The sequence below is a fragment of the Ananas comosus genome, linkage group 16, assembly GCF_001540865.1.
Source record: "Ananas comosus cultivar F153 linkage group 16, ASM154086v1, whole genome shotgun sequence".
Classification (NCBI taxonomy): domain Eukaryota; kingdom Viridiplantae; phylum Streptophyta; class Magnoliopsida; order Poales; family Bromeliaceae; genus Ananas; species Ananas comosus.
Genome location: NC_033636.1, coordinates 6,677,895 through 6,749,983, shown reverse-complemented (window position 1 = coordinate 6,749,983; position 72,089 = coordinate 6,677,895). Strand labels below are relative to the sequence as shown.

The following is a 72,089-nucleotide window of genomic DNA, read 5'->3' as shown; positions in this document are numbered from 1 at the left end:
GTGTCACTCCCTGAATTAACATATTTTCCCAGGCACGCCACAGACTCGCCGTATATATAGAAATTTTTTGTGTATACGAAGCGATAGCTGTACCTGTAATCACTACAAAACTACAACCAGTAGTATAGAGCTGCTAACAAAAAATAAACATATATATAAAACCTCGAGGGGTTCCTGTACATACAAAATGTCTACAACACAACTCGCTCCAGCGAGTACCCCGACAATATAACCACAAAAGCCCCAAAACTACCTGTGCAAGGTACTCCTCTAGGACGGCAACAGGACTGGTAGGGATCTAGCTCGCGACTCCCTTCCCACGGTCAAAATCAGCAACAACAGTAGCCGCAGACGAAAGCTCTGCAAAAAGGGGTCAACAACTGGGTGTGAGAACTATTATAAAACAAGTAGTCCTCAGTGGGTACCGCCACCGACCTCAACGGCTCACCCACTAAGTCTATAGAAATGTGAACAAGAGATAGTAAGAAAGCTGGAATGAACTCTACAGCTTCATGCCACTACACTATTGCTAATCACTACGAGCTATCTGTAGATATAAAAATGCATCCTCTGACCTAATCTCACTAGAGACTGTGATATATCCATCCTGCCTGTCGAAGCTACACCATACACCACCTCGAGGGCTGCCGGTGGAGAGCAAAGTCCAAACCGGACAACTACGACATCAACGCAAAGCAAAATAGCCAGACTCCGGAGCGGTACTCGTGGACGCGACCCAACCGAGTATGCAAGCGTGTCTCTATCGAGCTCAATCAGGCTCTCACAGGCTGTAGTCAATGTCAATGGGTCTAACTGGTTTAACAACCAAAACCCACATGCCTTTGGCACAATCTGATGCAAGATACAGAAATCTGGGTCACCGTCAACCGCGACGGCAACCGACAGTACAAAACGGTCTACACCCTACTGTAAAACAAACTCGGCATCTCAGCACGAGCGTAAACTCATCCTACACTAATCCAGGTATCCACCATATCCTAACAGCGGCGATACAAAAGAACCACAGCTCCTAAAGCTAAATCTGATAACTTTTCAAAAATGACACTGTAGGGTTCAATAGTTATTTCCTAAGTCAATTCCAAGTCTAACATGTAAAACGAATCTAAAATTTAAAGCTCCAACTCAGATTTCAGAAAAACTATGCAAATCGGTGAATTGAGCTACTAACATGATACTACACATGAAATACACATGCTGACAAAATCTCGATTTAGGAGGAAATCCGACAATTTCGGTAAACTTCAACCCACCTCGAGTAGCTCGTCCAATAACGGCGAGAAGTCGAAAGAAGGAAATCCACGCGCTCGCCCGGTATCCAACGGCGCAATCTCGACGCACACACGCTCAAACGGCCCTCCGGATCGACATCTAAAACCACCCGAGCTCAAGCCGCGACCTCCACCCCGTGCGACGTCCAAAACTAGAGAGAGAGATGGAGTATAACAAAAGTCCTCCTCTCAGAGCTCTCTACACCTATATAAGGGCTGAGGATAAGGTTGATGTTATCGACACATCAAAAGACCAAACTACCCCGTACCTACTCAAAAATCCAGCTGGAGTATCGGTACTCCACTTGAATACCGGTAGTCGGGCCTTCAACCCGCAGGCTGGCACACTAGGTACCGGTACCAGCCCGATGTAGTACCGGTACTCGGACTCGATACCAGTACTCGATAAGTCGATACCGGTACTCAGCATCACCTCACGCAAACCCAAGAGCATCATGTTCTGTAATTCCACTCAGGTACCGGTACTCCTCTCTGGTACCGATACTCAACACTGAAATCCAGCACTTTGCAGATTTCAATGTCAGAACTCCACTCTCGCCGCGCGTTGAGTCCATTTTGCGTCTATTTCGCACCAAAACGACTTCGACTTGTCCCGACACTCTCCAGATATGTCGACAAGCCTCAGATGTTGAAATCTCCCAGGCAACCAAACACCAGGGACACTACAACAAGGACTGCCATGTGGCCATTCGGCCTGCCATGCCTCTCCCAGTATGATTGCCTTAAGTAGTTTAGAAATCAGCCAATCACAACAGTTGATCTACAAATTTGGGAATATATTTTGTAAGTTTGTTTTTAGCAAAATTTCTCTAAAAACTTAGCATTAGGAAACTAAAATATGGTGCAAAGGCTATTAAAAGACTAAGTATATCAGGGGATTAAATAGAAAAGGCAAGAAAAAAATATAAGGAAATAAGTATAATAGAGTAAACAACGGAGCGCGCGGGAGAGAAATAGAGGGGGGAGAGAAAAAGAGAGAGGAGAAGGGTAGACGGCGAACGGCGGAGAGGCGGGATCCTCGATGAGTGTGAGGTCGGCAAGATGTGATGGTAGCGGTGCAGGATCTACAACGGATTTTGTAGGATTTGAATGACAGGCAGTAGCGCGGATCGTGACATATCAACGAAGAGGCCCACGGGATCCCCAAAATTTAGGAATCCTGTCGCCCGGGCGAAAAATAGAGAGAGGGGAGCGGAAGGGTTTGCTGAACACGCAGAAAAGAGAGAGAAAGAGACCTGTATAGAAGGGGGGTGCAGGGAAGGGGGGAAAGTTCAGACCATTTCACCGAAAATCGCGGAGGGCAAGTGGCGGCCGCGCGGCGGAGAGTATGAACCCTAAGCAAATAGTATTCCAGGAAGGGGAGAGAGAGAGAGAGAGATGGAGATGAATGTACGGAGAGGGGTGCGGGGGGGGGGTGCGGCGACATTCCACCAAAATCGTCGAGGCCTCAAAACAGTTTGGGATTCGCCATTTAATGTATTGGTATTGGTATTGTATTGGTATTGATATTGATGTTCTTCTACTGTCCTTTTTTTTTTTTTTTTTGGTCATCTTTGATGTACTTCTAATTTACTAATAAAATTACCTACGGGGTTTTCCCTCTCAAAAAAAAAAAAAAAGAACGAAAAATCCAAAAGTGTACATTTCACAAAAAAATAAAGCCCGATCCTCTATCTCAGGTAAAATAGAAGTGCAGGTTATTGGGATCGAAGACCGATGGGCAACTTCCAGAAAAAAAAATAATAATAAAAATAAAAAGAGGAAAAAGAAAAGAAACCTTCAACTCGAGACTAAGTTACAAAAGCATTTCTCCAATTAACAATATAGAAATGTATAACAATGTAATTCAAAAAAAATTAAGCCAAGCAAATGAAGTTCAATAAACTCTCAAGATTACCATATACAGAAATCATTTTTACCAAAGTCCCGAAAAAATTACAAGAGAAGACACAAATTACATCTTAGGGCTCTGCTAGACGGTATAGAGGATAACAATGTGATGCTCAGCACAGGCGAAACGTGGGGTAACTTTTACACGGTCAACCAAAGTAGTGTTTAATGAATCAAGTAGTTGCTGCCCTCGCTGGAATAGCCGTCGAAGATGATGTGTGAACTAAACTTTAATGTAGCAACTTTTAGTAGCTACAGGAGCAGTTTAGAAGATATCTCCGTAAGCCATTTATGATCCCCGATGAAAAATATAGTTACACCAATTCGAAGGCTTCACACAAAGCAGGTGGAAAGAAGGGTCTCAACTCCCCTGAATGGATGTCCATCTGCAAATCACAAAACAATGTTGTAACATGCAGTTAGTCAGTCAGCAATTACAGTAAAGGAAATAAAAGCTTTGATCACGAAATAAAAGCTTTGATTACAAAATTAAGCCCTGGAAGTCCTGACTGGTGTTCCAATATCATTTCTCAGTCAGTTGTAACAATTTAGTCCTGAGATTTGATCTGAATTCCGATTTCATCTGCAGATTATCAAATTCAACGCTGAACTTTGACTTCAATTGCAATTTTGTACCTTAAGTTTGATCATGTTCTCCAGTTTTAACAATACAAAGGCTATGGATGGTACATGTGGCAATTCTAATGTATTATAAAGGAAGGATTCAATTGTTAGGCAGAAAAATTTCACAAACTAAATTAAAATCTTGAGGACTAAATCGAAATCTGGGCAAAGATAGGTGAACATATTTGTAGCTAACCAAAAAAAAAATGTGGACTTCTTTTGAGAAAACAAAAAAAAACTGAATGGCCATCTTGAAGCAGAAGTAAAATTTTGTACCATTTATTTGGGTATTGTGAAACAACCGTTGTACTTGTCCCCCTCTTGTACCCAAACAAGAGTTGGGGTGGGTGGGAACTATTGTTCCCACCTTACCGGGTTATACCGGTATAACCTGATATGGGTTGGGAACAAGATTGTTCCCACCCCTTGTTCCCCTGGTAAAGAGAGAGAGAGAAAGAGAGAGAAATATGTTTTAAATTAGAATTTAAATTTTTAAAATTTAAAATTTGTAATTTTAAAATTAAAATTTATAATTTAAAATTCCAAATTTTAAAGTTTAAATTTTAATTTTGATATTTTAATTTTTTTTAATTTAAAATTTTAAATTGATATTTTATATCTTTCAAATTTAAATTTGGTCTTAAATTAAAATTTAAATTTTTAAAATTAAAAATTTTAAATTTTAAATTTTAAATTTTAATTTCAAATTTTAAAATTTAAAAGTTAAAATTTAAATTTAAAATTATAAATGAAAATTTTAAAAATTTAAAATTCAAATATAATGAGAGGGGTAATATCATTATTTTCAATTTATAACTACCCATTATTCTTCTTATTCTATCTTATCTATCCAAATGCTATTTTTCTCATTCCCGGGAACAACCTAATTTTCATCTAAACACAAAATCCCTCTAGTTCTCGCTTATACCTAAACTTGCACTTATCCCTGGAATAAGACAGTTCTTACTTATACCCGAACCAAACGAAGCCTAGAGAACGGTGTTTATATATTTTTATATTTAACAAGCATGAAGCAATAATCAAACCTCCTGTTCATTATTAGTTTCAAAAAAGAAAGCCCCTAAGTTCAAATAATTTCAGATAAGTCCTCAACATTTTCATATGTTATACAATTCCCTATCGTGCATCTTTCACTAAATCAAAATGTACAGCATAACAAATTTTGACTTTTATCCATTAGCATATTTTTGCCCATTAAAATTTGATTGGCATACAACGTCTTAAAAGGTACGTATTAGACAAGAATAAAATTGCAATAAAAGGATGTGTATATGATATTTACAATGAAAAAACTATGAAAATGTGGTAAAAAGTTAAAATTGTTAATGCTATATTGTTTGATGTCTTTAAAAGGTGCTGAGCAAGGAACTAAAATGAAAGAAAATTGAAAACTCAGGAACTTGCATAAAAAGATGAAGAGTTATGGGCTTGTGGAATTAGCTGAAACGTTAAAAGGACACATTTGAGAACTACCCATTCACTTTATATCGACCCGACGCATAAGAAAGGACATTGAAATAAGCAATTTCAGTCTCTGCATATTCTAAACCTCATGTCGAAATTAGCACAAGCCACCCCATGAAGCCAACAGATATCCTGTCCGAATACTAAAAATAAACAGTTGGTTCCAAGCTCTCGATGACTGGTCAAGGGGATCATCAAATTATAATCCTCCATATTTGATTTTAAGATGAGGGCATTACAATTTTTGTTACCTGTGAATGTTATCAGAGGCATTTGGTTCTCAAATTTCAACCTGTGAACTTCCCATTTGCTATTGTACCTTTCATATTTGCTACCCTGTCCTAATGACTACTAATATTTCACTTTATTACAAGCATCTCTGTTTGTCAGTTCTTTTTTCAGTCTGTTCCTTCTTATAAGTTCTTCTCCATTTCTACTTCTTCCACTTGACCAATGTTCGATGCGATCGTTCCTAATACTCTAGTTTCTCAGAGTGCTTAGAATACTTGGCCGATACTGATTAAATATCCATAACATAGTAGTCATAAAATCAGTGTTTCACATCATGTGTTTAATTGTCATATAACAAGGTTCTTAAAATGTTCACGAACATGATTTTCACCTAGGATATATGAACTATATAATTACTTCACTACGAATTGCATAATGTAGATTCATAGATAATTGAGATTAAGAGTCATGACCTGTGATATTCATATCAAAGATTTATTTGAACACAATGCGCATTAGTGTATTCCTTTCTTTATTTTTTTCCATGGAAGAAAAAACAAGGACCAATAAACTAGATGTGGGCTATAGCCATTCATAGAGGTTGTTTCTAGTGCATTTGCTATTCTATGTTAAAACAAATGTTTTGACTGGAAAAAATAAAAAAAGTGATTTTATGCAATTACATTTAAACAAGAAAGGCAATCACATCTTATACCTCTAATACCTCATACAAGATTTGACATCACATTATCGCATCCTGTACTTCTCAGGACCTGCAATCGGATCATTAAATATTTGAGAACAAAGCATTTCCTTTAGCTAAATGAAAAAAATAATTCGTCCAGAATCTCACCAAATATGTTTGATTTCAAGGGAAATCTGCTTACTACGCCTTTGGATTTTAGTTCCTTTAGTTGCCACTGTTTAGTCTTCTTTTCACTTTTCACCGAGCTGTTACTTGTCTCTCCCATTAAACCGGCTCCTTTCTGGACCTTTTCGTGATAAATTGCTGGAGGTGAAAGTCTCACTTGGGGTAAAATGTCTACTTGAAAAGGCTTTTGGGCTTTATGGAGACTCTTCAATATTTCAAACTAAAAAGAACAGCATCCCTCCTTGGTCAGAGCAATACGAGCCGGAAAAACGTTAAAAAGAAAGAAATAAGCTTCTTTGATAGAAAGTTCTATGTACCCGGGGTATTTGATGGAGCCCACGAGGCCTCTCTGCAACGTCTGGTTCATGCAGGTATTGAAGATTGATTCCTTGAGATTGTCGGAGGCTTGATGACTGATGCTTGACCAATCCATTCTCCACGTTAATTGATTTGTTTCGTGCATTTGTGTTCTTCTTTGGAAGGCAAATTGGGCATCCAACTGAGGAATCTGAATGTGATGACTTAGTTTGCTCAGATTCACAGATAAGATGGGTTGAATGACCACAATTAAATACTCTAACTCCTGAAGTAGCAGGGCCTTTCGTGAGGGGCAAATTACAAATGCAGCAAATGAAATCTTGTGAAGCAAAAGCATGAGAGACTCCCTTCTTTAGCAAGCTCAAAGTGTAGAATGTGTCGTCCTCGATTACCAATTTAGCTGTATCCTAGATCAAGGAAAGAAAAGATCAAAATTTGAAAAAAAAAAAATTCGTTCTTATAATATAGGCAATACTTGAAGAATATTGATCACAAATATCTGACGAAGTATTGATGTGCTTGAAGGTAAAAACTAGGCTATATTTTATAAGATCATTGAAGGGACCTGCAATAAAAATAAAATTACAACAATCTACTAATCTTGCAAATTAAACACACCGACACCAAGCATGCATTTGAAGGAAAGGAACATGTAACATAGGAGGACAAAATACAATTGTCAGGTGCACGGACAACAATAAAGTGTACAGCCGGAGGACAAAATACAATTGTCAGGTGCACGGACAACAATAAAGTGTACAGCCGGAGCGACATACCATTTAACATATCTTCCATATTCTCACAAGAGAATCTATAACTATATATTATTCCTCAATAACTGCACACGTGTCGCGAGGAGGCCGGCGCTCGAGCGCTGGCGCGGGGCGGGCGGGCGCTGGTGCGGGCGCGGCGCGGCGCACAAGGCGGAGGGGCGGCGCAGGGAGCGAGTGCAGGAGCGGGCGCGGGGCGGCGATGGCGCGGGCGCGGGGTGGCCCGCGCGTGCGCCTCGGGGCGAGGGCGGCGCCGGAGAGGGGGCGGCGCGGGGGCGGGGTGCGGCACGGGCCGGCGCGGGGTCTGCGCGGAGCCTAAAAAAATCGCGGCTCTTGGTGTGGGTTGCACGGGGTCCACGAGGCAAAAGTGGCCTCGTGGACACATTAGAGGGAGGTCCACGGTGGACTCCCCTCACTCTCACTTCTCTCTCTCTCATCTCGCTCTCTCTTATATATATATATATATATATATATATATATATAAAATTTTATTTATATAATATATATATAATTTATTTATAAATATATATTTATTTATTATATATAGTATTTTATTGTTATATAGATATATTATTATATAATAATTTATTCTATAATTTACTATTTATATTTATAAAATGTAAAATATATAAATAAATGTTAAATAATTTAGACTATTGGTATTAGATATACTTATTGCACTAGATACCTACTAAAAATTATTTCACTAACTACTGGGGAACTACGATGCCTACTAAAAATTATTTCTTATTACATTAGGAAAGATAACTGCATTTATTTTATAACTAATTTTCAAAATTAAATTTTAAAATAACTACCAGCAGCATGATTTCTCTTCTCATTCACTAACTACTAGGGGACTACGATACTTACTAAAATTATTTCACTAACTAATGGGGGACTACTATGCCTACTAAAATTTTTTGATGTACTTATTACACTATTTAAATTCTGAAATTGATTTTTATAACTAATTTTCAAAATTAAATTTTAAAATAACTACCCGCAGCATCGCGCGGGTCCCTTAACTAGTACAAGTTTAAGTTGATTGTCCAGTTAAGAGTTTTAATGATGATAAGACAATACATGGTTCATACATGGACAAGTTAGGAAAATGGTTATTCGTTTTTATAGTAAAAATATTTTAAATCCAACATTTGTGAGTTGACCGGTTTATTCTACAAGACAACATTTTGCAATTGGTATTTGAACCTCTTCAGTGAAAAGGTTACAACATAGTGTATAACATCTGGGATGATCATAATCTGAGTCCAATAGGCCACTCCAGCTTCAAATATCCTAATCTCGATAGTAAAAGCCCACGCAAAAGGAAAACAGCTCAAAATGTAACTTTCTAATTTCTATATCCTTACCAGTATTCTTTTCTCATAGCCATATGTTCCCAGCATTCTCAGTATGATGAGTTTAAAATCACCAAACTCTTGATCCCCATTGTCAGAAAGGACCTTGGTCATGATTACTGGGAGGGGTATATATCCAGCCATTCCCTCAATTATTTCTCCAACAAATTGTGAAAAAACTCTCCTCAGAACAGCCGCACATCTTCCATTCTCGGATAGCCTCCTAAATTTGAACTCATTTACTCGGTCACCACAAATTGCAGGTACCTTTCCAACCTGACTTCTTTCAGGTATGTCTTTGCCACCACAAAACCTCTTCAGTGGTTCAGAAAAGCTGAATTAACAAATTAAAAGCTCCAAACATTAAACACAATTATGTAAATTAAAGATAAATGTTTTATTTCAAATTTGCAAAATTGATGAGAGAAGAATGAACAAGATGAAAAGATACAAGCTCATGGTGGTTATTTATATATGGGTAAAAGAGGTGGAGAAAAATGATGGGAGAAAGAGGTTGAGGAGAGGAGGATGAGGGTTGAGTGAAGACAACGACAGTTTGCAGCACTGGCAGCCACACAGCGGCAGCACCAGTAGCAGCGGCACTGGCAGTGGTGATAAAGAAGGTGGTGAATGAGGTGCCATGGAGGCGGAAGAGGACTAGGTAAAATAGAGTGGTATTTTGGTCATTTTGGTCATTTTTTTAACACTGCAACCCGCTGAAAAGTGTTTGCTGTATTGAGGGGGGTTATGTGCATTTTTTTTTTCATTTAAGGGAATGAAATACTTCATGCAATGTATTTAGGGGGGTTATTTGTATTTTAGCCTAAATAGAATGTGATTTTAGTCGTCAAATTAGAAAACACACAAATGGTTGAATTTTCAAGTGATGTCATGATGAACTAACAATATCAAACTAAACACTAAGACTAGCAGACAATTATACAACTTACGAGTCAAGCAGCCGAAACCAGAGGGACTCGGACTCTTGAGGATCTAGACGTTGAGTATTTCTTTGGCACAAACCAATGCAGGCATGCAATAAATCAAGCACAGAAATAGCCTGTGATTTCAGCAGAAAATATATAATAGCAGTTAGCTAAACTCAAGAGGTTAGTTAAAGCATATCACTAAAAACAATTAAGGCTCAAATAACCAACCTCATTCATTTTTAAAATGTCACTAGGTTGATTAACTCTATTGGTGTTACCAGATATGGTTCCAATATTTTTTTCCACAGCATCAATAAGCAAGTTAAGTTTATCCTCGAGTCCCGCCATTACAAGCACTAAAGCATTCCCAACATCACCAACTCTTTCCAAAAGAAATGCAGCTGCATCAGTAACTCCATACTCTTGACAAAGAAGCAAACAGTGCTCTAGTCTATAATTATCAAAAGTTTGAAGGAACTTCAGAACTGAATTGCTTTCAAATTGACACAAAAGCTGCACAAAAGGAGATGATTGTTCAAGCATATAAAAAAATTTCTGTTTAAGATAACATCATATAAAAAGCCAGCTGAAAGAAAATTTACAAATAGAACAAAGAGCATCTAATTCAATTTCTTTATAAAAAAATTTAGATCGCAATCTACATCATTTGTAATGAATTAGCCCTTAACGCAGTTTGAAGAACAGATAGATTCTAACTGACAGACGTAAATCATAAGATAGTACTATCATTTTTTATATAGAGAGATTCACAATGATAGAGATTTAATAGGGACCATATGAAGGACTAGATTGGATGAATGGCTGTTGTTGATCGGAGAGTTTCTCTTATTTGTAGAAAGAGAATTAGCAGAGATGTGAATCATAAAAAATTGTTCACACGCCATTTAGCCATGTGGCAACATCATAATTTAGAAACTACACCAATGGTTTAATTTCTTTGAAATCATCTCTTTGCATCTGCTTTAGTTATATTAGTTGCATCAACTCAGCGCACTGCACAGCACAGGGAAGCACATGATAGGAAGGTAACAAAAGAACTAATATATATCTTAAGAATGCAGATAACAAAATTGATGGACGTTACTATAGGTAAATTCCCCTAAGGGCCTCTTTGTTTCACCGTTGGGTTGAAGTCGGTTTTTGGTTGAACTAGAGTTCAGGTGAAAATTACTACTCCGTTGTTCGTTTCTAATTACTACTCCGTTAACTGTGGAAGTGAAGTTTCGCTAATTCTGCTATTTGTTTGGCAAAAAGTTAATGGTGTAAAAAAACTCAAGTTCCCCATTTCCAGTGTTTGTTTCACCTAAAACTGTTGAATCCCCAAACCCCTGATAAACTTATCTCCTATATAGCTCTCTATTCATGTGATATTGTTGCCTCTTATATCACTTGATAAATAATAAATTATAAGATAACGAACAGAAATAATGTAATTGTATCCCTATATAACTAAAAAATATAGTTAAAACAAACTAAATTGTCTTTTTCGTACATAAACTAGAATAGTACAACAATAATAGTCTAAAGAAAAAGAGGTACTAACAGTCAACTAATCAATTTTCATCACATTTCAAATGTGCTGACTAAGCTTAAAAAAACAAAACAAAACAAAACAAAAACTAAAACTTATCAATTTTCATTACATTTCAAACATGCAAACTATAAAAAAAAAAAAAGAAAAATTAGTACAACTATCAAATATATTTAGATGAGAGAGGAGGTAACCCAATCCCGAATATAAGTTCCCCTTTGAAATATTTTTTTTTTTCCCTCACTTCTCTTCCTGGTCAATTTTGCTATTTTGCGGAACCTGGGTTTCGACCGTAGCTCTATTACGGTGAACCACACAGCGGAGGTGGTCGTTTTCGGCCGAAAACCACTTCACCCCTCTCCACTTTCTACGAAACAAACTGGTCCTAAAAGAGGTGTTTCCTTAGGTTATGGTTATCAAAATGAGAATTCTAGGAGTCATGATGTTACAATAGCGGCTTTCCGCATTTTTAGTTTAAAAATAAAGATGCTCAATACAAACTTGGACTGATATACTACAATGCTTAACCTGACAGTACACAGAATTTGATGATTCGGTTCTGCTAGCTTCCTTTAAGATTTGGACAGTATTCAAAAAGAAAATCTTACCTCCAGATACTGTTCAACCAGCTCATCAGTTATGTGAATTGCATTACGATTCGGATGCTTCGGAAATTTTGAAAGTCTTTCAATGTATGCTTCAAGTTCATTAGGTGGATCCAGTATACCGTTTGAAACATTTGTCATATGATCAGCTTCATGCTCAAAAATGTCAAGAGTGCCTAACAAGTGGACATCAATAGCAGTTTTGAGAAAAAGGAAAAGGCTTTGTGGATGAGAATGAAGCTCTGATAGTATATGCTGACTCTCGCTGATGAAATGGTCAATAACCAAAAACAATGTGCACTCTCTGAAATATGCAAACAATAAATATTAGAGAACTTAGATAATAAAACTAATTTAAGACAAAAAATCAAGCAGAAACAATGAAAAACTGATGCAGTTCAAGGATGAGCCTTCTATTTATTTTAGTTCTTTAAGTTTTAATTTTCATAAAAGAACTTTTGTTTTAATTTTGTGTTAGTCATTTTTAGATGCTTTGTGGTGTGCCGTCCCAATGATATTTGACAGATTTGAGAAGATTTCTATTTTCTCAGGAGTCATTTTGATTCATTTTCTGGTTTTTTATGGGTTTTGGAAGCGGTTTGAGTCCGGTTTGAGTCTAACGCTTAATTGCACAATCAGTTTATTTCTAATTGGGATTAATTGTAACCTATTTGAACATTCCGTTCAGATCTAATTAAATGGGGCTTTATATTTAGGTTTAGGTTCAATTAATACATATAATCAACTAAACCCTAGTAAGCTTGACCCTTTTCCTATTTGTCAAACCTATTTCCTATCTAACTTACAGCCAGATTATTCCTTTTAAGGGTTCTATTAATATAACATCTCGCTGGTTTTGGGGTTTTGACTTATGATATTAGAAATTTTCCCGCCGAGTATTCACCTCTCTTCCTGTCATCCTTGCCTCAATTAATTTTCTTCTCATTTCTGGCCATAGATTAGGCACTTCGCTTCTCCTCTTTGTTGTCCATGGATTGGGCACCTTATCTTCTCCTCTTCTACTGCCCTAGATTGGATTTTCTCATCCTCTACACCTTCCTCTCATTGCCGTTACTCTGCTGCTGTTCCTGCCGCAGTTTTCCCTCAATTAGAGGCTGATTGATGGTGGTTTTGGGTTGGAATTATTCTGGGCTGAAGCACATCTCTTACAACTTCAATATAATGACTTCTAGACAGCTTTGTGAAAATTAAGGAAGTCCTGAAGGCTTCCAGCACACCAATACTTTCTTTGTTTCTTCAAATTATTGATTTTTTTCAAATTTTCATTAGATTTGCATCGGAATGTTTACTATTCGAAATTTTATTTGAGTTCTCATATTTCTGGTTGCACCAAATTTGGTATCAGAGCTTCAAAGCAACCTTATTAAATTTCAGAACAGCGTCAAAAATGAAGCTGGCATTATAAAACCCGAAACATGATCATTGTATTTATAGGTTCACCTGCACAGCTTGATCAGATCAGGGATACGAGAAACCAAAGCTGAGTGGAAAGATGAAGCCTCGGTCGCTGATAACTGTGATAACATTTTGTGGATGAAGACAAAAACATGGATTGGTTCATCCAAGTCCTTCATATAACTATCCAAAGCAGCAATAATCCGGCCATTGAGTGTATTAATAAAGCCACAAGTCTGTATTGAACAATGGCAAGGAACACTGGGAATAAATAACCAAGTTGATATAATGACACTAGCACCAGAAGATACCAAGAACTACAGTTCAAGCTGAGATGAGCTTACATGAAAAAAAAAGAAAAAAGATCATACCTGGTGAAATTGAGCCTTCTCACAGAGACGTAACACATCATCAGAATTCCAATGAGTCTGAGGAACCACCCTCAAGAGTTTCAGCACTTGTTTCTGCTTTTGAGAAGTTAGTACCTTTTGATTAGGACCATAAAGTGCCAGATCAGATGAAGTCAAATAATCAAGGAGATGCTTTAAAACTCTAGGAGATATAGTTGCTTGTTTACAAGAAACAAGAAAAGAAATAAACTCAAGTAAGTGAGTCAAATCCTTTGCTGAAGGCCAGATTGCCGTCTCGGCATCCATGACAATTGATCTAATCATCTCATTTTCTAAGCCAAGAACATCTATAAGCACATTTGTAATGTTTTGAACCATGGAATTCCGATTTTCAAGGCTCTCAGATTTGATTTCTTGTTCATGCTCTAAAGGAGCTTCAACAACATTGATGGAATCATCACTTGTTTCAGATCCCTCTTCTGTAAAAGCACATCGAAGAACTTCTAAAGTTGCTTCTGTGTCTATCCATAGCAGATAACAAAGGTTTGGGCACACTTTGCAGGACGACTTGAAGCTTTTGACTATTTGAGAGGTTACAGACTTCGAATCCTCCAGTAAAAATTGCAACAATTCTTTTCTAACTGAATGCACACGTGAAGGAGAAAGAGCTCCATGCCCTGTAACAAGTAAGCATCTTAAGCATCTATCACAAATGAAAGTAAGGTATCGTATATACCGATCGTAAGAACTCGGAAATAAGAAAACATGCTTCAGAAAGGGCAAGTTCTGAACTCCGTTGTCGAATGATAAATCTAAATTTGTAAAACATCTGATTAACAGAACATCATTGCAAGAAAATATACCAGATAAGGAACTAGATTTTATAATTATTTTAGCAATTTATTTGGCAATGAGACTAGCAAGGTATCAAGCCAGCTCCCACAAAGCTTTTCAGCTACATCTAGAATTTACCAAATGATAATGAACAGATTATCAAGAATATATCTCAAGCATATTGAGATTTTTTTTTTTTTGAGAGATAGGCAGCATGATACCCGCTTTGTTTATTTCATTTAGAAATAAACTTAGCTAGAAATGTGAATCAACTAGGATTCGAACTTGGGATCTCGGGTACCAACCACCAAGCCTTTTGCCACTTGCGCTGGAGACGGTCGGTTATTGAGATCTTAATATATGAATTATTAGGGCAGAAGAGAAGCAATGAACCAGAGCCTGAAAAGATATGAAATTTATAAGTACATACCAGGAGGAAACGCTTGGCCTTGAAAGCAATACTTCAGATAAATAAGCATCCTGTAGCTGTTTATCACAAAAGATGTGTGGATATTAAATAGATAACAAAGAGAAATATAAGTATTTAAATAAGAAGTCATCTTTTAACCAGTAACGTTCACAAAAAACTATATAAGAATAATCTATATGTAGCTTAGATAGAATACAGATTAAACACATCACCAATTGTATATACATGGGAGGAAAATATATAATAGTAGATTAAACGACACCCAAAAATGAAATGGTTGCTTACATGAAATCCTAATGGTGCAGCAGAATCAAGGGAAGATAAATGATTGTTATTTGCAAGTGAGAGAAAACATAACCGAAAAGAGAAAAATAAAATAGATAATAGACAATTGAAAAAGAAACTTCAAGTAAATTCATTAGCTCTGTATTATTTCTGTTAAGACCTCCAAAATGAGGAGCTAGTCACACATAGATAAGATAAAGATCATCCTTATTTTTATAAAGGCAATATACTTATCTGTATGTGCAATAAATGAACCCTTAACATAATTTGTGTCTTAACCCCTTCATCTACATTTTTACCATCTACTAAAATGCAATATAATTATTATGACTAGTAAAGTAGATCTTCAACTTATATAAATTTGCCTTGCATCATGATAAAGCCAACCATTAGTTGCCTGTGTAGGTCAGAAAGTTATCAGCATTTGTAAAGGGCTCAAATTGGGCAGACAACTAATAGCGTCAACTCATTCCTGGGGCCTATTCAACTTAAGAACTCTAATGTCAATTCTCACCGTGCATTTAATAATAATTGGATGCTTCATACACATTCCCTGTTACTGTGTTTCTAAACTGTTGAATTTCAGTACTAGTTTCGACAAAAGATTCTTCTAACAATGAGTCTGAAACTTAAGAGATATCATAACTAAAGATTTTCCAAAGAGAGAGATATTTGAAAAAAAAAAAAAAAAAAGCAACTGATCCAGAATTTCCCAGGTTATAACATAATGATCTTCCAAAGAGAGACATTTTTTAAATAAAATTAAGAAAATGATGCAGAATTTCCCAGGTAACATTAAACTCTGAACCATGTAAGCAAAGAAAATAAGCATTACATTAAACTGAACAATGTATGCGAAGAAAATAAGCATTACATTAAACTCTGAACCATGAATGCAAAGAAATTAAGCATTTTCTAACAAAACCTTTAATCATCATATCAAGTCAATGCATTAGACAAATTATTATAAAAAATTGGTTTGACATTCATGTAGATGATTAAACACTTCCATAATTATCATTATTATGTGGAGTAGCAGAGTTACAAAAACTTGATTTGAATTTTTACATATGTACCCTTGTCTCTTCTTTTTCCTCGTGCCTAATCAGGCAATTACATGTTCTTTTTCCTTCTACTATTACAAGTTCCACTAATCAACACGACAGTCAACTTTTCCAATAACCCTCCTTTCTATGTACAAACGCGTATCTAACACCTTCAACCCAAAATCAGTTTCTTTTTTTTTTTTTCACCAAGCAATTTTTCTTTCTACAACCTCAGGAGCATAGCAAAACCCTTAAGCTGTTTTGTCCATATTTCCCTATTCGCAAACTTCCCAATTATCATTTGGAACCAAATCTTTCCCCAAAACCCCTAATTTTCAATTAAATCAACTGAAACATAGAATCCCCCAATTTGTCCTGCATCAGTTTATATATTGATGGCAGCAAAGAACAATAAGGACGATGGTATATGCAGAAAGTTCACGTTAAAGAAATAATGAAATCACCAAATGGCAGCAGCATCCCTTCCAGGGCTATTCTGTACAACTGCCAAAAGTTCCTCCAATGGTGCTCGGAAATCATCTAAACCTCGATTAAACAGATATATAAGTGCACCATACAGTCCATGCTCACGGCATAACCTAACCACCTGCAAATCAAATACAAGTAATAAACTGTGGTTGATAGAAGAAAACTTATGAAACCAACAGCTGGAAGCTTTTTTTTTTCCCTACTACCACAGAATTCTTCAATAACTGCTTCAAAAGAATACCTGATTAAAATCCAAGGACGAGATGTCCATGTGAAGAACACATTGCTCAACTCGTTGTAACCATCCTTTGCCACTATAGTGCTCTACCAAGGCTTGCATTATCTATAATATATCAAAAGATCATGATGCCAAATTACTTTTCATTCAAACCTACTATTATGAACAATGATAGCAATCATATAGTTCACATAGCTGAATCTGTAGCAGCTATGCATGATCTGTAGTACCTCCGGAGGCAGACAACCAAGCATATCCTTCAATATATAGGGTTCTAATATCTCCAAAAATGTGCCTGCTACCAGTGTAGTAGTGGTGAGAATAAATCTATGCAACCGGTATAAGAACCAGACAAGGCTTTTCTCTTTCAAATGAAGTCAGAGTTAAAACTTACAGACACACCTTCAACTACAAATCATTTGGCAACAGGTTCCAAACTTAAGTCCATTCATTTGAATCCCTGAACTAACATATTTTTCGACTGGTGAAAGTTCCATATGAACTAAATTCTCTATAAATCTTTCACCAGAATATTCTATTAACTTAACAAAATATTCTGTTAATGACATATTATTCTGTAATTTTCCATTATATTGAGAAGGAACGTTTTATAACCAAATAACATGTTAGTTTAGGTGTTTAAACAGTTAGAAAAGAGTTCAAGGACCAATTTCCAAATAAAAATAGCTGGAGGGATGCCTGCAATTTTTTATCTCTTATTTTTCCAATGCAACATTTTTGTTTCAAGAAGATAAGGGGGGAAAAAGTAAATAAAGCCAAGAAACATGACCTAATCTCCACTAGCAGTATATATCAATATTAATGTCAGCATCCAAATAAAAAATGTGCAGCTTCCATAGAGAAATATAATAAACAAATGAATTCCAATTACAAGACAGATAATCAAAAAATACATAAATATAGAAAATATAGCTCAGTTCGACAATTGAGTCAATTTAGACTGGCCATACACTGGAATGCATTCAAATAAACTTTAATTGATAGGAACAACTGACTCTGGTCCAACAGACTGAATGATACAAAATGCACTCATTAACAGAATCTAGTAATAAATTAAGACTGTTTTATGACCCAACATATTGGACCTTCGATGTAGTTTTTTTTTCTTTTCCTTTTTTTTTTTTTTGATATTTGGTTTGAGATGGAGCACAAAACGGTAGCCCTTAGTTGCAGAATATTTGATGGTTACAAATTGTTAAAGGTTTATACTTGATACCATGAAAATGAAAAAAAATAATGTAATTGTTACATTTTTTTCATACATGATTCCGTGAAAATAATAATGGATTCGGGTATACTGCAGTTGCGCTTCTTTTTTTTTTTCTCAGCGGCATACCGACTAATGAAGAAGTTAGTTCGACAAAGCAAACAACAATTCCACCTAAAATATTCAAACGTTGCAGTTATAAAACCTTAAAGGCCGTACTCTCAATGAAATTACCGCTATGCTAATCATCTCTATTATTACAATGGCTCCAAACTAGAGGAGCACAATAAGAACTTTCATTTGGATTTTGCTATTCCTACAGGGGAGTTCAACCAAAAACATTTACCAGGATAGCATGGAAATCGACATGGTCAAAAAGATAACATAGAAGGGAAAGAAGTATGAGGAATTTTAGCTACATTTTAGTTCTAATGTTCCACAATGCCACATAGAAATAATCCTGAAGCCCTCCAGATGGTACAGTACAGCACACATTGTTAATTCGTTAAAAATCAGCTGAAATGAAGTATGCATGCTGTGTACAGGATAGGATTCCATGTATTTCAGAACAGATAAATTATCATTGACAAATAGGGGGGAAATGAAAGCAAGTACCTCCATGTTGAACAGCAACAAACTTGGAAAAGATACTATCAAACAAGATATCCGTCCTGTTAATATGAACGCAAAACTCGACTGCAACGCCACCTACACGAGCATATTGCTCCTCTATCTCTGTGCACACAGAAGTATTTGCATACTTTGAACCATCTTCAGCTCCAGGCTTTCCAAGCTGATTGCAAAAAGCAATTGAAATATAGGAAAACACTTCATCTACATACGACAAAAGCAGCTCTACTAGAAATGGCATTATGGCCTCTCTTATAGCATCAACTGTTCTTGGGAGATCAATAACACCTTGTGAACGGCCATCGTAAAGCCTCATTGCCATGTCTAGTGCACCCATCCAATCTCCTGCCCTCTGCAATACTTGAATTCTTTCTTTCCAAGGAAGAAGACGAGAAACTAAGAGATGCATGGGCCCTAGTATGTATATTGTAGCTCCTCTTACTGCTACTGAATTTTGATAAGCTTTTTCTGGATTTCCAAAAACATTAGAGAAGTGGATATGATATGTGATGATGTCATCAATTCCCAAGCCATCAAGACCATAGCTGGTGCGGTGAAGCTCATTTCCATCTTTGGAAAACAAGCAGAGTTGACCTCTCGATGTAAGAACCACTAGCATCTGGAAAACCAAAAGAAGAATACGGTTATAAGATAACAACAAGATAATGCTAATAATGAGAAAAGGATGTGTCAAATTCTACATGTGACATTTCTACTACCTGATCATCTAACCAGGCCACACCAATTGCTGCACTATCAAGGCTCCATTCATTGTATTTTTTCATTTGTGATTTAACCAACTTTGACACTTGGATTCGGCGGTCCCAAGCAATTACGAGCCATGAAGCTCTCTCAGATGCACCTGCAGATTTTTCATGTTTTGAAAAAACAACACTGTATATATTAGAGATAGACCACTCAAAACTTCGAGGAGAATAAACTTGATCTCACCAAGAGACGAATCATTTGAGTATGCAGTGCATTTCCATGCTGTGTATGGCATTGACCCTTCTCGAACCCCATCTGGTCTGGAGAACTTCTCATAAATTTCCAAATTCGGGATCAGTCTAACCTAAAAGAAGATAAAACAATATAGTCATCTTGAAAATTGGATTCTCTAATATATGTTAAGCATTGCTGGACAAGATAAAGCCTATAATTTTTGTCACAATCATATGAAGACACCATACCACCAGAGCATTTTGATTGGTGACAAATATGACCACACCTTCTTCCAGAAATGAAGAGCCTTCATTGAAAAGCTTCCATCCAGCCTCTCTTCCGACAACGCCACCAACAACACCTCCCACCATGCTACCAAGGCTACTAGTGGAAATCGTTGAGTTCCCTTGTGCAGAAGTTGTGCCGAAACCATTAGGATCATCCACTAAAAGAGGAGAAGCAGACAAAACCGTGCTATTTTTTTGACCATCGAGAATGCACTGTTGATACATTTAGAATATAATCATGTGAGATATAGAAGTTACCATAGATTAAATGAAGCTCAAATCTAACTACTACTTCAGAGTTCAGACCTGTGTCTTGACGGAAAAATGATTGAGCAAAGGAACAACTGAGAAAGTGTGTAATATAACTAGACCCTTGGAATCTCCCGTAATAGCTTTGAATTGACCCAGAAAAAACACATGCACTATTGGTGCATTATGCTCCCCAGTAATTACTTTTGCTACTGCCACTTTTTGTACATCCCAAAGAGTTAGATGACCATCACCATATCCCACTAAGAGTAAGTCACCTTGCTGGTTGAAGCACATAGATGTCACAGGAGGTTGAGTTTTCTCACTCTGGCTCCCAAGGATCATCATCTGAAAGTACGGAAATCAAGTGTTTAACCCTCAAAATGCATCTTACTGTAGTAAAAGCCCAAAGGGATGAAGATGTCAAATTAGAGCTGGACAAAAATGTAGTGCAAGTAAAAAAAAATAAGTAAAAATGCAAGGAGACACCCTCAACAATAAGCCATTTTGAAATAAACCCCCAATAAATTTTCTTTTGATTGACAACCCCTTAACTTTCGATTGTTTTAATTTAAATTATTTTCAAGGAATAAACTTGGGAATCATTAAAATTAACGTCTCCATTGGATATCAGCCATTAACTGTTAACAAACCTGCAGTTCCATAAACTGAAAAAGTGTTCATAACATTTAAATTTAATAGACTCAGCATTAAATTTTACAAAATGCGCAATTTAATTAATAAATAACTAATCAAAGATGAGAGGGTGCGAATCAAGAGAAAAATGGTTAAGGGATCGAATTAAAAATGGCCTATATTTAAGAAGGTCTCTTCATATTTTTTTACTAAAACTATCAAGGTCATCTATTTTCATTGTTAACTTGTGGCCTTGAAATCAAGGATGGTTGCATAAATATGTCAATAACTTTTTAAATGCCTACTTTAACGCTGTTGCTATCTGCCTTACACTCATTAGTTATTGTACATGTGTGATGACCAAGCCCACAAGTGCAAGCAACTTGTTGGGCCAATTCACCATTCACTAGCCCAAAATGCCTAAGCCCGGTTATCTACGCTTGAGTGCTTAGTCCTTATATACCTACCCATAACCTTTGTCCCATCCAATATGGTTTGTTGGGAGTTATAAACTCTCCCGGTTAAGGCATTGACGTCTTTGTCATGCCGAGTCACACACAAATTCCACATTACTTAATTATCTTCTCATTGCCATAGCCAATAGAGACCTTGGATAACAAGTATACTAGACGTCATTGTGTAAAATCTGAAATTTTTCACCCCAAGAGAATGGCCATGTAATAACTGCTTTCTTAGTGCTTTCATTTCACATATGGATCTGAACAATAGCATAAGACACCAAAAGCATTTCCAAGACATTACAAGTTAACATACAGTCTTAAATGTAATAGTTTGTTCTCTTTCCACTGGTCAAATTGTTGAAGGATAATTGAAGCAGCATGACAAGAGCAATGACCTCCGAATATCTCATTGCCACATGGCACAAGTCTCCTCTCATTTTGATGCTAATGTTAAGATGCATAAAATATTACTTGTCTTACACCTGCCTATTCGGCAACCTCCATGCTGTAAGGTTACTTACCAAAATTCTGCTTAATACTTAAGACAATTACGCGTCTGCAACTAAAATAATGCAATTGACAAGACAAATATACTTCTTTCTTTCCAAGAATATTTATTATGATCTCAAACTAACGCAGGCTGGTAGAACTCACTCATTCGATAAAAAACTATTAGGCCAGAGAAGTAGCAAAAATCATGCTTTCACAAAATTATCAGCCAGTCCCAGAAAATCAAGAATTTAAAGTTTTGTAGTGAAAGCCAGCTTAATATAAGATGCTTAAAATGACATAAAAGCCCAGAAGAAATAGCCACCTTCGAGTCCATATTGTCGGCACTGTGAGCAGAATATTTGCTGGGGATAATGAGAACAGCCCCTTTAGACATGCCCAGCGCAATATAATTATTATGAACTGCCAGCACTTGAGGAGAACCTTGATCCCGCCTGAAAGCCTGTGATGAAATCGCTCGAGTGATTGCATTGTCGAGATCTATCTGCAAATACCCAACAGCCGGCGGCCCTCTTCGGATGCCCTCAAGCCTCATGGGCTGAGCAGCTGCTCCCTCTTCCCAATGCAGGCCAGACGAAGCTTGCCGCTTCTCAAGTTCTTCAGCCCATTCCAGCGGCTTCATCGAAGCCCTGAGTTTCTTCTCCGCCTTCTTCTCGGATTTCTTATCAATTTCCAGCTGACTTGCTTCCTCCTCTACCAATTTATCTATCTCTACTCCAACTTGAGTTTCTTCTTCATGAAAAACGCTTGTTTCAAGAGCATCACTTTCCGAATAATTGGCTACTTCTAACTCCACTTCAACTGTGCCCTGCTCCACTTCCTCAGTGACGCTCCGAGCTCCATGCGCATCCTCGTCTTCCACCTCGTGGACATTTTCATCGCTGGTGGGAGAAGCGGAGATCAAATCTCCCTTCGCCTCTAATTCACCAGCGGAATCTGTCTCTTTCACAGAACTCGATCCAGCATAGCCTCCGCATTCTTCTTCTTCTTCTTCTTCTTCTTCTTCTTCTTCTTCTTCAAGGCGGACTTCTTCCGCTGAAACCCTTACATCAGCCTCCGAATTCCCCCTCAATAGAGTTTGCAGCAATACCTCGGGAGAGGCGGCATTCTCCTCCAGGTCGTTATCGGCCATCGGCTCCTCCTCGCGAACTTCCGGAGAAGAGCCCGAACTGGCCCTGGCCCTGGCCCTACTCGACTTGATCGCCGCAGCATGGGGCGAGGGGAACGAGCGGGACGCGGCGGCGGCGGCGGCGAGGGCGGCGCCGGGCTTGGGATTCGGCCTGACGCCGCTGAAGAGCGGGGGCCGGGGGAGGGAAGAAGAGGAAGCAGCGGCAGCGTCGGAGAAGCTCCGGAAGACGAGGGAAGAGAGGGTGGCCGACGAGGACGACGAAGAGCTCTCTCGCGATCTCCTTTCGGAGGTCGGAGATGATCGCTCGCGGACGGGTCGGTGGCCTTCGTAGGGTCTCGACGGGCCATCCTTCGCGACGAGGCGAGGGTTCTTCTCCTTCTCGTCGTCGTCGCTGTCGCCGGAGGAGGATGAATCGCCCAGGATCTCGTCGACGGTGCGGCGGTGGAGGCCGGCGGAGACGTCCTCGTCGTCGTCGGTGTCAGAGGAGGAGAGGCCAGCGCCGTGGGATCTGAGGAAAGCGTCGAGGTCGAGGTCGAGCCCCGCCATGGATGTCATCCGAGTTGGGTCGGAGTTGGATCGGAGTTTAGGAGAGTTTTAATTTAATTTAATAATTTATGGGGGAAAGAGTATAGGGGTGCTTGCCAAGATATCGAAAAGTAATTTTGGGTTCAAAAAATATTTAAAATTTTAAATTTTAAAATTAAAGTTTAAAAAGTAAATATTAAATATTTAAATTAAAATTTAAAATTTTTAATTTGAAAATTTTAATATTTAAATTTAAAATTTGATTTTTAACTCTAAAGCTTAAATTTTGAAATTTAAAAAAATTAAAATTTAAAATTTGAAGCTTAAAACCATCATGTATTATGGCTGCTTAAAAATAAAGAAGAAAGAAAAAAAAAAAAAATTGCACCATTTGAGACCAAAGTTATACTGCTTGAAAATAAATTAGGGGTTTTTTTTGCAATTGGCCCCCTGAAAAATATTATTTTTAAAATAACCCCAGAAAAATTATATTTGCAAAAATGGCTCTGGCCCTGCCACGCAAGCGTCACGTCAGCGCCATGCGAGCGGGACTGGGGCCTGGTAGTTAAGTTGAACACGGTGAACCATTCACCGTGTCCAAACTGTGTATACTACCCGGCTTGGACTTGCAGTACAAGTCCAAGTCAGAGGCCGGGGGGTAATACACGAGACACGGGGAATGATTCACCGTGTCTAAATACGGTGAATAGTTCACCATGTTTAAACACGGTGAATAGTTTACCGTGTTTAGACACGGTGAACCATTCAATAATACTAGCACTTAGAAATTTTTTTAGCGTAATAAACTACAGAATACAACATCACAATGCAACAACAAATTCAATACAACAATACGAGAAATTCAACATCAACAATACAACAACAAATCCAACAAAATATCAATAAAGCATCAATACTAGATCATCATAACAGAATATCAAAAATTAAAGCAAGTTTTTCAATAATATAAAAAGCTCAGTGTAATTTAAAATTTACAAGAATATAATAATATAATGTCATTTTCTCTTCCTAGTCCCTCGACCACGTCTACCTACACGTCCCCTACCACGCCCGCGACCACGATCAACACCATACTCATTAAAGGGCTTAAGACCTCCAATCGGTCGAGATGCTCGATAGCAGCACCCTCAATAACCGACTGAGTGTCCTGCGTCTCGATCGCCCGTCTGATCTCGTGTTCAATCATAGCAGGTGTCGGTAGTATGTCTGGCTGTGGAGGAGCTAAAGAGGAGGGCTGATCTGTATGGAAAAACTGCAACTGCCGTCAGCGCCTACGATAAACAATATCAACTGGCCGAGGTGAATCCTCTTGTACTGGCGTTGGTACCGTATCTGGATGATAAGGTAGCTCCTCTATCGGTAAAGATGGCCTCGGTGGACTATACACTGGTACATGGCCCGACGTCGATGGTCCACCATATTCTACTAGTTGTGGAGATACAGTATCTGGAAGTTTAGGTAAAGTCTCCAAAACTGCTTCCATCTGATCGGCAACGTGTGATAGGGCATCTAATACTCCACCTCCTGGAATATATGGCAGGACACGTTTAATTGTATAATGTGATCTCTGCACGATATCGACCTGAAATAAAAGCACCATCATAAAGATTATACGAAACTTTCTTGTATATATAAAAATAAATATAAAGAGATATTATATATTAAAATCATACCAATACTCTCTCGACGTGACCACGTGGCTAATACGCGAAGAGTAGCCTCTGTACTAGCCTAGATATTCACCTCCTAGTGATCCTCCAATACCACTGCATGTAAACAGTGGTAGCTCGTACAGTATCTGGATCTACCTCAGGATCCACCTCTACTATATCCACCAATCTATCATCCCAACGCTGAATATATGAAGTATGGTATGCCGGCCAATTCTCATCTGTTGTACCTCGTGAAGTGATGCGAGATATAGCAACCATTGCTTCAGGTATATGCTGTAACAGACCAAACTGTCGAAGCACACGATCTAGAAGATGCAGCTCAATAATGTGGAAGCAGACTAAGGCTGTCTCGATCGCCAAACCTGGGACCCCACTAGACAAAACGGTGGGAGCGTCTCTAATACTGTGTCTGTATAAGGCCTACATATAATCTATTGTGAAAAATACATATGATTACTTATCCAACTATTTTAAATCTAATGTGCAGTTATAATAAGATTGAGTTACTTTCATTTACCTGAGACTCTAGCTGTTGATCAAGCTGATCACGATAAAACTCAATGTCAGTAGTCATGACATTATCCCGAAAAGCTAGCCTGGTATTCCACCTGATTCATTTATATCATATTAGTTATGAATAAATAGTATATAGAAAACTTAAAATGAAAAAATACTTACCTACACCCTAGTAGCATGTTGACAAGCTCAGACTGCGGTCCTACTATCTCAGGACGGCTAATGTGTGGGTGGTCCCATACTCATATCTATACAAAAAGATTGTTAGAAATAAAAACAAAAACCATAATTTATATAGTGCTAATAAGGCAATGTACCAGAAGTAATGTCCCGAAATAACAACACTCGACCCTCCCCCTCATGCAAGCATTTCCTAATGCTTGATAGAGATGAGCTAGCGCGGCTGCACCCCATGCTAACTCACCGCAGACGTCAAAATCCTCTAAAAATGGCAACTATTTCAAATGAACTTTATTCCCGTTTGGATTTGAAAACAAACTACATCCTATCTCAAATAGTATATACTAGTTAAGGACCCGCGCTTCGCGGAGAACGAATAAAAAATATTAAACAAAAAAAATTATTTGTATAAATTTTTTTAATATTAAAGATTCGGTCTATGAATATTAAACAACAAAAAAAGGTTAAGGGTTCGCCCTTTAATGTTATTATATAGATATAGATATATAGATATAGATATATAGATATAGATAGATAGTGGATAAAACAGGAATTCATGCGCGGCTCGGATCCATGAATCCCTTAAAAGCAAAAGGTTTATATCAAATACTTGGACTGAATTTCTACAACATTAGCCACAGGCTGTAGTGATTGCCTCGAGGCCATTCACATACCATGCCATTGTGGACCAAAATTAGCAAAAGAAAGAAAAAACAAAGAAGGTATTTTTTCCAGAAACATATCCGACTCATCATTCCGCAGGCTGCAGTGATTGCCCTGAGACTCTTCACATGCCATGCCATCGAGGACCAAATTTGGCAAAAGAACAGGAAAAAAAAAAAAGGCGCTTTTTCAAAAAATTGTCCACTTCATCATTGCCGCGACCCAAAAAGAGTAGAAAAAGCAACAGTAAAAAAGAGAAGAAACAAAAAAAATATATAAAAAGAGTATAAGTAAGTTTGTCAATCCACCAACATGAGGTAGTGAGAGAGAGAGAGAAAAAAAATATAGTTGATGGGGAGCCCACATCCGAAATCAAAGAGAAGGGTGCAAAACTGTTACAGATAAGAGAACCATAAGAAAACATGGCAGATTATCATATAAAAATCCAAATCAACCAATCATGGCAGGAAAAAAACCCAACAGAGAGAGAGAAAAGCAAATCGAATCAACCAATCATGGTAAAAAAAATCCCTTCCTTCAAACACCAGAGAGGTAGAGAAAGTCGACAATCTAAACAAAACATGAAAAAAAAATATTTTTTCGAAACCAATCAAACATGTGAAAAAATGTATTTTTGAACACCAAGAAAATTAGAGCCTGAGAAAGCATACATGAAATTAAGAAAACAATTTCAAGAGAAAATGTGTAATCTTTAAAAGGAAAATCTTTCCAAGCGTGAGATGTGATTTTTTTTTTTTTCTCCCACTGGGAGTGCAAAATAGATAGACCAAATCAGGAAAACAGAACTCTAATATAATAATGAAACAAAGAGTTGCATGTTTATCTATTGATTAAGTATGAATAACTGAGATTAATCATGATGAAAAAAGAACTCTAGATTAAAACCTCAGGTTAATAACAAATTATAAGCTATTTTCCTCATAGCAAGCATAAAAAATTACAACAGAAAAAGATTAAAATGAATGATATAGTAATCACGGGAACAATTGATCAAGAACAAAAAAAAAACTATTAAATCAAAGAAAAAAAAAAGGAAAATGGATATTAGATCTCAGCTACAGAAATCAAAAGCATGCATCTTTTGAACTAAATCAGAGAGAGATTAAGCAAACTCAATTCCCGAAACGAATCAAAGAACCTAAAAGAGAAATAAATTGTTAAATTGAAACCTACAAACTTACAAAGCAAATTAGCATCAAAGATGAGACTGTCCAACAGCAAATAGGAAAAAATCCGAAAAAAATATAAGAGTATAAGGAGGAAAACCGAGAGATCGCAAAATGGAATTCCATAAACAAAGCAACCATTAGACATCCAACAACCCAAGCAACATGGAATTCCAAACGCCAGACAACATGAGAAGAGAACAGGAAGAAGCTGAAGAATTTATCAGAAGACCAGACCTCCACTGTGCGGGCAATCACAACACGAAAAATATCAGAGATAGAAACCTATTTTGCAAGTTGGGAAGAAAGTGGGCAAGGAACTTATTAACCAAGGGAGGTTATATATAAACCAGTGTGAGAAAAAAGCAAAAGGAGAGAGAAGAGAGGGGAGGTAGAGCGCCGCGGTCGAGCGGCGCAGTATACTGTTACGATGAGACCCATGCCGCGCGATGAGGGAAGGGCGTACGGCGCCGCGACTCACCAATCTCCGGGAAGCAACGGCCCACGGCGAGCATTAAATGCCCAAATCTGGGCTAGAGAAGGGGGGAGATCTGCCAGATATGCGGTAGAAAGGAGTTAGGAAATCCTTAGCCGAATGGCATTTAACGCTCAGATCCGGGGTAGGTAGAGGCGTACGGGACAGGTCGGAACCATCTCCGAAAACCGACGATTCCAGATCTGCGCTAGAGAAGGGGGAAAGCCGATCTCCGGTCGAACGACATTTAATGCCAAGATCCGGGGTAGATAGGGGCATACGGAGCAAGCCGGACCCACATCCGGGAAACCGGAGGTTCGACGACGCATTAAATGCCAAGATCCAGCGAAGCGGCGCTTGAGCGGCGTAAGGTACGACCCCTACAGGGAGGTCGGTAGAGAGAGAGAGATGGGAAAGAGAAGAGGGGGGCCGACGGGTCAGGTTAGTGAGAGCAGGGGCATCGGAATAGCACAGTATAGGGGAAGTGGAGGAGCTAGGAAGAGGGACCCACGGGTCAGATTGGTGAGAGAGAGGAAAAAAAATTTATTGGGACCCACATCCGAAATCAAGAAGAATGAGCAAAACAGTTAAGGGTTCGCCCTTTAATGTTATTGTATAGATACTCTCGCTATAGCTCGAATAATAGCGGGAGGTGTATCTAAGACGATATCATGAAAATAATGGTATAACCAGTCTATCTTTATCTCACCGCCTCTAATATCCTTAGGAACCACCCGGAGAAGTAGCCCGCAGAGCTCTGGCCACTGATATGATGCCCTTCCGATCATAGCCCCACCATGGACGCAAAGTCCGGTAATAGCAGCGACATCCATTAAAGTAATAGTCATCTCTCCGTGTCGCAAATGGAAACTCTGCTTCTCCTTTCGCCACCTCTCGACTAATGATCCCAATAACGACTGATCTAGCTATAGGCGTCACAATCGTGAAACATAATAAAATCCTGCTGGTCGCAATAGGTCCAAAACTGCAGGATGCTCAATTTGTCATTTGTTCATTTTACGGCCATGCTCCGTGAATTGAACAAGAGAATAACCCTGCATGATTGTGAATGTCAGATCAATATTAGTATATAGTTTATAAGTAAATTTAAAATATTTTTTTAAAAAATCACCTCCTCTCTGATCAAAGTAGATCATACTGTGGCTGCTCAGTCAGCATGGATGTATCGATCGGTCCCGGCTCCTCATGATCGTCCATCTAAAATAGTCAAATAAATTCAGTGAGAAACAAAAGGATGTAACATAACATAAGTGTGTAAGTATAAAATATGAAAAAAGTTAAGTGTAATTTTCATATAAAAAAAATCTAGCGATGAAGTCTCTCGGTCATTCTTTGCTGATTTTCAGGACATATACTTTTATAATGACCAGGCTGTTTACACATACTACACTTGCCCCTCCTATTCTCAGCACCTTCGTCCATAACATTACGGATACGCGTAGATTTGGGTGGTCCTTTTTTTCTTTTCCTGCGTGGTGGCAGTATAGATGAATCATATGGCTCAATCCAATAACGACGATCGGGGACGGGATGGAATTGCAGTTCATAAGCCTTACAATAGGATGCGATAGTATATCAAGAAGAATATAAGCCATAATAATCTATGTTCATGTGTGAATAACTATAACATGACAAAATATGCACTATTTTTGGACTAAATTGCATTGTTTGAGACAAAGAAGAGAAAAGTAGAAAACAAAAGTGCATTGTTTGAGACGAAAGTTATGCTGTTAAATTATAGAGAGAAAGAGGAATAACGATATTTTGGTCGATTTTTAAAAATCCGAACCAAACCTGCAAAATTCAAAAAACCTGTCTATTTTTGCAAAATCTCAAAATTGATGAATTTTTATACAAATTGGCCAAAACAAAATATATATAAATAATTTTTAAAAGATCATAAAATAACTTGTGTTTGAAATATCACAAAATATAATAAACAATATAAAGTCTTAAGACACATAAATTATCCGAATTGAGCTAGAATACTTTTAGAAGCACCAACCTCTTGGTGCTTCTAAGTTTCTAGCTCTTGGATTTACTTCTTGATTACTAATAGCCTTTAGATCAAACACTATTCCATTTTCCACCACCTACCACAATCATCTCAGCCCTACATCTTTCCATCCAAGTGTTAAAAACTCAAAAGCACCAACCCTTTTGTGCTTTTGAGAGTATTCTAGCTCAACTCTAAATTATCCATACTATATATAAAAGCATGTTATTCAAATTTCAATCCGTCGATGGACCTATTTTAAAAAATATAAATATAAAAATAAAAATATAAGAATAAGAATAGGAACGAGTAAACACGTAATGAAACAAACTTTAATTTATCTTTTTCTTTAATAGATAATCTTTTCTTTTTTTATTAAATATTTTATAATTCAATATTTTTTTGAATATTTAAAGATTATCTTAATTCAATATACTAATATTTAGCTGCTATATAAACATTTTATTGATTGCAACCAATAATCAAATTTAAATTTAATTTAAAATATATATTTAAATTTTAAATTTATTTGATTTTAAAATTTTACTTCATCTGAAATTTAGAGTTGAAATTTAATTATATAACATAAATTTAAATTTGTGTTATTTCTAAAATAAAACTAAAATTTAGCTTAAATCATGAATTAAATTTAATTTTTGATATTAAATTAGAAGTAATAATCAAAAGTTTTAATTAAAGTGGATTAAAATTAAATTTTAAAATTTGAATTAAATGCGAATTAAAATTTTAATATATTTAGTGTAAACACATAAATTTGGTTGGTTAGAATTCAAAAAATATAAATAAATATTCAATTTATATTGAAAAAATAGAACTATATAATCTCGTCGGCAGAAATTATTTAAATTTGAGTTAAAATATAATAGATATTTTCGAATAAAATATAGTAGATTAACTTTTTTAAAGAAGTTAAATTTTTTTTATAAATTATTGTATAAATATGATATACAAATTTATTTTGATTAAGATAACTATTAAAATAATTATAACATGAATTTGCCCGTACATTTTAACTAGTATAATATAAAAGTACTTTATAATTTCAAATTTTCGTGATATAAAATTAAGGGTTAATTGCATACAGGTCTCCGCAAACATAATGAATTGCAGATATATTCCTGCAAAGTTCAACTTTCATAAGTTATTCCTGCAAAAATCCTAATGTATTCAGATATGTCTCTCTGGTTAGCATCCGTTAGAGAATTGTTTATTTTTTAACAGTAGATTCTTAAAATGACATTTTTGCTCTCACAAATATGTCCTTCCAAAAGCTCCAGCTGGTATACGTTTGCAAAAATGCCCTCACAAATGTCCCTTTTCCCTTTTCTCTTCCTTTTCGGGTTGCGGGAGCGCACGACAGCGGCGGCAATGGCGGTGACGCCGCGGAGCTTGTCGAAGTTGCGGCCAACGAGGATGAAGCTGAGGCCTGCAGCGACGAGGCGGAGGGCGAAGGTGCCACCGATTCGAAGAAAGAGGAGGAAAAGGAAAAGAAAGAAGAAAGAGGAGAAAATGAGGAGGAAAATGAGGATACGAAGAAGAAGCAGAAAAGGAAGAGGAAGAGGAAAAGAGAGAAGAAGAAGATGAAGAGGAAGAATAAGAAGGAGGGTAAAATTATCAATTCACCTTATTAATTAATTATGGTTAAGTATTTTAACTGCGGTTAACTAAATTTCTCTAATGAATCTTAACGGTAGGGACATATCTGAATATATTAGGACTTTTATAGGAATAGTTTATGAAAGTTGAACTTTTCAGGAATATACCTGCAATTCATTATGTTTGTAGGGACCTGTATACAATTAATCCTAAAATTAATGTAGTTTTTATTTATGAAGAATATGAATGAGCACTACCTGCTCCGATGTAGGTCAGGCCGCCAAAACATGGTAGAGCGGCGCGGAGGAGAGGTGGCGACTGCGCAAAAAAAAGACATGGAGGAAAATTAGAATTAAACTTTTTGAATTAGATAAATAAAAAAAAAATATATTTTTAAAAATATATGCGGGTAATTGCGGATTGACTCAAAATATCCATAATTTAAAAAATATTCACCTATTTTGTTTATTTATTTTTTAGGATAAGTAAAATTAGGCCCTGTTTGGATGCATAGTTAAAAAATTCCATGAAATTTTTATTCTATGGTTTTGGTCTAAATGAAATACGGAATTCTGTAACTACAAAAAAATTTCACAGCTTCATTTTTAAGCTGTTTGGATACATATCATACAATTCCACAGTATTTATAACAATTAAATTTCTAAAATTTTAAAATTCAAAATTCAAAACTCAAAATTCAAAATTCAAAATTTAAAAATAAAATTTTAAAAATTAAATTCAAATCAAAATATAAAATTAAATTTAAAATTAAAATTAAAAAAGTAAATTAGATTTTATGTTTTAAATTTGAAATTTGAATTGGAATTTGAAATTCAAATTGAAATTTGAAACTTTAAATTTAAAAATAAAGTATACCATTTAAACTTTAAATTTGAAATTTAAAAAATCTATAATTAAATTTAAATTTCAAATTTAATAATTATAAATTTACATATTTATAAATTTAAAATTTAAATTTAAGTTAAATTTAAATTTTGAAGATTGAAAATTAAAAATTAAAATAAAATTAAAATTTGAATTTGAACTTTTTGAATTTGAACTTTTTGAAATTGAAATTTGAAATTGAACTTTTGTGAGAATTTGAAATTTTGAAATTTGAAATTTGAAATTTGAAATTTAAATTTGAAATTTGAAATTGAAATTTGAAATTTGAAATTGAATTTATGAAATTTAAAATTTGATTTGAATTTGAACTTTGATTTGAAATTGAAATTTGAAATTTGAAATTTTGAAAGTTGAAAGTTGAAAGTTGAAATTTGAAAATTTGAAATTTGAAAATTGAAATTTGAACTTTTGAAATTGAAATTTAAAATTTGAAATTTTAAATTGAGAATTGAAAATTGAAATTTGAAATTTGAAATTTGAAGTTTTTGAAATTTGAAATTTAAAATTTAAAATTTGAAGTTTTTGAAATTTGAAATTTGAAATTTAAAATTTGAAATTTAAAATCAAAATTAAATTTGAATTTTAAAATTTTAAAATTTGAAATCTAAAATTTTATGTTGAAATTTAAAATTTAAAAATTGATACATCTTTGGGAGCCCAAAATGGTGGAATTTTTTTTACTTTGGTTAAAGTGGATTGTAAGTTTACTTCATTTTTTGGAGTATAGTATAACTATACTCCAAAAATTACGTCATTTTTTTTTCTTCCAAATACTTCATAAGATTATTTTTCTACCAGCGTAGCATAGTTTAACTATGCTACGTTTTTAGAGGTATTCAAACGGGCCCTTAGTGTCGTAAATTTGGGAGTAATATACGGATATCTACGGTGCAGATAAATTGCCGAGTTCAAGTACAAAAGGAAAGTTCGTTTTCAAATCGGATGTTTCACAAACTCCGAAGTTCCCCTCCGCTTTATTTTTTGCTAACCCATTCGTCTCCCTCTTTATCATTATTAAAATTAAAAATTATTATTATTATTATTATTATTAAACCCTCTTCAAATCCCCTCATCGCACCCCCTCCTCCTCATCCGCCGCCGACGCCGTCGCCGTCGCCGTCGCCGCCGCTCCGATCGGCTCCGATCTCGCCACTTTAGGGCGCCAGCATTGGTCGCCACCATGGAGCCGCCGCCGCAGATCTCGAACTACGGTGGCAACGCCTCCAAATTAGGGTTTGTATGAGAAACCGCTTGTTCGCGCTCCGATCGCTCTTCCATGATGATTATGATGATTCTGAGTGATTCTTTGGTGTCTTATTTTATTTTTGTTGTTGTGCATTGTGAAGGTTTAAACAGTTCACGGCGAACTCTTCTTTCCCGGATTCGAGCCTGCAGAAGCGGAAGTGGAGCCAGGCGAGTTGGTTGATCGCATTCTTCTTGAATTTTTCTTTGTTTTTCCCGATTTAGATGCGTGTAGGGTTCGTATGGTGTATTGATCTGATTTGGAAGTATTGAGTAATTAAATATCTGATCGACATGATCCGAGTATCTGCTGCTATTGATCCTGAACGATATCTGTCATAATTCAGTTCTAGTAGGCTTTTTTTTTTTTTGATTGAACAAGCATGGACTCAATGTAGTGATCGAATGAGAAAAACAATAAACTGGGAATAGGGGATGACATTTTCCAGAGTAAAATTTCCTTTTTTTCGGATCAATAGATAATTTTTGATAAATTAAGGCAGAAATTTTGCAAGTCGTGTGAATCTTTTTAACCTCTGCAGTCCTAGTCGTTCGTTTAAGATACGCATTGAGTGCTGCTTAAGATACACTTCAGTGCTGCCATTAGGTCTACGTAGCGTGAAGAAGATGCCTGTATATTAAGCTGAATCCTTGAAGTTGTGATGATGAGAGGATCGAAGAACTGCTTATCATTGTCATGGAACTTCCAGATTAAAATCAAGAAGCCTCAATCGCAGCATTATGAGGAAGTTGCTAGGGAGAATACGGGGATTAATCAAGAGAAATAGATTATCATATTTCCTTGGGTTTTTACAGAAATTTTTTCTGATGGGTGACTTCAGAGATTCGTGCGGTATAGTGGTAGTCCGTGACCATGTTCTTGGGAGTTAAGTGCATAGCCAGTACAAACAGAATTACTGTTTGTAGAAAAACTTAGGGATGGCCGGATGGGTATTCATTATTAGCTCCAATAGCTTCATCCAGCCATCAGAATTTTCGACATAGAGCTTGCGGATGAGAATTAGGAAGCTTGGTCTAATTTGGCCTGTTAGAGTCGGTTACGTTTAATGTAATTTGGATTTCTGGTGAACAGGGTCAAGTCTAAGCTATAATATACAAATAAATATATGCCGACACCATAGGAAGCTGCTAAATGGATTATAATGCGAGTTAGGCAATGTTTGGGTTCTAATCTGAGTTTTTAATTTTTATTTATTGGGTTTTAATTGTATATTATCTGTATCGTCAACTTTATCATTTGGTTTTTTGATACTTTTGATTAATAGCTTTTATCTGCTGAATGCAGCAAAGTTCTACTGCAGCTCATTCACCAAAAATGAGTTGGGTGTAGTACATCTGATTTTTGGTGGCACATAATTATCCTGTATACTTAATTAGGTGTTTATTTCAGTGGGACTTAGGTTTTTTCTTCTTTTTTCTTTTTCGTGCTCTGCTTTTACTTTCCTTCTGTGGTGTCTTTTTGATCTCTCGAATCTAAATGTTTATGTACTGATATAGTGCATTTAAAGGGCTATAAAAAGATTATATTGCATACTCATTGTCATCATCTTGAAGATCGCTGCAGTCAACCTCTAAGTGATACATTCTTTTTATACTTGCATTCTGATATTTCTTTAAGTTGGCAATTAATCTTCTCCCTGTAGGAATGCATTTTCTCATTTTTCTCTACGCATGAAAGATGACCATCTAAATTCACTTTTACAAATTCTCTATCACTGTTGGCTTGTTAGGTTGTTACTCATGAAGTTATTGCGGTTGATGAGGGTGAGGAGTCTGATGAAGTTGTTGTCAGTGGTGAAAGCGTATCCGATCACAAAGATAAGCTACCAGTCAAATATTCTAAAGATTTGCATAAACTGGCAAGTCAAAGACTCTCTTTCATATTTTATTGAATATTCATCGTCTTATTCGTGGCATGCCAATTTGGTTTCATCACTGTTCTTATGCACCATTCTAAACTCTTTTTCTGGGACAATTTTAGGATATTTTGGTTGATGAAACCGCCGGCCCGAGTACAAATATTCCCTATGAGACTCAGCCTAGCTTAATGGACCTTAACTCTTCTGACGACTATGAGTTTGAAGAATATGATTATGATGAAGCTGACTATGACGACGACGAGTATGATGATGCGCCAGTTGATCATGATTTCAACTCCGCTTTGGCTGCTAAGTTTGATGACTTGGATCTTCCTCCTGGTGTTGAGGCAACTGTACCATGGTTGCAGAAGCAACCTGTGGGTGACCTGCTTGGTAAGAACAAGGTGGTTGAAGTGACAGGACAAATCGACGTGAAATATAGAGCATTCAAGCAGTTTGATACAGTTCGTGAGTATTCAGATCATTATTTTAGCAATCTGGACTCTATCAAGAATCCCATGGTCTGTCAAAAGGTAATGACATGCGCATCTCTAGCTTCTTTTTGACTTTTACAATATCTCATTGAATTAAATTAATGAGTTCTTATCAATAGCCATCAAAGGATTGGGCAAAGAGAATTCAGCATGAATGGAAGATCCTTGAGAAAGACTTACCAGGTTAGTGCATATTTTATGCATTGCACAAAGTCGAGTTTAGAATAATATTCAGCAGCATGATAAGCATGCCTATGCAATTTTTGCAAATTAGTTCTTGACAAAACTAGTTCTGTAGATAAGATTAGAACTTTAATACAGCTAGAAGACCATAATGATATTCAGTTTTTGAAGACTCATAGGTACTGTTGTAAAAAGTGTTAGATATACCCTTATATGCGGCCGCATATGCTTTTATCGTTGCTTGATTGGTCCACATAACTGCATTCATTTCTGGTGTAGAGATTGCCTAATCAGACGGAAGTGCGCCACCTACACATGCATGTTAAGCAAGCATAAGTTTGTTTAGCATGACTTGTTTATGATGTCTACTCAAGCACTTGATTAGCAAATTTGATATATACAATCTTGTTGACTATTTTGATTATTTATTTTTTTTGGACATATTTTCATTAAATAAGGTACTCTTTATATTTGAAATAATTTGATATATACTTTCATTAAATAAGTTACTTGAAACTTTAATATGTGTGATAGTTTATCTTTGGGTATAAATTTTAAAATATATTTTATTGATGATTTTGTCTGGTTGTCAATTATTTGTGACTATTGAATTTTGGTTATGTTTAATTGTTTGGTCTCTGTGGATTTATCTTTTTATTCTTCATTTAAGAGTCATCTTCATATATATATATAATATAGAGAGAGAAGATGAGAGAGAGATGAGAGAGAGAGGAGAGACGAGAGTAGGTCTTGTGTACTATTAGGAGCACGGAGGCCTCCGTGCTTCTAACCGTTTTCGATGATAGATTATATTATTGTAGATAAGATTCGATATTAATACAGCTAGAAGACCATAATGATATTCAGTTTTTGAGACTCATAGGTACTGTTGTAAAAAGTGTTAGATATACCCTTATATGCGGCCGCATATGCTTTTATCGTTGCTTGATTGGTCCACATAACTGCATTCATTTCTGGTGTAGAGATTGCTAATCGGACGAAGTGCGCACCTACAACATGCATGTTTAAGCAAGCATAAGTTTGTTTAGGCATGACTTGTTTATGATGTCTACTCAAGCACTTGATTAGAAATTTGATATATACATCTTGTTGACTATTTTTGATTATTTTATTTTTTGGACATATTTCATTAAATAGGTACTCTTTATATTGAAATAATTTGAATATATACTTCATTAAATAATTACTTGAAACTTTAATATGTGTGATAGTTTATTCTTGGTATAAATTTTAAAATATATTTTATTGATGATTTTGTTCTGGTTGTCAATTATTGTGACTATTGAATTTTGGTATTATGTTTAATTGTTTGGTCTCTGTGGATTTATCTTTTTATTCTTCATTTAAGAGTCATCTTCATATATATATATATATATAAATATCATCTTCATATATATATTAGTAATATAAGAGAGAGAGGAGAGAGAGAAGGAGAGTAGGTCTGTGTACTATTAGAGCACGGAGGCCTCCGTGCTTCTAAGCCGTTTCGATGATAATTATATTATTGTAGATAAGATTCGAACTTTAAACAGCTAGAAGACCATAATGATATTCAGTTTTTGAAGACTCATAGGTACTGTTGTAAAAAGTGTTAGATATCCTCATTATATGCGCCGCATATCTTTTATCGTTGCTTGATTGGTCCACATAACTGCATTCATTTTCTGGTGTAGAGATTGCTAATCGGACGGAAGTGCGCCACCTACACATGCATGTTAAGCAAGCATAAGTTTGTTTGCATGACTTTGTTTATGATGTCTACTCAAGCACTTGATTAGCAAATTTGATATATACAATCTTGTTGACTATTTTTGATTATTTATTTTTTTGGAACATATTTTCATTAAATAAGGTACTCTTTATATTGAAATAATTGATATATACTTTCATTAAATAAGTTACTTGAAACTTTAATATGTGTGATAGTTTATCTTTGGTATAAATTTTAAAATTATTTTATTGATGATTTTGTCTGGTTGTCAATTATTTGTGACTATTGAATTTTGGTTATTTTAATTGTTTGGTCTCTGTGGATTTATCTTTTTTCTTCATTTAAGAGTCATCTATCATATAATATATTATAATATATATATATATATATATAAGCAGAGAGAGAGAGAGAGAGAGAGAGAGAGAGAAGAGAGAGAGAGAGAGTAGTCTTGTGTCTATTAGGAGCAGCGACGGCTCCTGTTCTTCTAAGCCGTTTTCGATGATAGATTATATTATTGTAGATAAGATTAAACTTTAATACAGCTAGAAACCATAATGATATTCAGTTTTTTGAAGACTCATAGTACTGTTGTAAAAGTGTTAGATATACCCTATATGCGGCCGCATATGCTTTTATCGTTGCTTGATTGGTCCACATAACTGCATTCATTTCTGTGTAGAGATTGCCTAATCAGCGGAAGTGCGCCACCCTACACATGCATGTTAAGCAAGCATAATTTGTTTAGCATGACTTGTTTATGATGTCTACTCAAGCACTTGATTAGCAATATTTGATATATACAATCTTGTTGACTATTTTGATTATTTATTTTTTTGGACAATATTTCATTAATAAGGTACTCTTTATATTTGAAATAATTTGATATATACTTTCATTAAATAAGTTACTTGAAACTTTAATATGTGTGATAGTTTATCTTTGGTATAAATTAAAATATATTTTATTGATGATTTGTCTGTGTTGTCAATTATTTGTGACTATTGAATTTTGGTTATGTTTAATTGTTGGTCTCTGTGGATTTATCTTTTATTCTTCATTTAAGAGTCATCTTCATATATATATTATATATATATATAAATATATCTTATATATATATAATTATATAGAGAGGAGAGAAGAAGAGAGGAGAGAGAGAGAGAGAGTAGGTCTTGTTGCTATTAGGAGCACGGAGCCTCCGTGCTTCTCACGTTTTCGATGATAGAGCTTCCGATCGACAATTCGGCTCTGTTATTGATCTAGCGTATTTTGAACTATCTAGAAAATAATTTTTGTGATTTTTCGGTATCATTTTTCCTAGCGATCGAAGGGTTCAAAAACAAAATTTTTAATGGTTGATGTATACCGTTTTGCACATTTAATGGTTTAGAAGTATTCAAATGCAGATGAAATTTTGATAGAAAATTCTTTATACTATTTACAGCAAGATCAATATGTTTGATCGAAAATTTAAACAATGCTATATCACCCTTTTTGTGAGATTTTTATTTCAGCCGTTGATTTTGAACCCTTTCGATCGTTAGGTAAATGATATCGAAAAGTCAAAATTTATTTTCTAAATATTTAAATATGCTAGATCAATTTAACGGAGCCGATCGTCGATTTGCAACTCCATCATCGAAAACGCTTAGGAGCACGGATGTCTCGTGCTCCTAAAGCACACAAGCCTTACTCTCTCTCTCTCTCTCTCTCTCTCTCTATATATATATTATATATATATATATAGAGGTCGCTGGGATACTATCGATTGCACTAAGTTTGGTGCTATCAAGTTTTCTACCGTTAGATTTATCTTTGATTTTTTTTACCGTTAGATTATACTATTCAACAACCACCCACTCAACCTAAGAGGGCCCACATTCTCCTAGCCGTATATTTCTCATCAAGGCTAAAAACTAATAGCACAATGGCTTGGTGCTATTGATAGTATTCCAGTCTAGTTCTGATATGATATATTATATATAAATATCATCTTCATATAATATATATTTATTATATATATTATATATATATTATATATATATATATATATAAATATTATGTATGTATGTATATATATACATAGAGTGGGCTGGTATGCTTCTGGAAGCACGAAGCCCTCGTGCTTCTAAGTTGTTTTCGATGTTCGGACTTCGAATCGACGATCGGCCTCCGTTAGAGTTGATCTAGAGTATCTGAAGTACCTAGAAAAAAATTTTGTGATTTTTCGATATCATTTGCCTAGTGATCGAAGGAGCTCAAAATCAATAATTTTAATGGCCGTGGTGAGCCGTTTGCAAGTTTAATGGTGTAGAAATATCTAAATCACATGAAACTTTGATAGAAAATTCTTTATACCATATAAAACAAGATCAATAACTTTGATCTAAAATTTTAATGTCATATCATCATATTTTGTAAGATTTTTATTTTCAGCCGTTGATTTTGAGCCACTTCGATCACTAGGCAAATGATATCGAAAAATCGCAAAATTTATTTTCTAGATACTTCAAATACTCTAGATCAAGTCTAACGGAGCCGATCGTCGATTCGAAAGTCCGAACATCGAAAACAACTTGGAAGCACGGAGCGCTCCGTGCTTCCAGAAGCATACCAGACGCACTCTATATATATATATATATATATAATTTCTATGATTTAATTGCTAAACATATTTGGACTGACTTATCATATCTGCATTAGGCAGTGGGTCATCATATGTAGACTTTTGAGTGCTATTTAGAACACAGCGGTATGACTACCCACATACCACATCTACATTATGCAGTGGTCATCCACATGTAGACTGCTGAGTGCTATTTAGAATTATAGTAGTAGGACCTGGATGCCAATGACATTTCATTTATCTTCTCCTTCCTTTTGGCCAGCCTCCTCCCCTCTTAGGAAAGATAAATTGGGGGCCTCATAACTTTGGACCTAACTGTGACCTTAATCATTTATTTGCTTCCACTAAGCTTTGGGTTCTATTGAGCCCTAGGCAACATTGGTAAGGAAGAAAGTGAAAGAAATGGATCAAGTATATACAGGATGTGATAAGAAGGGAGAGAAATCGACCCAAGTAGATAAAAGTTATGATAGGTGTTGGATAACATATAAGAAAAACAGTTATTGTCTCAAAAATACCAACAATGTTGAAAAAGGTGTTGGTGAAATATATAAATTATCGACTGCCATGCTTAAAGTTGCATCTTGGAACATTTCTTTGACAAGAAGGGTTATTTTTCAATCTAGAGCTCATCGTTTTATGTGTCTAGGGATGGCAATTTTCCCCGTATAGTTGGGTCCCCGCAGCGATCCACCCCGAATGCGCCAGGGATTGGTAGTATTTTTCCCCTGCGAAGATGGGGACAGGGTCAGAATTCCCTCCACTTGCGGCGACGGGGTTGGGAGAGGGATACTATTCCCACGCCCCACTCTACCCCCCCCCCCCCCCCCGCTGCTAAATATTGCATATCTTATTATTTAGGTCTTAATTTATTTATATATGTAAATTGATAGCTTTGATGCTTTAGTATATTTTTAATATATTCAAATATTTTTACCATATTTAATTTTTTTTTTTTACAATATATTAGTTAAATAATATTTGATTGCGATACATAATTTGATAATGAATAAAAGTAAACTGAATAATTGGATGAAATTTAAACTAATTGTTATAAGTAAATATTTATTTAGTATATTTTTTAAAAAATCCGCCGGTTCTTTACAAGGATGGGGATCCCTGCGGACAAGGATGGGTAGAATTTTTTGTTAGTAATTAATTCACATTTTGTGTGCTAAATCTTTTGAAAGTCTTTTCCAATACTATTCTTATTATGGTCTCATATAATAAGTATCTTTTCTTCATTCTTCGTGTGAACAGATACTATATACGTAAGAATTTATGAGGACAGGATGGATCTACTAAGGGCTGTTATTGTAGGACCCGCTGGTACTCCTTATCATGATGGCCTCTTTTTCTTTGACATCTACTTTCCTCCTCCTTATCCTAATTTACCACCGGTATGTTGGTTTTCTTTCCTACATAGACCTCGTGCATTATATTTATTTTTTTATTCTTTTCCTGTTATGTTCATTGAAATGCATGGACAGCCCTTTAACTTTTTTTTTTTATTTGCAAACTCGAACTCTTGATTTTTGACATTCACCCCCTTCATTTAATTGTGCAATTGACCCTATTACATGCCTCTCAGCAATTCTAACTATTTCTCACCACCTTTCATTCACATGCATCTCAGCAATCAAGTATTCGAGCTCCATTTTGGTTTATGTTTTTTTTTTATTATTTTTGGAATGGAATAGAAAACCTAAAAATTGAGAAAACAACATTGCATCAAGTCCTTGTTTTTGATGTTGCTGCATTAAGAGTAGCAGCCAAGAGAGCATGCTTCAGTCACTAGCTTTCTTTGTTTTTGTACACAAATGATAGACACATGCCAAGAATCCATTTGGAAACTTTGATCCAACAGAAGCGCCAATTACACTATTACATTGAGGGGGCAGATCTCAAAAATTAAATCTAGGCCTCTTTTCACCATGTTTGTGCTTTTATTTTAGTTCATCTTCAAGTTAGGATACAATTTCTCTATTCTTGTTGTCCTTGGTTAGTTTGTGAACTCGATGTTTTCCAAGAAAAACAAAGAGGTGAAAAGAATTAATATCAATTTAGTTTGCAAACAATCCTCCATCCACCAGCTATCATGTATAACTTGAGGAAAAACAAAAACAAAGGGTAAAACATAGGCACATGAGGCATTAGGGTTTCTTTGCAAAAGAATAAATGTTCGAGTGTTGTTTGTATATTATTTTGTTAATAAAAAATTATGTTAATTCCCGTTGCGAACTTATCCAGATGGTCCATTACCGATCTGGTGGGCTTCGACTCAATCCAAACCTGTATGCGTGTGGCAAGGTCTGCCTTAGCCTTTTAAACACATGGTCTGGCCACGGATGTGAGAAATGGAGCCCATCAAACTCGACCATGCTGCAGGTCCTGGTCTCTATTCAGGCTTTGGTTCTGAATGCAAAGCCCTATTTCAATGAGCCAGGATATGCAAGTTTAGCTAACACGCCTCAAGGGGAGGAGAAATCTCTGTTATACAATGAAGACACTTTCATCCTATCATTGAGGACAATGCTTTTTTCTCTTCGGAATCCACCGGAGGTATGTGGGGCTAACCTGTTTACTATAGTTTCGCGGGCCATGTTGTATGTGAACCTTGGTGCTTGTTTTGCTATGGCTTCTTGAAAAGCTTATTCACGTAAGAACCAAAAGCTTGGTGTTCGATGAACATAAGGTTCGGAGCTTCTACTTAGAGCGGGAAGCAAAAATGAGCTTCTAGTAATGATGTATGCTCAAACTAATTGTTGGTTTATTGGCCATATGGCTAATGGTCCTTAGTTCCTGTGGACCCCAGCAAGTGGAACTTTTTTTCTGGAATTTTGACAAGCAGAAGGAGGTCTTAGGGTTTGCTGTTTATTAATGAACATTCTATTGGTACTTTTTGAACAGTTATACCCAACCAACTCTTCTGAAAAAGCTCTAGTTGGGCAAAGAGGCTCTCGTTCCTGTTTGGCTTGGCTAGAGTTTAATAGAAGTGTTGTTTGGATAGAGTTATTTGAAAAAGTATTGACAATTATTTTATAAAAATCTCTCCTCCGTAGCTTCTTGTTGTAAAAGCAAAAGTTTCAAATTAGCGTTTCTATTTAAAAACACATCTTAACTTCTTGTCACATCAAAAACTCTTGACACTTTTGTAAATAAAACACCATTTTTTTCCTTCTAAATTTTGAATCTTTTGCTTTTTAGAGTAGAGAAGCTAATTCCAAAAGCTAAGCAAACCGGCACCTAGTGGCTTTCACATTCCTGTGAAGCCTTCTTGCTCTCAAATAGTTCTTAAAAAGCATTTATTTGGGCATATTTCACAAGCATTCAATGCTTTTAAGACAAATTTTCATTTATACTCATATTGCAGCATTTCAAAGACTTCGTCGCTGGCCATTTTCGCAACTGCGGTCACAGCATCCTGCTGGCATGCAAAGCTTACCTAAACGGTGTTGAGGTTGGAAGCAACATTGAAAAGGCAGCCCAAAAGGCCAACGAAGGACGCAGAAGCCACTCGGCGATGTTCAAGAGCTCCTTAAATAAGCTCTTTGATGATCTTCTGATGGAGTTCTCCGTGAAAGGAGCTGATTGCGACGACTTCCTGGCTCAGAAAGTTAAAGACGGAGCCGCCAAAGCAGAGGAAATCACATCACAGCAGTGACCTCAAAGACTTAGGTTAAATTTAGGAGGAATAATTGCGCCAGGGTAGAAACTATTTGCTTCTTCTTGGAGTGGTAGGTGGGTAAGGAATAATAATATGCTTCTTCGACGATCTAACCAAGGAGTATGTAGATAGTAAACTTGTAAATATCCCTTAGTTTTGGGTCCTCTTTTTTTGGTTAAATTAGAAACTTCAGAGACTCTTTGATTATCGAATTCGTCTGAACACATTTTTAACTGGGTCGTGTCAAAAATATGGAGTACAAATATTTGGAGTAACTGTTAGTAAACATTTAACTGGGTTTCGACTATCGCAGCTGCGCTGTTCCTAAACATTTTTGCTTTATAACTGAGCTGGAATGTTTTTACAAGTGCACTTATTCGTTTTTTGTTTGGTGGATTGGCTTTGAGATTCGAATCTGTTGGCCTCAAGATGCGTGGTTGACAGATACATATTAAGATTTTGCTTAGCGGCCGAATCTCAAAGCTTGAGACTTTTTGTGTTGCTGAAAGAATAGGGAGGTAAAGTTGTTTTCCGTCGTAAATGCTCTTTTTTTTCTTTTCTTTTTTTTTTTTTTTTGTTGTTTAGTTCATCGTAAATTAAGTCGCATTGTAGCTCTATGTTTTAAAGATGCCTTTTTGTTGTCTTCATTTTTTGTATGGTGGCGAAATCAGTTTATAGGAGAGAAAGAGATAAAGAAAATAAGAAAAAAAAAAATTAACTGTTGTAATTTTTTTTTTTTAATCCTTTTACATGTTGATATTAAAATTTTGAGTAAAACAAATATAAACGAAGTGAGAAACAGACCATGGTAGAAACATAATTTCTAAATTAAAAGCTATTTTCAATTTAGAAGTTAATCATGGGTAGTCAAACGAGCCCCATGTTCTGCTTAGCACTTGGCTATTTTCCCTTTTTTTTTTTTTTTTTTTTTTTTTTTTTTTTTTTTATTTTCTTGAGAGATTGGTAGCACACTACTTGCTTTGTTTATTTCTGGATTCGAACTTGGGACCTCGAATACTAACCATCAAGCCCTTTGCCACTTGCTCTAGGGACGGTCAGTCTATTTTCCTAATATTGTTAACTTGAAATTTACATATCAGCTATAGTTTCTTTTTTTTTTTCTTTTTCGTTTTTTTTTTTGCCGCATTGATTTTCAAATCTATAATAAGCAACTAATATATATATAATATATATATATATATAATATATATATATATATAATATATAAAAGATGATGATAAAAATTGAACGGCTGAAAAATAAAAATCTCATAAAAAATAATGATAAAAGATTTAAATTCAAGGTCAGATATACTGATCTTATTCTAAATAGTGAAAAGAATTTTCTATAAAATTTTCATCGCATTGGATTGTTTTACACAGTTAAACTCACAAACAAACACAATCGCGCCATCTAAATTGTCAATTTTGAGATCATTTTTAGATCACTAGTCAATGATAATCGACTAAAAATTATGAAATTTAGTTTCCAAATACTTTTAATAGTGTGGATCAAGTCTAACGGAGCCGATCGTCGATTTGGAAGCCGCATCATCGAAAACAACTTGGTAGCACGGAGCGCTCCGTGCTACCGATAGCATAGTAGCCGGACTCTATATATATATATATATATATAGGAAAAACTTCAAATACCATCCATTTAGTTCCGTACTTTCTCACATTATTATTTTATGATTTAAAGTGTATTGCTTTCGTACAATGTGGTTTTATTTTTCTCTTATTGTTATTTTCTACACTAATTTTTTCATAAAATCACGATGTTAAAACTAAAGGGTACTAAAGTGAATATTCGATAAATTATATGTGGGGTATCTAATTTAACCAGAAGTTAACGAAGGGGCCGACTAAATTGATGCATTTTAAATCACATGGTACTAAAGTAAGAAAGTGTGAAAGCGCAGGGGTGATATTTGAAGTTTACCCATTTCTTTATAAACATTACTGTTTGTTAATTACATTTGGAGTACTTAATTTGTCAGCCTGTGTACTTTTAATTCTAACTAGCGAAGATCTACAGTTTAATAAATATAACAAAAAAAAAAAAAATCAAAGTCTTGTTTTCCAAGAAAGTACAATCATTATTCTTTGGGGGGGGGGGGGGAATAACTCCTTGTCCTCCCTTTTGTTTCCAAACGCTAATTTTTGGTATCAGAACGGTAATTTTTATATTTTTAAGTATAATTTGGTATAAGTTTGAAACTGTTGTTTCACTTTTTTTTCCAGAACAAGCTTGTTCCAAGGAGGAACAAGATTAATTAAGTCTAAATTTAATTTTAATTATGATATTAAATTATTAATTAATTTAATTAATATATTTAAATCATTATTCATTGCTTAAATAATAAATAAATTAATTAATTTATTATTTATAATTAATTAGCTAATTAATTATTAACAATTCAACGTGTTTATTCATAAATTAATATTTATATCGATCGACTATTAATATTTTTATCATCTAATTAATTTTTCTACCGGTTATTTAATTAAAATAATTTACTAACTAATTAAAAAATTATATTATTTTCTATATTTAATTTAATTAATTAATTAATATATTTTCATTATCTTATACAATATTCATAGCTAATAAATTTATTAATTTATTAAATTATTTTTAATTAATATTTTGATGTTAATTACTTAGATAAAATATTTTTAATTTAAAATTATATCTCTTATTTCTCTTATTCCAATCTAACCATCCAAATATCATTTGTCCTATTCGTAAGAACAACTTAATTTTCATTCAAATACAAAATTGGTCTAATTTCTGTTTATATCTGAACTTGTACGTATCCGTAAAATAAGCTATTCTTATTTATATCTGAACCAAACGCAGCCATAAAAGTATTATTTGTTCGTTTAGTTTCAATCCACCTTCACTGAAATACTCCTTTAACTTTTTTTCCCCTACAATCATCTAACTTCTTTTACTGGTTTTTCTCTTATGGTGCATGGTAGGCGCGTTTACGAGATCACCGCACACTTATTATGGTGTGCGTGATTCGCAGAAAAGTTAAAAATCCAACAAATTGACTAACAACGTAACTAATACATGTTTATCAGCAATTAAATACACGAAGAATTATTCTAAGCAACCAATTTTTTTAACAAATAGTTTGGTCTTCTCTTCAACATTCTCTTCTGGTGCAATTTTTTGCGACCGTGCTCTTGGAAAATAGAGGTGCTGATAGATGAAATCATGGATCAAAGTTGGAAGTAGGAGATAAAGGCTAGAGACTTGAAGGTTGTTGAATTTTTAACTCCTATGATGAGATATGTTATCCTACTAAAGTATGAATGATAAGATGTTTTAAGAAGTAAAAATTGTTGGTGGAAAACTCAAATTTTTGAGGTTGAATTTATTTTATTTAAACTTTAAATTTATTTATTATTTTATTTATTTATTTATTTATTTTATTATTTTTCTTAATGAAAAAGAAACTAACGGAATATTTCTGTTTTGTTTCTTGCGCCAAACGGAATTCCATTCCTTTGCGCGGTTCCGCTCCTTTCTCGTGTGAATTCTCTTTTTTCCCTTTTTCATATATTATCTCCTTTTTTCCCTATTGAGAATGGGATTTAGATAATTTGTTAATTCTTATCTATTCATCTTTTATTTTTTTATCTGTAAGTTTGATTTTATCTTTATTACAAATTAGTTAGATTTTTAATCACAATCGGATTTTCGTTGCGGTATTTGTTCCAACAAAAATTAACCGTTTTGTCTCCAAAAAAATAAAATTTCATGTTGAATAAGTTATTCAAAAATAACTTATTCCAACATTCAAACAAAGATCAAAATATCTATACATTTTGTAAATGATGAGTGTGATGACATGTCTAGAATTGAATACTATATTTGGCCATTAAATATTTTTTCAAATAAAATAATAATCTCATAGGTAAAAATATTTACACAAAAATTGATGTGATAAATAAATAATTAATAGCCCTTAGATAGAGTGCATATATAAAATATACACCTCACTTTGGGTGTAACAGTAGTATTGCTCTTTTATTTTTGGAAAAACTTCAAATAACATCTCTGTGGTTTGGCACTTTTTTATTTTAGTACATTGTAGTTTAAAATATATCAATTTAGTATCCCGTGGTTTCATTTCTCTTTTTATTATTCCCTCCACTAATTTTTTTTCATTAAATTGGTGACAAAATTAAAAATTGAAAGGTACTAAGTGGGGTATCTAAAGTTTTTTATATATAATTTAACGAAATGTTAGCGGAGGAGCGGATGAAAAGAAAAAAAAAATGAAACCACTGGGTACTAAATTGATACATTTTAAATTACAGAATACTAAAATGAGAAAGTGCGAAATCACATGAGTGGTATTTGAAATTTATTCTTTATTTTTTTTTATTTCACTAGCGAAAGCAGGAAGGACATAGTTGTTATATTTATTAAACAGTAGACCCCCCAAGTATAAGTTTTAAAACCATGTGGACTAAATTGATATGGGATAAATTAATGCACTGACCCCCCTGGACAATGGTGCAGTTGCAGATAGCAACCTTAGAAGTTGACATTAACCATCCAAACAATAGTCAATGTGCATGTGCAATATATGTCTCTTGTCATAAAAGAAAATAATTTACGAAAAAGATTAATTTGATTATTTTTTTCAAATCAGCCAAAAGTTTTTGATATACATAATGTAACGACCCGACCCCTAGCAATAATAACTCGTTTGGCCCAAACCACCGGCCCAAAATGCTTAAGCCCAGTTATTATTACTAGCGTGTAGGTCTCATATAAACTGATCGGAATCAGTATCCCATCTGATTTGGGACTATTGGGGGCGTTACAAACTCCCCTTGTTTAGACCCTGACGTCCTCGTCGGGTCTAAACCAGGTGATATGAGATTCTAGAGGTGGCTCCTACGGGTTCAAGAGGTGGCTCCCACTAAATCCGTTGGTGTAGCACTTTGTCCCGCATAGCACTTAGTTCTCACATTTCCGGCTGGTATTCGGCTCTGATACCAATTGTAACGACCCGACTCGTTAGCAACAATAACTCGTTGGGCCAAACCACCGGCCCAAAATGCCAGCAACAATAACTGAGATGGTGGCTTTGGATCAATTTAAGGCCTTCCGTTTTCGGAGGTTCTTCCTCTGAATTCGTGGCCGGTTGTTGCGGTTCAGATCCGAGCAGTCGGATCTGGGGCGTGACAGCTTTAGTGGTATCAGAGCTGAATACCAGCCAGAAGTGTGAGAACTAAGTTCTATGCGGGACAAAGTGCTACACCAATGGATTTGGTGGGAGCCACCTCTTGAACCCGTAGGAGCCATCTCTAGAATTTCACATCGCCTGAAAATTCTGGTCCTGATCTGTCTGTGTGTCTGTGATCCTCTAGAATCTCACATCGCCTGGAAATTCTGATCTGTCTGTGTGTCTGTGATCTGGTTTGGACCCGATGAGGACGTCAGGGTCTAAACAGGGGGAGTTTGTAACGCTTCAATAGTCCCACATTGGATGGGATACTAATTCTGATCAGTTTATATGAGATTAGTTCCACATCAGATGGGATACTGATTCTGATCAGTTTATAGCTAGTAATAATAACCCGGCTTAAGCATTTTGGGCCGGTGGTTTGGCCCAACGAGTTATTGTTGCTAACGGATCGGGTCGTTGCAATTGGTATCAGAGCCGAATACCAGCCGGAAGTGTGAGAACTAAGTGCTATGCGGGACAAAGTGCTACACCAACGGGTTTGGTGGGAGCCACCTCTTGAACCCGTAGGAGCCATCTCTAGAATCTCATATCGCCTGGTAATGGTCCTGGTATGTCTGTCTGTGATCTGATTTGGACCCGACGAGGACGTCAGGGTCTAAACCAGGAGAGTTTGTAACGCTCCCAATAGTCCCACATCAGATGGGATACTGATTCCGATCAGTTTATATGAGACCTACACGCTAATAATAATAACTGGGCTTAAGCATTTTGGGCCGGTGGTTTGGGCCAAACGAGTTATTATTGCTAGGGGATGTGTCGTTACATTTGGTATCAGAGCCGGTTCACCAGCTGGACATGTGTGGCGAGTCTCGGCTGAGCCAGGGTCTGGATGACGGGCTAGCGAGACGAGTCTCACATCGCCTGATAATCTTGGGCTGTGTGTGTGATTGGACTGACGAGAACGTCAGGGTCTCACATCGCCTGGTGATCTTGGGCTGTGTGTGTGATTGGACTAACGAGGTCGCTTGGTGATCTTGGGCTGTGTGTGTGATTGGACTGACGAGGACGTCAGGGCCTTAACGGGGGAGTCTGTGACACCCCAATAATCCCACATCGGATGGAAAAGTTAATAATAACCCGGCTTAAGCATTTTGGGCCTGTGGTTTGGCCCAACGAGTTATTATTGCTAATGGGTCGGGTCGTTGCAATTGGTATCAGAGCCAATTACCAGCCGGAAGTGTGAGATGAGTCTCGGCTGAGCCGGGGTCTGGATGACGGGCTAGCGAGATGAGTCTCACATCGCCTGGTACTTGTGAGTCTGAGCCTGACGAGGACGTCAGGGCTTAAAGGAGGGGAGATTGTGAGACCCCAGATAGTCCTATATATGAGATATAATAGGGCTAAACTCTTAACCCGGCTTAAGCATTTTGGGTGGTGGCAAGGCCCAAGAGGTTAAGAGAGTTAAGCGTGCTAGGACGGGAGTAGTCCTAGGATGGGTGACCCCCTGGGAAGTTGGGGCGTCACAGATGGTATCAGAGCCAATTACCAGCCGGAAGTGTGAGATGAGTCTCGGCTGAGCCAGGGTCTGGATGACGGGCTAGCGAGATGAGTCTCACATCGCCTGGTACTTGTGAGTCTGAGCCTGACGAGGACGTCAGGGCTTAAAGGAGGGGAGATTGTGAGACCCCAGATAGTCCTATATATGAGATATAATAGGGCTAAACTCTTAACCCGACTTAAGCATTTTGGGCCGGTGGTTTGGGCCCAACGAGTTATTATTGCTAGCGAGTCGAGTCGTTACACATAATATACGTGTACCTCCCGTATCCCAACACTGACCAATTAACATACACATCCCCTTTTGTTCGAGACTCGAACAAAGACGGGAATAAGTCCTTGCTCCCTCTTTATTTCACTGACCAATTAACATACACATCCCCCTTTGTTCGAGACTCGAACAAAGACAGGAATAAGTCCTTGCTCCCTCTTTATTTCCAAACGTTGCGTTAAATATCTGAAACCAGTAGCTCTCGAATTTTTAGAATAAACCGGTATAAAACTGGAACTGCTGTTCCACTCCTTTTCTGGAACAAGCTTGTTCCCAGGTGGAAATAAGATTAATTAAAGTCTAAATTTAATTTAATTATAATATTAAACTATTAGTTAATCTAATTAATATATTTAAATTATTATTTATTGTCTGAATAATAAATAAATAAATTATAATTAATTATTAATAATTTAATGTATTTATCTATAAACTAATATTTATATCGATCAATCGTTAATATTTCTATTAATCTAATTAATTTTTTTACTAGTTATCTAGCTAAATTAATTTACTAACTAATTAAAAAATTAAATTATTTTTTATAATTAATTAATTAATATATTTTTATTATCTTATATAATATTCATAGCTAATAAATTATTAATTTATTAAATTATTTTTAAATAATATTTTGGTATTAATTAATTAGATAACATGATTTTAATTTAAAATTATAACTCTTATTCCTCTTGTTCCAATCTAATCATCTAACTACTATTAACTTATTTCTAGAAGAAATAATCAAATCTTTATCCAAACACAAAATTGATATACTTTCTGCTTATACCTAAATTTATATCTATTTTTAAAATAAGCCGTTTTCACTGACACCTGAACCAAAACGCAACCTTAGCAACTTGGCAGTAGTCGGCGCCCCGAAATACGGACGTAGATCATCAAATCGGAAGCTACCACGTAAACTTGACAATGTTAGGTCATATCTTGCCCTTCTGAATTTGGCACACATCGCTTTACCTTATATCCTATTCTAAATTTCTATTCTACTCCTCAATGACCATGACACAGCCGCAAGTAAGTATTAAGTGGCTATTTAGTTACATGCATTTTCAACCAATGATTTAAGTGCCGTGGCATGGAATCGTACCGAAAACTTGCCGGCATGGTACGGCACGATGCGTGTCGAGCTGTGCCGATACGTGCTGGTCTAAAAAATTCTTGTGTGCCGTTACATAATAATATGAAATATTTATTTTCTTTAGCAGCAAAATATTCTAACTATTTATTATATCTTTTTATCACATTTTTTGAATTTTATTGAGAAAATTATTTACTAATTTAAAAAATAGAGGATTTTGAGTTGTGTTATTGGTACGGGATCTGTATCGTGCCGGTATCTTATTGGCACGATAGATACGGCCCGTGCCGATGGACACTTAAAACCTTGTTTTCAACTACGCTGCAGTTAAAAATAATACATCTATTAAATTTTTATTTGGTTTGGTATAGTTAGGCCCAACTGCTGCAGTTATATCTACACGAGAAGGCCCAACTGTAGCAGTTGAGCTGGAGTCGGCTCACCCATTAAAAAAATAAATAAAGCGGTGATTTTTTTTTCATACGTTTTTTTTTTAAATTTTTTTTTCTAAGAATACTTATTCATGAAATCTGCTAGAATTTAATAATGTTTGTTAGGGTCAATAAATTTTTTTCATATGCTTCTTTTTTTTTAGTCTGCTAGTTTAATAATGTTTTAATTTGTTTTGACCAAATCTATAATATATTTACATTTAAATTCATACATAATTTTATAATATATAAATTATATATAGATATAAAAGTCTTAACTAATAATTAAAACATGATTACGTTATATTTAGAAGAGGTAATCTCATCTCACATTTCTATCTAAAAATTGACAGAATTTATTAATACAAATCTCAACCACAGACTACCAAATAGAAAAAAATATAACTGCAGCAGTTGCAACCGTATAAAACCAGACAAACTAAGTGTAGTTATGACTGCGGTATTTATAACTGCATGTATTTTTAACTATACTATTTTTGCAACTACATCCAGCCAAACGACCCCTAAATGATTTATTCGTAACTCACATGATCACACATAACTATATACTAGAGTCTTCGACTCCGCATAAATCCTTGGGGCCTCTGCAGAGTATCTATAAACCTATATGAAGCCACAATACTTTTTGTCACGTGGCATGTTATCTTTCATTCTCAACGCTCAACCCTTCACCTCCCCACTCCGCTAATTATATGGAGGGTGTAACATTTAATTCTATGCACCATACTAATATTCTATGAGCTTTATAATTTTAATCCACTTTCTTTCTCCATTAATCTCCTATCTTCTCTCTTTTGTAATTCTTTTGCATGCAGCATAAAAATTCTTTTTGCCACGTGATATGTTACTCTTCATTCTCATAGCTCAATTTTAAATCAAACTACCTTCTCCTCTTCTCAATGTCCACTCCTTCACCTCCCCACTCCTCTAATTACATGTAAGGTGCAATATTTAATTACATTCACCATATTAGTATTCTATCAATTAGTAGGTTCTAGCTATAATTTTATTTTTTTTAACAGTTGAATTTAGTCATGCAAATTGGTTGTACTTAACATAGTATAGCATCCTAAATATCAATAAGTTGTAAATATAAATTTTATTAAAATTTTTAAATTTTGCTTCTATTATCTACCCACTGCATCGCGCGGGTCTCTACACTAGTATATACATGATCAGAACACAAAAAAATAACTCAATCCACCATGGTGTGTGTGTATATATATAAGAGTATAGTAGCCCTATTCTATATGAGTCCGGCTACTATACTCTTATGAGTACGATTGTCTTCGTACTCATAAGTCATTTTCAATAATAGAGCTTTCAAATTGACGATTCATACCGTTAAATATTATTTAGAGCATTTAAACTTCTAGAAATCAAATTTCATAATATTTTGGTATTATTTACCTTACAATAAAAAAATATCAAAATTGATAATTTTTAATGGTCGATATGAAATACATGCTAATTTAATAGAATGGATGTATTCAATACTAAACGGATATAGTTTCGAATATGGATATCAAAAACGAAAATCCGATGGATTTGAATTCAGATATGAATTTTGATTGTACCCGACTTGAGCCTCCTGAGCCTGAACCCAAAACCAACCCGAATCTGAACTCGACCTGAACCTGAACCCGGATTGATTTTACATCATATAATAGGCTAATTTTTTTTAAAAAAAACCCTTAGAAACGGGGGGTTTTAAAATCCTATTTCAAAACCTAAATTTCGAAACAATTATTTCTCTTTACAATATTTCAAAATATATTACATTAAATCTATTATATTTGAATTTATATTTTAAAAATTTAGATTTAATATAATATATTTTGAAATATTGTAAAGAGAATAATTGTTTCAAGTTTGGGTTCGGATTTGAATATTGATTTTTAAAATCCGTCAGATTTCGAATTAGGTTTGAGTGTCGGGTTTCGTAGTTGGATTCAGATTCGAGTTCGGATTTTCAAAAACCCATCCTGAATCCTACTCGTTGGCATCCTTACTCCACACATAATTATCTATTTTTTTTCCCCTTAATGAAAAGCACTAGTATAGTAATCTGTGCGATGCGACAAGTAAATAATTCGAGAAAAATAGAAAGCGTCGATAAAAAAAAAAACAGTGATGGAAAAAGCCACAATAAGAGATGAGATTTATCTTGCTAATGAAAAAAGGAAACATTTGAAGGAAGTGGAAGAGAAGTAGTTCGGCCCAATGCAGAGGTGTGATCCAATTCTGTTCACGCAAAAAAAAGAAAAAAATCAAGTTTGATTCAAGCAAAGAAAAAGAAAAATATGTGGAGGATTTGAGCCGGTTCGGAAGAGCCCACATCCAAAATAATTGGTTCAGTTTAAGTGAAAAAAGAGAAAAATCCTGTTCTGTTCAAATAAAGAAAGAGAAAAAAATATATGGAGGACTTGAGTCGGTATAGGATGGAGTCCACACTCAAATTTAGAAAAAATAATATATAAGTATAAATACCCATAACCATATCATTCTACACCCATAACCAGCATTTCATAATCATATAATGTTACACCTAGAACGTAAAATAAACAGTTGTGACCATCGTTATAGAACTTTATAAGTATAAATACTCGTAACCATATCATTCTACACCCATAACCAGCATTTCATAATCATATAATGTTTTTTTTTTTTTTTGAGAAATTGGCAGCATGCTACCGCTTCATTCAATTAGATAGTGAACTTAGCTACAGAGAGAGGCAACTGGGCCTCAAACAAAGGAAAGAAAAAAGAGAAACACAAATAAGGGAAAAAGAAAAAGGGGAAAAAGAGGGGAGTATAAATCCTTCACAAAAACATAGAAAAAACGACAAGGGTAGACGCACCGCCAGAGACACGAAGGAGAAGGTGTTATGCTACCCGAGGATTAGCAGACTGATCCCTAACCGTACGAGCATCCTGTAACATCTGACTAAGCGAGTGTCTTTTTTGTTATATTTGGTTTAGATTTGTAGTTATCTAAATTGAGGATAAATCCTAATCTAATTGGGATTAGATATTATTTAGATTTAATTTGGCATATATGGATTATAATTAGGAGTGTAATTCTAATCTAATTAGAATTAGACTCTAGTTAGGAGACATGTATTATATATACATGCTACGGCCAAGTTAATGAAGCTGCGACCAAATTAAGAACCATAAAAATTAATTTAGTTGTTGGTGGTTCGTGTTCTAATTAGAGGCAAGCTCTAATGATGCCGCAATGTTAATTAGACTCAAGTCTAATTAATTAAGCCAAGCCATTCATGTTCCGTACGGTGAGGCATGGATCCGCGGAGACTCTAATTAACGCCACTTTGGAGTCCGTACCGATTGAGGAGCCAACTCACTTTTGGAGTTGCTTGTTGTGGTGTTTCGGATCTAATTAAGTTTTGATCTTTTGAGAGATTTTCTTGTACTCCGCCTTTTTCGACATTAATAAAGTATTTGCTCCGTCTTCGCCCGTGGACGTAGGCCGTTGGCCAAACCACGTAAATATCGGTGTGTTCTTTCCTCTTATCTTTTCTTTTCTTGCATTAAGTTATTTTCTGGATCTATTTTTCGTCGTTCCGATTTTAACATTTTTTTTAGGAAAATACGCCTATTTCGTTCAATCCAAGTAACCCACCAAGTACAGGCGATTGTCGCGAGTTCCTTCAACCTAATTGAGCCTCCTTTAAGTCGACTTGACTCCCACAGAGTATAAGAAGAAGAAGTACGGTGTATTCCTTTCTTATTGGCCATCAAGCACTCCAATAAAATTTTGATCACTTCACATCCGGCGAAAAGATGGTCAATCGTCTCCTCCTTATCTAAGCATAGCACACAGTTCTGCTCTCCGGACCAACCTCTTTTTCGAAGGTTATCTATCGTGAGTATTTTACGTTTCAATACTAACCAAACAAAGATTTTAACTTTTAGTGGGATGCAGATTTTCCATAGCAGTGAGTACCCACTAGGCTTAACCCCCCCATCCTGTAAAAAGTTATAGAGTGATTTGACAGAAAATAATTCCGACTGGTCCCATCTCCATTTAACCATATCCATTCTGTTATTCAGTGTGAGGTTGGCCAGTCTATGTCTTAGTTCCTGAGCCGAATCTCTATCGAACGCTGTCAGTGGGGTGAAGTTCGCAAATATAACAACCCACTTCCACCCAGCCCTGTCTAAACAGTCACTTACTTTACAGCTTTTATGTACTGTCTCCCTAAGAATGTGGGAATATAAGGTACTCAAGGGAGCTTGTCCACACCAAATGTCAGACCAAAAATTCGTGCGTTGTCCATCGCCAATTGAGTAGGAGACACCACATTTGAAAATATGTTTAGTTCTAAGGACATTTCGCCACCATTGGGAATGAGGTCGGAAAGACAGACCTTCTCGCAGTGCTCTTCTTCGAGAGTAGTAAATTGCATTTAGGAGAGTGTTCTATTAGTGACATGAACTCGAGAGGAACCTCCACCACCATTTTGCCAAAAGCGCTATATTCATGTTGTTTAAATCTAAAATCTCTAAGCCGCCCTTCTTTTTGCTCCTACACATTGACTTCCACTGCACCAGATAGTGACCTCCCGTGATGGTGGATCTTCCCATCCAGAAAAAAGCGCTCTGTAAAGCCTCTATGCGCCGTATAGCCCAGCTTGGAGCACGGAACACGGAGAGGAAGAATAAAGGTAGGTTTGCAAGAACGGAGTTCACTAAAACCAGCCTACCTCCTCGAGATAGGAGCTTAGCTTGCCACCCTTCAATACGTTTCTCGATCTTTTCAATAATAGACCACCAATCTTCCTTCCGGAGACTTTTAATCGAGAGGGGTAATCCCAAATATCGGGTCGGGAAGGTACCTAACTTGCATCCAAGAATGTCAGCTAGCCTCTCACCTTTTCCATCAATCCTCCCTAGGTAAAAAAGCTCGGACTTACTCTTATTAATCTTTAGGCCAGAAGCCCATTCGAAGATTTGCCACAGAAAAAGAAGGTTTCTCATCTGTCGTCTCTTAGCCTCACAAAAAAAGATAGTATCGTCAGCATATTGGATAATTGCAACCTTCGCATCCCTCTGGGGGCCCACACTTGTAAGAAGGTTGTTACTGATTGCTCTCTCCACCAATCTAGCGAGGCCCTCTGCAACTAAGAGAAATAAGTATGGAGAAAGGGGGTCCCCTTGTCGCAAACCTCTTCTGGTTCTAATCCACTTAGTGGGGTGTCCGTTAACAAGAATCGCAATTTTTGCATTCGAAATGCATTGTTCCTCCCACCCGCACCACTTCTTATTCCCACCTAGCCATCTCATGACCTTCCGGAGGAAATCCCAGTTCACTCTGTCGTAAGCCTTCTCGAAATCAGCTTTTACTCCTACACTGTCCAGTCCAAATTTTGTCCCCCAGCTAACTAGCTCACTAGCTGTCACAAAAGAGTCCAGGATAAACCGACCCTTTAGGAAAGCAGATTGGGAGGGAGATATGATCTCTTGCAGAACGCCTTGAATTTTGTTAGCAAGGACTTTAGAGATGATCTTCTGCACCCCATTGATGAGACTAATAGGTCTGAACTCGTTGACAGATTTTGCCCCCTCCTTCTTAGGTACCGGGCAAATATATGAGTAGTCGATCGGCCCTGTATTCGCCGTACCATCATAAAGGTCAAAAAAGATAAAAAATAAGTCATCCTTCACCACATCCCAAAAGGTTTGGTAGAACATTAAGTTGAACCCGTCTGGGCCCGTGGCCTTATCATCGCCTAACTAGAAAACGGCCGCTTTAATTTCCTCTAGGGAAAAGGGTGCAGCAAGTTCCGCAGAATTTAGAAAAGCTCTTTCCTCAAAAAGGCTACTCCAGTCTCCAATTGACTAGCTACCGTGAACAGCAGGGGCGAAGATTTCGCTAAACTTCCTAAAAAAATAATCTCTCTTATCCTCCTCTCTTAAAATTATTCTTCCATCATCTTCAAAACCGTCAATTGAGTTTTCACGTCTTCTCCCATTAGCGACAGCATGAAAAAACTTTGTATTTCCGTCTCCTTCTCTTAACCACTGTTGTCGTGCACGGCTCTTCCACAGTAGTTCCTCATCCCTAATAATAGATGCCAGCTGCTCCTTAAAAAGCTTTCTTGCTTCCTGTTGCTGAGGCGATAAGATTCGATAAGATCCAACAGTAGTATCTTCTCTTCGAACTCCTTAGTATTGAAGATACTATAGAAATTCGATTTTTTCTCTTTTTTCACTTAAACCGAACCAATTATTTTGGATGTGGGCTCTCCCGAACCGGCTCAAATCCTCCACATATTTTTCTTTTTCTTTGCTTGAATCAAACTTGATTTTTTTCTTTTTTTGCGTGAGCCGAATTGGATCACACCTCTGCATTGGGCCGAACTACTTCTCTTCCACTTCCTTCAAATGTTTCCTTTTTTCATTAGCAAGATAAATCTCATCTCTTATTGTGGCTTTTTCCATCACTATTTTTTTTTGTCGTCACTTTCTATTTTTCTCTAATTATTTACTTGTCGCATCGCACAGATTACTATACTAGTGCTTTTCATTAAGGGGAAAAAAAATAGATAATTATGTGTGGAGTAAGGATGCCAACGAGTAGGATTCAGGATGGGTTTTTGAAAATCCGAACTCGAATCTGAATCCAACTACGAAACCCGACACTCAAACCTGATTCGAAATCTGACGGATTTTAAAAATCAATATTCAAATCCGAACCCAAACTTGAAACAATTATTCTCTTTACAATATTTCAAAATATATTATATTAAATCTAAATTTTTAAAATATAAATTCAAATATAATAGATTTAATGTAATATATTTTGAAATATTGTAAAGAGAAATAATTGTTTTGAAATTTAGGTTTTGAACGTAAAATAAATAGTTGTGACCATCGTTATAGAACTTCTTATATCGTTTTTTATCTAAAATTATTACATTTAATTCTATCAATCTATGTGAAACTTGTTATGTCCATTTTAAAATTTTTACTGTTCTCCCAACATATATATATATATATATATATATANTTGGTGCTATTAGGTTTTTAGCCCTTGGATCTACTCCTTGATTACTAATAGCCCTTGGATCAAACACTATTCCACCTACCACCACCTACCACCATCATCTCAACCCTACATTTCTCTATCCAAGGGTTAAAAACTCACAAGCACCATCCTCTTGATGCTTTTAGAAGTATTCTAGCTCAACCCTATATATATATGAAAGATAAGATGGCTAAATATTTTTGGAAAATAAAGAATGAATGATTTAAACAAATTATATCATTCCAAAAAGCATAACAAAATTAATATTTCTATAAATTAATTTTTATAATGTGAGACGCACATTGCACGTTATAATATGCTGGTTATATAAATAAAAGTTGTTTGATAGCTTCAAATAAATTTTTTTTTTCAAAAGTATTGTTTGCAGATATTTAAAGATCTTATTTTTTTCGATTAATTTCATACATGTTCCTATAAATATAGTGAATGATAAATATATTCTTATAAAATTCAACTTTCATATATTGTTCATGTAAAAATCCTAATGTTTTCAAATATGTCTCTCTAATTTGTTACCGTTAGAGAATCGTTTATATTTTCAATTTTATCATCACAAATATATTTCTCCAAAAGTCATACTAGTGTAATATAAAAGAGTAANTAGTGAATAGAAAATATATTCCCACAAAGTTTAATTTTCATATGTTGTCTCTGCAAAAGTCCTGATGTTTTTAAATATGTTCCTACCACTAGAATTAATTGAAAAAAATTAGTTAACCATAGGTTAAATACTTAACCATAGTTAATTTTTAATATTTTTACTCTTTTATATTACACTAGTATGACTTTTGGAGGAATATATTGTTCATGTAAAAATCCTAATGTTTTCAAATATGTCTCTCTAATTTGTTACCGTTAGAGAATCGTTTATATTTTCAATTTTATCATCACAAATATATTCCTCCAAAAGTCATACTAGTGTAATATAAAAGAGTAAAAATATTAAAAATTAACTATGGTTAAGTATTTAACCTATGGTTAACTAATTTTTTTCAATTAATTCTAGTGGTAGGAACATATTTAAAAACATCAGGACTTTTGCAGAGACAACATATGAAAATTAAACTTTGTGGGAATATATTTTCTATTCACTATATTTGCAGGACTATAAATGAAATTAATTTTTTTTTGTTTTGTCTGAAGGTAATTTATCATTAGCCAACTTACATTAAAGCAACGACAAACATAAATTTGTAGAAAGAACATAGTACACTGTTCATTTTAAAAATAAATTTAATTTAAAAATATAAAGTCACCAAATTTTCACATGACATTTCCAGTACTAATCTGGTAAAATCTTTTGCTGCCGGCTGGGGACGGAACAAACTAGAAGAATGATTGTTTCCGCCGGCTGCAGTTGGGCGGAGATCACGAGGACAAAGTGTACCCCTAAATATTTGTATATAGGATTAATTTCATATATATCCCTGCAAATATAATAAATTACAAATATACCCTACAAAGTTCAACTTTTATATATTGTTCCTAATATTTTCAAATATTTTTTTTTGCCATTAGAATCCGCCAGAAAACTTTAGTTAATCATAGGTTAAATGCTTAACCCTGATTAGTTTATGAGATAACTTGGCATTTTTGCCCTTTTTATATTATATTATTGTACCTTTTAGAGGGACATATTTGTGATGACAAAAACGACATTTTATTTAAGATATAAATAATTCTATAACAGTAACAAATCAGAGGGACATATTTGAAAATTAGAATTTTTGCAGGAACAATATAGAGAGTTGAACTTTGTAGGAATATATTTACAATTCATTATATTTGTATATATATATATAAAATATTTTTTTGAGACCCCTCAACTGTGGGACATTTTTAAAATTGACCTCTCAACTTTTTCTTTTTTGGTAAAATATAAAAAATCTTCTTATAAATATTTATTTGAAAGATTGTAATCAAATCTAATTGGTCCATAAGTGAGGTAAGTTCCATATGCTTATTTTATTGATATTCTCTTAATTCTTGAATTTAATTATTTGAAACTTTTTTTTGTCAACTTCTGTTAGTCTATAATTATTTTATTTTTATTTACTGAAAATAAATAAAATTATACAAGTTGATTGAATCATTCACTGAATTAGATATAATTTTCCAGTGAAAATTGCACAATATTAAAACTTAAAGGTCAAAGAGATGTTAATTAAAAAAATAAGTAAGTTGAGGGGGCATCTAACAATGGCCTATAATTTTTTAAAAATTCATATTGTACTTTGCATAAATCAGTTGATTTTATTTTAAAAAATAAAAATTAAAAATAGCGATAGTAATAATAATAATTAGGATTAATTACATACGACTCTCTATAAACATATCAAATAACAGATTTATCTCTACAATGTTTAATTTTTTATTTTTATTCCTACAAAAGTTTTAATATTTTCAAATATATCACTGCTGTTAGGATTTGTTAGAAAAATATAATTAACCATAAGTAAAATATTTAATCTTGATTAGTGAATAAGTTAAAATTGACCTTTTACCCCTCTTATATAATTAGCTAAAATATTTTTTTGGGTTAATTTCATTTGTACCCTCACAAAGTTATGAAATATCATAAATAACTTTTTAATTTTTAAAATTTCACAAATATCCCTCTAAATATAATATTTCTTTCATAAATACCCTCACCGTTATTTTTTGCTAACTTCCGTCAACATAGCATTTTTTTATTTTATTTCAAAATATGAAATTGCCATTTTACCCTTAATTTGTTCACTTTTTGTTTAAAAATCAAACTTTTTTCACTTATTTTTTGATATTTATACTAAAACTATCAACTATAGGTCATTTAAGTAAATCCTTGAAGTTTTTATTAATTTTCTTTTTTGAACAAAAACTTATTTAATTTTATATACTACGAAGTTATTAAAATTATTATTAAATTTGTTTGAATCATTAATGGATTAGATAAAATCTCTAATTTAATAATAAAAAATCATTCAATTTAAGAAAATAAAATTTAAGAAGACTTTAATTGAAAAGTTTAATTTAGGAGGTTATTTCACAATGAGTTGTAATTGAGGGGGTCTCCATATATTCAAAAAAAAAATTATGAGAGTGGTGATTAAATTAAAATAGAGGGTAAAATTGGTATTTTGAAACTAATATAACGTATTGCTAACAGTGAGGGTATTTTTGAAACTTTTCCATACTTTTGGAGGGCAAATATGAAATTTTAAAATTTTGAAGGGTATTCGTGAAATTAGAACTACTTGGAAGGGTATTGAAGAAATTTTTCCTATTTTTTTTGTATGACATTTCTGCATATTCTAACAGTTAGGGTTTTCGGATGATTATATTTATAAGCATAAAAATATCATTTCACTTATCCACTGTTAAAAAATAAATAGTGCTCTAATGGTGATAAATCAAAGAGATAAATATGAATATCGCAGGATTTTAGAGGAATAAAAATAAAAAGTTAACTTGATATGCAAATATGCAATTAACCCTAATTAGGAATGAGCCAAGTTGAAGGGGACTAATTGAAATTGGATATAGTTAAGAGGTCTCTTGTGCAATTTTACCAACATGATAGTGGTCCTTCCGTAAATAAAAGCCGCCTCTCTGCAAGCGCATGTCGCCGAAGCACCACCCCCCCCCATCGAGGCCTCGACAATGGCGTCTCCTCCTCCATCTCTCTCCACGAACACCATGGCTAGGGTTAGGGTTTCTCATTCGTTGCTTCTCCTCCTCCTCCTCATCCTCTCCTCTCTCTCACCTTCCTCCTCCTACAACACCACCTTCTCCGATCACTGCGGCGGAGCCTCGCCGGAACCCTCCTCGGCCGCCGACGCCGCCGCGTCCGCCGCCTCCTTTCGCATCTCCAACGGCTACTTCGCCGGCGCCGGCGCCGCCGCACTCTTCGGCCGCGACTCCGCCGCCGCCTCCCCCTTCGTCAGATCCTTCTCCTTCTATCCCCGATCCGTCCGCCAAACTCTAACCCCCGGCGTCCTCCGCATCGCCGGAACCCTAACCCTACGCGGCGGCGGTGGCTTCCCCGCCGGCGGCGGGAAGCTCGCCGAGGGCCGCCCCCGCCTCCACCGGGTGCGGCCTCGCCTCCCCCGCCCCTTCTCTTTGCGAGCCTCGGCCACCTTCGATCTCGACGGCGCGTGGTCCGAGCACACCGGGGAGCTCTGCATGGTCGGGAGCGGCCTCGGCCGCTCCATGGAAGGTAACTCCCTCTCCCTCGCCGCCGTTTTCAAGCTCAATTACTCGAAAGCCTCCAATCTTTCCACTAGCTTCATAACCGGGAGTTTGGTGAGTATAGATGCTCCCGATAGCTCGAATCACTTCGATCCCTTGTCCGTTGTAGCCTATACCGAGGAGAATTATGAGTATACACATATTGCTGCGGCCGAGAACTCTTGTTCTCGCTATGATGTTCGCGAAGAATCGCTGGGGTTTAACTCTAGCTTTTCTTGTCAAAGCCTTACAAATCTAATGCAAACCCGATTTAGGTTAGATTCAAACGGGAGTCTTGATTTCAGTGGCGATTACATGTCCGTGAACCGCTTCCGCTGCACGGATGATGGGAAGGTACGCATGTATCTGGTGTTCACAAATTGGAGTACGATTCCACGTTATCGCTTTCTGGTCGGGGATAAGGCTTTGGTTGGTGAGGGGGTTTGGGATCAGAAGAGGAATCGGCTCTGTGCTGTTGCTTGTAATGTACTGATTCCGAATGATTCTACTTTGAATTTTTCTGTTGGTGATTGCTCGTTGAGGATGAGTTTCTGGTTCCCAGCTGTGTGGTCGATCAAGCGTAGGAGTAATGTTCTTGGCCAAATTTGGAGTGACCGTCGTGAAAGCAATTTAGATAACATCAGTACAGTTTCATTTATGAGCATCGGGAACTATGCGAATAATTTGCCGGGCGTGAAATATAATTACACCATGATGGATGCCATGAGCGGCTCGTGCATGAAGGATGTCTTGAAGAAGGGAAAAAAAGGGATATACCCAGCTGGGAAGTCTTCCAATGATTTCGTATTTAATTTTTTTGCTGAAAATTCTGAAGGAAAAAATGCTCGTGGTTATGCAAACCTAGTTACAATTGGAGAGGTGTATTTAGGTGGATCGTCCATGTGGAACATAGCGGGCCCGTTGCCTAATCAGGCATTGGAAGCATTGAATCACGGCTTAGTGAATGTGAGCTACCAGATATTTTACACCTTTTCAAATAAGTCCTCAAGTATGAATGAACCAACAGAAATCTCAGCCGAAGGAGTGTACAATACAGAAACTGGTTCACTTTGCTTAGTAGGATGTCGATATATAGGCTCCTTGGATTATGCGAAGGTAAGAGGAATGAACGATTCTATTGACTGTGAAATTGTCTTGAATTTTCAGTTTGCTCCTCTGAATGCAAAGTCAAGAGAGCATCTGAAAGGCATAATCAGGAGCAAAAGAGAGAGATCGGACCTGCTTTTCTTTGAGCCTTTGGAGATAACTTCATATGGTATTTACGTGAATCAAGCAGTTGAATCAATCCAGAGAATGGATTTAGAAATCGCCATGGTTCTGATCTCCTCAACTTTCTCCTGTATCTTCGTTGGCATGCAGCTATTCCATGTAAAGAAGAATCCAGATGTTCTTCCCTCGATATCTATCACAATGCTTGTTATTCTTACTTTGAGTTACATGATCCCTCTAGTCCTGAACTTTGAGGCTTTGTTCTTCACGAGGCGTAACAAGCAAAATATCCTGTCGTGGAGTGGTGGGTGGCTCGAGGCAAATGAGATTATTGTGCGGGTCATTACTATGGTGGCTTTCCTATTGCAAGTTCGGCTTCTTCAGGTTGCATGGACTGCCAGATCAGCAGATGAGAACAAAAGAGGCTTTTGGGTTGCCGAGAGGAAGGGTCTCTGGTTTTGCTTACCCTTGTATCTCATTGGGGGTTTAACAGCTTGGTTTATTCACATTCAGTCGTCTAACCGAATCCAATCGAAAGTTTCTGTGCTGGTCTATGTACGCCAGCGTACTCTCTGGGAGGATCTGATATCTTATGCCGGCTTGATACTGGACGGGTTCTTACTACCTCAGTTCACCTTCAACTTGTTCTCCAATTCGAAAGATAAGTCCCTTGCCTCATCCTTTTATGTTGGAAATACGCTTGTCCGGGCACTGCCTCATGTTTATGATGCTTATAGAGCTCGCCGTAATGTACCTCTCTTCATGTCCTCTTATCTGTATGCTAGTCCGGGTGAGGACCTCTACACTCTTGCATGGGATATAGTTATTCCTTGTGTTGGAATACTTCTTGCTGCGCTCATATACTTGCAGCAGCGTTTTGGTGGCGCTTGCTTTCTTCCTTCGAAACACAAACAGTCAATCGGATATGAGATGGTCCCCGTAGTTAGTTCATAACACTTGAACACAAATATATTATTTGAGTATTGTGTGATTAGACAAAGATTGTTTGCCTGTAAACCTATAACAGATCATCATAGAAATGGAAAATTTTTCTGCTGCTTCAATAATGTGCTGTGGGCATCTGCCCTTTTGGCTCAACTGTGAAGCAGGAAGTCAGCGGATAGGAGACAGCTACTCTCTTTAGATCTTAGCATCTGCACGATTAAATTGTTTGTGAGCAGTTGTCTGCAGAAAATAATTGGTTCAATGGTGAAACTTATTAGATGCAGATTCAAATAAAAATGTCTTCCCGTGTGTCAACTATGACTTGTGGTAGTTCATATTTTCACTGATCTCTTTATTCAGAATGAACATTATCACCTCACTTTACCATCCCGTCCTGCTTTAGTTGGGAATTTAATTCCTGTTTTTTGTTGAAAACATGCAATAAATTCTTGAGCTTGAAAATTGTTAACTAGAAAAATAATGTAGGGTTGGTAAGAGGCTTAAAGTGAACTTTAATTTGTTTCTGCAATAAATTCTTGAGCTTGATAATTGTTAACTAGACAAATTATGTAGAGTTGGCAAGAGACTTAAGTGCGCTTTAATTTGTTGCAGTCAAGTATGGGGTCCTAAAGGAAATTTAGTATGGGGTCCTAAAAGAAATTTCACTGCACTGAACTTTTAGTGTGTTTTATCTTTCTAAAGTCCCTCTCCCTCTCTCTCGCGCTCTCTTGTTTTGCTGAGATCACTGTACTCCATTGGCAGATGGTAGTGAATACCAAATACGATTATCGACATTTGAACTTCTGTCTAGTTGTTCTAATTTCATTTATGGAGTGTAAGGATTGTTATAAAAGTCGTAGTCCATTGTAGAGTTTGTGGGAATTGAAAAAGTACATGATTGAAAGTGAAATCATTCCTAATGTTTAGTGTGGTAAAATATAAGTATACTATTATAAGATTTGAGCTGTCTCGATTCTCTATATCGTGTGTTTCTCATGCTTCCTATTTATCAAGGTTATTAATTTGTTACTCATGAGGGGCTTAATTGATATATACGACTGCGTCGTGGCGTGCATTTTGCATTTATCTTGATGGTTAGTAATTCTGCAATTGTTTCACTTCTACCTTGTATACTAATTACCCGAAACAGGAATAGCTGCTTGAAGTGAAGATGGGCTAATGTAATTAACCATTTTATCGAGATGCTTTCGGTATAATGGTTTAGCTCATCTTCTAGCTGTCCTATGGGTGGCAAATATCATTATTTATCAAATTTTTTTTTAGCTTCATTGAACCATATATTACTATGTTACTCACAATCATGATCATTGTCACTTTGGCACAAATCCAAGTTGAAAATTCACCCTCCTCTGTAGAATAATGACCCAGTAAAAAAAAATTTGTTAGCATGATTTTCCTTCAGTGGAGATCTCTGTGTGCTGCATCCTTGAATAGCTCAAATTGTTTGAAACCTCTTTCAAAAACATCAAAAATGAGAACAAGAGGTCATTATGATCATGATCTGCTATGATTGCAACAAATTGCAACTCAGGGCTTTTCTTCTTATGCTTTTCTGCCAGTTTCTAGTGAGCAGATCTTCACTTTTTATTGTCTGTATCATGCTTGACATGGTTTTGTCTGCTTGATCACAGTTAGATGCCCCTCATGTAAACATCCTTGTAAAAAAATCTGGGTTCGTTGCACCGTTTTCAATACTAGAGTTCCTAAATTCTTGAAATAGTTTCACTTTGAGTTCTTATGCATATTTACTATGCATATTTACTATTGGGATAATATCTAATATGCCATTTCAAAACTTCTAAAATATCTTATATATCCTTACTTTTTTTGGTTTCAAATATACTCATCGTATATTTTTCAAAAGGGGCAATTGTTTATATACCCCAAAAAAGTTTTCGACTTTCCAATTTATCCCTCTTAGAAGGCTAATATTGAAAATGCCCTTTCTACGTTCCAACCTATTTCTAATATACCCCTAGAGTTAAAATGTGTTAATAAACTCTGTTATCTCTATAAAATTACTATTTTGCCCTTTCAAATATACCCTTCCATCATCACTGACTTTCTTATTTGTCCTTAAAGTCAGGGGTACAAAAAGTATTTTGATTTTTGGTCTTTTCCAATATACCTCTCTACAATCACCAACATTTCTTATTTGCCCTTAAGTTAAGGACAAAATTGGTATTTTAATTTTTTTTAACTGTGGTAGATGTTTAACTTACGTTTAACCCAAGTTAATTTAACAGGAGATAACAGCGGGGTATTTTGCAATAACGGTGGAACATATGAGGGGTATTTTAGAAAGAAAAAAAAAAAGTAGGGATAAATCGGATATTTTCAAACGTATGAGCGGTATATAGGCAATTATCCCTTTTAAATAACTTCGTTGTTAATACTCGTTAAGTCATATCGGGTTGAATTTCTAACAGAATTAAGAAAAACCAAAATACCTGTTTTGTTCCAAAATTAGGGCAAATAAGAAAAGTTTGTGAAGGTACAAAAGTATATTTGAAACGGTGAAAGGTTAAAATAATTTTTTTATCCCTAATTTAAGGACAAATAAAAAAAGTTGATGACGGTAGAAAGGTATATTTGAGAGAGCAAATTAGTGATGTCCCAGAGAAAATAGCAGTTTCTAACAGTTCACTAATATAATTTAATTTTAGTAGTATATTTGAAATAACTTCGAACATTAAAAGATTATTTTTAATATTAACTTTTTAAGAGGAATAAATGAGAAAGTAAGAAACTTTTTAGCAAATATAAGCTGTTACCTTTTTACTATTAGGTGGTTGGTTAATTATCACTTGCACCCGGCCCATCTATGAATTCATGTAGCATGCATTTATCAACCAAATCCGCGGGTAATTAGATTTGGCGCGCTCTCTTTTATATATATATATATATATATATATATATAATAATAATAATATATAGAATGTATAGCGCTATAACGTAATCTATATACCGAGCTCCAGTAATAACATTAAGATGTTTGTTTTCAGATACTAATAGGGCGTTCAACATCAACGATCCACACCGTTAAAGTATAGATAACTAAAGGTATTGAATTTCTTTAGAAATAAATTTAGTTATTTTTCGATATCTATTACATATAGTAAATTAAATTATATCCAAAATGGACAGGGTGGAAATTGGGAATAATCTTAACAATTTGAGTATAGGGACTATTTAAATATTCAAATCAAAGAATAGTTAGCTTCAAGTCGATATATAGTTTAAAGTATTTTCTTATCCAATATTGAAGAAATATTAGGATTACTATACTACAACGTATAAATATTCAAACTTCGTAATCATACATAGCATTGAAAATTTAGAATATTTGAAAATTAGTTTGTAATAAAGTAACATATTCGAAATATATTTTTATTTATAGAAACTTTTACATACCTCGTAAGATCAAGTATTAACGGTGTAAGGATCGTTGTGTTGGAAGGCCCTTAAAGATGCGAAAACAAACAACTATAGTACAGGAGGCTCGGTACTATAAGATAGTATGCAAGCATATTCTAATTAATATATAATAGTAATACAACTATATATATATATATATATATATATATATATATATATATATAATCTTTTCTTCAAATTCCTATAGCTTGATTACACTCACCACCTTCTTTTTCTTCCTCCTCCTCTCCCTCTGCATCTCGGCCATCGATCACTACATCTTCTTGACGATGATGCCGATGAAGAAGGAGAAGGAGATGAAGAACAAGAACAAAGAGAAAGAGCCGGCGATCCCTCCGGAGGCCTTTCGATCGAAAAAGCCGGCTGACGGCAACGAGGCGGAGGAACCCGCCCCAATCGGAGATCAAGAAACCGAGGGGTGGTGGGAGTGGCGGTGGCGAGGCAATCGGGGTACGAAGCGAAGGGGCGAGCCGATGGTCGACTCAGAGGCCGAGGAGCTGCAGGCGCGGCCAAAGGCCGCATTCCGCACCGACCGGACCGTCGCCACAGACCTCGACGAAGCGAAGCAGCGGAGGGATGTGGTGGCGGCGCGGGTGCTGTCGACGTTGGGCGAGGACGCACGCAGGGCGAGGCAGGAGAGGGAGAAGCCGGGAGAGCCGGCAGCGGCGTCGCCGCAGTCTTCGCACGGGAGCCGGACGTCGACGAAGCGTCCGCCGGCCGAAGTGGTGATGGCAGCAGAGATATTGCTATCCATGAGCAGGGAGAGATCGAGCTTCGAGTAAAAATAGTTCTTTTTCAATTTTTTTTTTCTCATTTGACGTTCAAATTTGAGGGAGAGGAACTAGTAGGAGGAAAAAAAAAAAAAAAAAAAAAAGGGGAGGAGGGAAAAGAAATGTTCTTCAAATTTGATCTCATTCATTTCTTTTATTTTCATACGTTAGATCTCTTCTTTTACACTTGTGTAAATCCATGCAAAAATACAAGTGAGTACGTAAATTTTCTTTTTCTTTTATTCTCCTTTTTCTCTTGTTTGTTAAATCCAATGCACTTAAATATATTTGAGATAAAGCTTTCAAATAAGTATTGATATTTGGATATTACAACCTTAAGATTGTCCTAAAGTTTGATAGTTCGAATTGCTGCTATACCACGATGGTGATTTAATACACTTTAAAATACATAAAAAAAATTACTGAATTATAATTCTATCTATATTTTAAATTCCAGAGTTTAATTTTCTTATCCATATTATTATTATTATTATATATATAATTCACCTGCTATCCTTTTTGGGGGGTAAGGACCTTAGTCCTATGAATTTCAACATTGCCGATTAAAATCAATTTAAAGTTCTGATCATTTAAAATAACTTAATAGGACAAAGATTTCTATCATCTTAACCACTGTTTTCAGAAAATCATTTGTTTTTGACCGTTCATTTTTCGACTCTTCGATGGACTTGATAATAATTTTTTAAAATTTACAAAATTCAGTTGTTAAATATTTCTAATAGTGTAGATCAATTTCAACGGTGCCGATTATCAATTTGAAGTTCTGATCATCCAAAATAACTTGAAAGCACATTAGCTTCTATCCTCTTATGGGCATAGTAGCCGAACTCTCTCTCTCTCTCTCTCTCTCTCTCTCTCTCTCTCTATATATATATATATCCTAGTCAGAGTTAATTTTAAATTAGACTCAGGTAGCGTTTGGTTCGGGAACAAGGGGGAGAATAAGCCCTTGTTCCCCCCTTTGTTTCCAAACGCAGCGTTTGGTAGCCGAAAACAGCAGTTCCCGGGTTTTTGGAACTAGCTGGTATAAGGCTGAAACTGGCTGGAACTGCTGTTCCACCTTTTTCCTAGAACAAGCT

At 35.7% G+C, this 72,089-nt stretch overlaps 3 protein-coding genes across 3 annotated transcripts; 2 read left to right on the top strand and 1 right to left on the bottom strand.

The window, feature by feature from the left end:
- On the bottom strand, positions 3,102-23,705 carry LOC109722256 (vacuolar protein sorting-associated protein 8 homolog). Its single transcript, XM_020250219.1, has 20 exons — positions 22,282-23,705; positions 20,428-20,718; positions 20,083-20,334; positions 19,844-19,964; positions 19,612-19,754; positions 18,878-19,511; positions 17,265-17,329; positions 17,038-17,139; positions 16,772-16,914; positions 14,977-15,032; positions 13,734-14,389; positions 13,408-13,598; positions 11,950-12,250; positions 10,018-10,302; positions 9,811-9,920; positions 8,873-9,194; positions 6,729-7,136; positions 6,394-6,631; positions 6,256-6,313; positions 3,102-3,586 (listed from the first exon to the last, which is right to left on the bottom strand). Exons 1-19 carry the CDS (start codon positions 23,659-23,661, stop codon positions 6,288-6,290), a joined length of 5,724 nt encoding a protein of 1,907 aa, XP_020105808.1. The 5' UTR covers positions 23,662-23,705; the 3' UTR covers positions 3,102-3,586; positions 6,256-6,287.
- On the top strand, positions 33,847-45,038 carry LOC109722261 (putative ubiquitin-conjugating enzyme E2 38). The gene is made up of 8 exons (XM_020250229.1): positions 33,847-34,119; positions 34,233-34,299; positions 35,880-36,008; positions 36,131-36,541; positions 36,622-36,685; positions 42,301-42,440; positions 43,291-43,602; positions 44,414-45,038. The coding sequence occupies exons 1-8, from the start codon at positions 34,067-34,069 to the stop codon at positions 44,702-44,704; spliced, it is 1,467 nt and encodes a 488-aa protein (XP_020105818.1). The 5' UTR covers positions 33,847-34,066; the 3' UTR covers positions 44,705-45,038.
- Positions 63,963-67,078, top strand: LOC109722259. The gene has a single exon (XM_020250225.1). It carries the CDS (start codon positions 64,019-64,021, stop codon positions 66,767-66,769), a length of 2,751 nt encoding a protein of 916 aa, XP_020105814.1. The 5' UTR covers positions 63,963-64,018; the 3' UTR covers positions 66,770-67,078.

Bases quoted from the DNA above. Each gene is read 5' to 3' on its own strand.
- LOC109722256 (XM_020250219.1), bottom strand. From the start codon at position 23,661: ATGACATCCATGGCGGGGCTCGACCTCGACCTCGACGCTTTCCTCAGA. The intron at 17,330-18,877 runs GTACTTGCTTTC...CACTGGTAGCAG, and splicing joins TGTTGCTGTTCAACATGGAG to GCACATTTTTGGAGATATTA. The intron at 16,915-17,037 runs GTATTCTTTTGA...TTTGATTTGCAG, and splicing joins CGTCCTTGGATTTTAATCAG to GTGGTTAGGTTATGCCGTGA.
- LOC109722261 (XM_020250229.1), top strand. From the start codon at position 34,067: ATGGAGCCGCCGCCGCAGATCTCGAACTACGGTGGCAACGCCTCCAAA. The intron at 36,686-42,300 runs GTTAGTGCATAT...TCGTGTGAACAG, and splicing joins CCTTGAGAAAGACTTACCAG to ATACTATATACGTAAGAATT. The intron at 42,441-43,290 runs GTATGTTGGTTT...GAACTTATCCAG, and splicing joins CTTATCCTAATTTACCACCG to ATGGTCCATTACCGATCTGG.
- LOC109722259 (XM_020250225.1), top strand. From the start codon at position 64,019: ATGGCGTCTCCTCCTCCATCTCTCTCCACGAACACCATGGCTAGGGTT.